The following is a 69,015-nucleotide window of genomic DNA, read 5'->3' as shown; positions in this document are numbered from 1 at the left end:
AAACTAATTTTTTATTAGTAGAATAATTGTTGAAATAATTCTCAAGCAGTAAACATCTGGCATCAATAAACAGTAATATCTGATAAACCATGAGGCTGATCCATATCCCTGCATTACAACCCAAGAACTGGACAAAAGGACAGATTTTGGGTGACTTCATTCTCTGTTTAAACCATCAAAACAAGAGGCATGAGGGGTTATTCCTAAAGATCTAAAAATGGATTTGTCTGCTTAGGTTTGATCCTGGTGTTGGAGGCACAGGCTGGGATTCTCAGGAACTGTGCTGCAGAATATTTGAAACTCATTTTTTAATTATTTGAATAATTGTTGAAATAATTCTCTAAGTAAACAGTAAACTAATATCTTGTAAACCATGAGGCTCTTCCATATCCCTGCAGTGCAACCCAAGAACTGGACAAGAGGACAGATTTTGGGTGACTTCATTCTCTGTTTAAACCATCAAAACAAGAGGCACGAGGGGTTATTCCTAAAGATCTAGAAATGGATTTGTCTGCTCAGTTTTGAGCCTGATGTTGGAGGCACAGGCTGGGATTCTCAGGAACTGTGCTGCAGAATATTTGAAACTAATTTTTTATTAGTAGAATAATTGTTGAAATAATTCTCAAGCACTAAACATCTGGCATCAGTAAACTAATATCTGATAAACCATGAGGCTGTTCCATATCCCTGCAGTACAATCCAAGAACTGGACAAGAGGACAGATTTTGGGTGACTTCATTCTCTGTTAAAACCATCAAAACAAGAGGCACGAGGGGTTATTCCTAAAGATCTAGAAATGGATTTGTCTGCTCAGTTTTGAGCCTGATGTTGGAGGCACAGGCTGGGATTCTCAGGAACTGTGCTGCAGAATATTAGAAACTCATTTTTTTATTAGTACAATAATTGTTGAAATAATTCTCAAGCAGTAAACATCTGGCATCAGTAAACTAATATCTGATAAACCATGAGGCTGATCCATATCCCTGCAGTACAACCCAAGAACTGGACAAGAGGACAGATTTTGGGTGACTTCATTCTCTGTTTAAACCATCAAACAAGAGGCATGAGGGGTTATTCCTAAAGATCTAAACATGGATTTGTCTGCTCAGTTTTGAGCCTGGTGTTGGAGGCACAGGCTGGGATTCTCAGGAACTGTGCTGCAGAATATTTGAAGCTCATTTTTTATTAGTAGAATAATTGTTGAAATAATTCTCAAGCAGTAAACATCTGGCATCAGTAAACTAATATCTGATAAACCATGAGGCTGATCCATATCCCTGCATTACAACCCAAGAACTGGACAAAAGGACAGATTTTGGGTGACTTCATTTTCTGTTTAAACCACCAAACAAGAGGCATGAGGGGTTATTCCTAAAGATCTAAAAATGGATTTGTCTGCTTAGGTTTGAGCCTGATGTTGGAGGCACAGGCTGGGATTCTCAGGAACTGTGCTGCAGAATATTTGAAGCTCATTTTTTAATTATTTGAATAATTGTTGAAATAATTCTCAAGCAGTAAACATCTGGCATCAGTAAACTAATATCTGATCAACCATGAGGCTGTTCCATATCCCTGCAGTGCAACCAAAGAACTGGACAAGAGGACAGATTTTGGGTGACTTCATTCTCTGTTTAAACCATCAAACAAGAGGCATGAGGGGTTATTCCTAAAAATCTAAAAATTGATTTTTCTGCTCAGTTTTGATCCTGGTGTTGGAGGCACAGGCTGGGATTCTCAGGAACTGTGCTGCAGAATATTTGAAACTAATTTTTTAATTATTTGAATAATTGTTGAAATAATTCTCAAACAGTAAACATCTGGCATCAGTAAACTAATATCTGATAAACCATGAGGCTGTTCCATATCCCTGCAGTACAACCCAAGAGCTGGACAAAAGGACAGATTTTGGGTGACTTCATTTTCTGTTTAAACCACCAAACAAGAGGCATGAGGGGTTATTCCTAAAGATCTAAAAATGGATTTTTCTGCTCAGTTTTGAACCTGATGTTGGAGGCACAGGCTGGGATTCTCAGGAACTGTGCTGCAGAATATTAGAAACTAATTTTTTATTAGTAGAATAATTGTTGAAATAATTCTCAAGCAGTAAACATCTGGCATCAATAAACAGTAATATCTGATAAACCATGAGGCTGTTCCATATCCCTGCATTACAACCCAAGAACTGGACAAGAGGACAGATTTTGGGTGACTTCATTCTCTGTTTAAACCATCAAACAAGAGGCACGAGGGGTTATTCCTAAAGATCTAAAAATGGATTTTTCTGCTCAGTTTTTATCCTGATGTTGGAGGCACAGGCTGGGATTCTCAGGAACTGTGCTGCAGAATATTTGAAGCTCATTTTTTAATTATTTGAATAGTTGTTGAAATAATTCTCAAACACTAAACAGTAAACTAATATCTGATAAACCATGAGGCTGATCCATATCCCTGCAGTACAACCCAAGAACTGGACAAGAGGACAGATTTTGGGTGACTTCATTTTCTGTTTAAACCATCAAAACAAGAGGCACGAGGGGTTATTCCTAAAGATCTAAACATGGATTTGTCTGCTCAGTTTTGAGCCTGGTGTTGGAGGCACAGGCTGGGATTCTCAGGAACTGTGCTGCAGAATATTAGAAACTCATTTTTTATTAGTAGAATAATTGTTGAAATAATTCTCAAACAGTAAACATCTGGCATCAGTAAACTAATATCTGATCAACCATGAGGCTCAATATCTGATCAACCATATCCCTGCATTACAACCCAAGAACTGGACAAAAGGACAGATTTTGGGTGACTTCATTCTCTGTTTAAACCATCAAAACAAGAGGCATGAGGGGTTATTCCTAAAGATTTAAAAATGGATTTGTCTGCTCAGTTTTGAGCCTGGGATTCTCAGGAACTGTGCTGCAGAATATTTGAAACTCATTTTTTTATTAGTTGAATAATTGTTGAAATAATTCTCAAAGGGTAAGACTTTTAATGCTCCTGCTTATCTAGTTCTCAGTTTCCTTGCAGCTTCTCTGTTGAATGGTATGAATTTTTTTTACTAATTTTCAATAAATCCCTGATGAAATGGGGAAGCAAATGGGGATTTCTGCAGAATAAATGGGATACCCTTCCCATCACCTGTATAAAATCTTCCATTAATAAACTGAATGCAGATTTCACCTTCCCCTAACTGATGACTTCCACCAAAATAGATTCTGAGGTAATTTTCATACAGGGTTTTTTATGAAGTGTCAAATTACTTTGAATACAAAGTCCACGTTTTCATAGAATCATAGAATCATAGAATTAGCCGGGTTGGAAGGGACCTCAGAGATCATCTAGTCCAACCCTTGATCCACCGGAGCAGTTGCTAGACCATGGCACTGAGTGCCACATCCAGTCTTTTTTTAAATGTCTCCAGGGACGGAGAATCTACCACCTCACCGGGCAGTCCATTCCATAGCCTAATCACCCTCTCCGTGAAGAAATTCTTTCTAATATCTAACCTAAACCTCCCCTGGCACAACTTAAGACTGTGTCCTCTTGTCTTGTTGAAGGTTGTCTGTGAAAAGAGTCCAGTTCCCACCTCGCTACAGCCTCCTTTCAGGGAGTTGTAGACAGCAATGAGGTCTCCCCTGAGCCTCCTCTTCTTCAGGCTGAACAGCCCCAGCTCTCTCAGCCTCTCCTCATAGGGCCTGTGCTCGAGTCCCTTCACCAGCCTGGTTGCCCTCCTTTGGACCTGTTCCAGGACCTCTACATCCTTCTTAAACTGAGGGGCCCAGAACTGGACACAGTACTCGAGGTGTGGCCTAACCAGCGCTGAGCACAGGGGCAGAATCCCTTCCCTGGACCTGCTGGTGATGCTGTTTCTGATACAGCCCAGGATGCCATTGGCCTTCTTGGCCACCTGGGCACACTGCTGGCTCATGTTCAGCTTCCTGTCAATCCAGACTCCCAGGTCCCTTTCTGCCTGGCTGCTCTCCAACCACTCTGTCCCCAGCCTGTAGCGCTGCATGGGGTTGTTGTGGCCAAAGTGCAGGACCCGGCACTTGGCCTTGTTGAACCTCATCCCGTTGGAATCGGCCCAGCTCTCCAGTCTGTCTCCATTACACTCTTTTGACTGTGTGTAATGAAACAGATTTATGGAAAACCTAAAATCACCAATGCTGGATAATTAATATTAATGTAGAGGTGGCTCTTAGACTACTGGAGGGTCTTTGGTTTGTCCATAAGGGCCTAGATTCAGATTTAGCTGTGATACTGCTTAGGCCTGAAATTAGAGAAAATGAAATGTTTTGGTTTCTTTTGGGTTTTCTCCCACGTGGAACTCCTTCCTGCCAGTACTGAAACTTCTCAGATTGTCTGTGCTTCACTTGCAGCCTCGAGCAGCTCAGAAAAGCTGACAAAATGCTTTTGTTTCCTCACTGCCTTCTCTTCCCAGCCCAAAAATCTGTCTCCTGCATCTAAATCCTGTGTCTGGGGTTAAAGATAATGGGACAAATTAATACAGAGGGAGCCTTGGGATGAATCTCAACCCTCAAATCCTCAATTTTTTGCTTGTTTACATTTCCCACCCCCTTCTGATGGAGGGTTTGGTTCCCATGCAGTGTCAGTTGGAGACATCTCAATATCACCAGTTCCAGAGCCAGCTCTGGTTTTCCTGATGCCTCATGAACATCCCACCATGACTTCCTTGCTTCCTTTCCATCCTCTCTTTCAGGTCAGAGGTGTGAATTCCAGTGTCACTTGTGCTCTGGAGACATTTCTGGAAGCCCTGGCCTGGGTCTGACCACCAGGCAGGGTTAGGAGGCACAGAGCCAATCCTCTGACTTCATTTCTGTTGAAGAATAAAAACCCTCACAGGTTCTGTCACCCTTAGTGCTGCTCCTCTTGGCTCAAGCCCTCAGGTTCTCCAGGGGTTTTGTCCACAGGATTTCAGAGCCTGTGTTTGCCCTGTTGAGGATATGGAAGAATCTTCATTTCTTCTGCTTGGGGAGAGGAAGATTTTTTTACTTCCTTGGCTCTGTTACTTGTTTCCTACTTGTTTCCTCAAGTCCAACCCTTGATCCACTCCCCCCGTGGTTCCCAGCCCATGGCACTCAGTGCCACATCCAGGCTCTTTGGAAATAGCTCCAGACATGGAGAATCCACCCCTTCCCTGGGCAGCCCATTCCAATGCCTGATCACCCTCTCCAGAAAGAAATTCTTTCCAATCTCCAACCTAAACCTCCCCTGGCACAACTTGAGACCATGGCCTCTTGTCTTGCTGAGAGTTGCCTGGGAAAAGAGACCAACCCCCCCCTGGCTCCAACCTCCTTTCAGGGAGTTGCAGAGAGTGATGAGCTCTCCCCTGAGCCTCCTCTTCTCCAGCCTCAACACCCCCAGCTCCCTCAGCCTCTCCTCACAGCATCTCTGCTGGATCCCTTCCCCAGCCCACTTGCCTCCTTTGGACCTGCTCCAGCACCTCAAGCTCCTTCCTGAGGGGCTGAGGGGCCCAGAACTGGACACAGGACTCAAGCTGTGGCCTCCCCAGAGCTGAGCACAGGGGCAGAATCCCTTCCCTGGACCTGCTGGCCACGCTCTTCCTCAGCCAGCCCAGGATGCCATTGGCCTTCTTGGCCACCTGGGCACACTGCTGCCTCCTCTTCAGCTTCCTGCCAATCCCAGCTCCCTTTCTGCCACTCTGTGCCCAGCCTGGAGCTCCCCATGGGGTTCTTGTCTTGAACCTCATCCCATTGGGATCAGCCCACTCTCCAGTCTGTCCAGGTCCCTCTGCAGAGCCCTCCTGCCTTCCAGCTGATCCACACCCCCCGCCAGCTTAGTATCGTCTGTGAATTTGCTGATGATGGGGGGTTTGGCAGGAAAACTTTCTCACAGCAGTAGCTAAAAAGACCAAAGCCCCTTGAGTAACCTTGTTCTCCCAGAGCTGGCTGCATCCAGCAGCTTGGCTCTTTCTCCTGTCTCCTGATTTTCCCTGTCAGACGGGTGAGAATTATTTTCTGCTCTCAGAGAAGGAGAATTAGGGAAAAAGATTTTTTGTTTGTTTGTTTGTTTGCTTTGCAGCTTTCTTGCCTGGCTTTTCCATCTGGACAGTGATCCCTCCTGTCCTTTTCCATGTTGCTGTGACACTGAAAGCTGTTCCATGCCTACACTTGTTTGTGACACTGATCTGGAAGGGGGTTGGGGGATAATTTATTTGCTGGAGTAGCAGGAAAAGGGACAGTTTGGCAAATGAGTTGAAACTAATGGTGAGAGTTGAAGGATTCTGATTTTATTTTTTTTTTCCAGTTCAATCAGGAAGGACATTGCAGGGTTGAATGCTCAAAGAGATGTTTTTGTGGCTCTTCCAGACAGCTGCATTTAACTCCTCCCTTGGAAAAACAAAGTAAATCCTGAATGTTCACCAATCCATGAGTTTTTTGCACACTGTGCACAAGTATTTAGACACAGGTGTGTCTGTACATGTCAGGGTTTAACACTGGCCCAGCAATTAAACCGAATAACAGCTGCTCTCTATTAATGTCTCTTCTCCTTGATAAAGAAAGGAGAGAGAATAAGGGAGAGAGACTGATGGGTTGGAAACTAAACCACACAACTTTAATGAAACAGTAATGGTAAACAGGAAAAATTACTAAATCTATACAAATATACAGGAAAATGGATCCCAGGTTCCTCCCTCCTTTCCCCCAATAACTCTCACGTCACCACCCAGGCTGCAGGGCAGCCCTGGGAAAGTCCAGGCTGGAATCCTGGAGTCAGCAGCAGTGGAGAACCGGAGGCAGGAACACACAGATACGGGCTGGCACGGATCAGGAGCACAGGCAGACAAACGGACGGGATCCTTCCAGGATGCCGGGTGAAGGAAGGGAAGCAGGAAATCAGGAAAAGATCTGGCTCGGCCCTCGTGATGCCTCAAATTTATACTGAGTGTGACATATATGGGATGGAATCCTCTGTTTGGTCAATTCTGGCATCTATCTTGTCTGTTCCTCCCCAAAGGAGGGCTCAGGTGGGACCTCTGTATCCTCCTGGATGGTAAAATGTTTTCCTCAGAGCTGAGCAGTGTCCTTGGCTCTGCACACCAGTCTCTAGCAGTAACTATAAACATCAAGTGTTATCAATCCTAGAAGCACACACTGTCTGAGAAACTTGCTGTTAATTTCAGCAAGTGCAACTACTTACAAGAGACTTAGCTAAAAGCAAAAGTACAAGACAGAAAATCACCTTTATCCTGCCCCAAACCAGGACAGTACACATATTATATATGCCATGGGGATGTGCCTGCAACATTTCTCAGTGAGATTAGACTCCTGGCTTGGGTCCTGAAGGCACTGGAAAGCAGTAAGGTCCCTGTGTAGAAGACTATAATGTAGTTTCCCTAATTGGATTTCTTTCACATATGCTGTGCCTGATAAGCAGAAGGTTAATAAGAAAGAAAGTTGATTTTCTTAGTTGCCAAATTCCTTTTTTTAGTCAAATAATTTAGGGGAGAATTAACTGCTAAAAGCATAATTTTATTCCTGGGTTTTAATGTAAAGAAAGGATTAGTGTATTTTAAACACTTTTTCTGTCAGCAGCTTGGTTTAAATGCAGTAATTCCAGTTGGTTCCTGTCAGCTGAGGGTTTTTTTAAGACTCCACACCCCCCTCCCTCTTTAAACCTCATCCATCACTTCCTATCTGTTGTACAAGGGGGGAAATAAATAGCAGAGCCACAGTTTAAAGCAATTCTGGGTTTTGTAGTTCTGTTTCCACCCAGGATCTCAAAGCTGGGGCCATCAGCAGAGAGCTGGATGAAATGATGGATTTTTCATTCTTTCTCTCAGACCAAGACCAGCAACTGAGTGTAAGTTGGGTTGTGCCAACCTCTGGTCTGGATCTATCCTTAAAACCAATGGCAGGGATTTGTTTCTCCCCTAAACCTTCCATGTGAAGAATGGGATTGAAATGACTCCTAATATTTATAGAATCATGGAATGGTTTGGGTTGGAGCTTCCAGGTCCTCCAGTTCCAACCCCTGGATGTGCAGGGACCCTTCCCACAGCCCAGGTTGCTCCAAGCCCCATCCAACCTGGGCTGAGACACTTAAAATTGCAATATATGAACAACAACACCATAAAAAAAATTCAGTGGAAGGGTAGGTGAGCTAATTCACTCTGTTTTCTACTTATAATCTGTGTACCAGCAGGAAAGTGTGTGCTGGAGAGGTGAGAGGTTTAACAGATGGATGTAGCTCTGAAGTGATGTGCCAGAGAGGAGCAGAGTTCACCATGACATCTCTGTATGCATTGACAACATTCCAGAGCACTTCTAAAAGCAAATTCTAGGTGGTATTTGGATATTTTGCAGTGTAGCCTGGTGAGTGTCCAGTAAACCTTTTAAATTATGGGTTTTTTTTCCCAGGAGTCCCAGAGCTCTCTCACTTCATAAAACTGAAGCTGAAATCTGGCACTCAACCTGTGTAAGCTTCCTGAATATTAAACATTTGGAGAGGAGAAGTAAATTTAAGGACAAAGCTCAGGAAAAAAGGAGAATCAGAACCTTCTGTACCCAAATGGGAGCAGGGCAGGGAGTTTATTGAAGTCTTGAGACTGCAGAGAGCTTGTGGGTTCAAAGATAGTACTGAAACTTCTAAGGCTTCCAGAGGAAGATGAGTCTGGAGCTCAGTTACTTCCTTCATCATCTCCAAGATGCCAAAAAACCCCAAAAAAAGCTTTTAATCAATAGTCTAGTGCAATAGTGAATAAATGAATGAATGAAAAGCATTTTGCAAATCAATAAAGCTGAGGAGGTTGGCAGGAGCTGCCCTCTTACCTGATTGGAATGGCAAGGAAAGAGAATGCTGATCAGGAGGATGCTCTGAAAGTCAGCAGCTGCTTTCTTCTCCCCCATTTCATTCTTAGAAGCCAAAGTGCTCCTGGCTTGAGAAGTTTTGAAATGCTTGGGGAGTGGGAGTCAGGGGAATGAGAGCCAAGCAGAATGAAGAGTGGTGGTGAGATGCAGTGAGCAGACAAAGTAGCAAAAAGTGCTGAGCTGAATGAAAAGGATATTTTTTGGTCCAAGGATTGCAATTAGGTCTATGTTGAGCTTCTCCCTGTGTCAAAATTATCTTCATTCCAACCAGGAAGCCTTTTGATACTTCTGGAGGTGATCTTGCTGTCTGTTCAGTGTTGGTGCAGATGAAATCTGGAATTTTGACACAGTCTTTGTTTCTTCATAGTTGGCAAACTTGTTGGTGAGGCTGGGAGGCTCAGGGCAGTGGCAGAGGTGAATAGAACATTAAATGGGGATGTGAAGGTTTGGGGGGGTTTTGCCTTTGAAATATTCCTCTAAAATCAATGAGCTCCATCAAGTGCTGGCTTTGCAGACCCCATCCCCTGCTCTCAGTCTGGCTTTCAGCACATAGAATCACGGAATCATGGAATTGTCTGGGCTGGAAGGGACCTCAGAGATCCTCAAGTCCAACCCTTGATCCACTCCCCCCGTGGTTCCCAGCCCATGGCACTCAGTGCCACATCCAGGCTCTTTGGAAATAGCTCCAGACACGGAGAATCCACCCCTTCCCTGGGCAGCCCATTCCAATGCCTGATCACCCTCTCCAGAAAGAAATTCTTTCCAATCTCCAACCTAAACCTCCCCTGGCACAACTTGAGACCATGGCCTCTTGTCTTGCTGAGAGTTGCCTGGGAAAAGAGACCAACCCCCCCCTGGCTCCAACCTCCTTTCAGGGAGTTGCAGAGAGTGAGGAGGTCTCCCCTGAGCCTCCTCTTCTCCAGCCTCAACACCCCCAGCTCCCTCAGCCTCTCCTCACAGCATCTCTGCTGGATCCCTTCCCCAGCCCACTTGCCTCCTTTGGACCTGCTCCAGCACCTCAAGCTCCTTCCTGAGGGGCTGAGGGGCCCAGAACTGGACACAGGACTCAAGCTGTGGCCTCCCCAGAGCTGAGCACAGGGGCAGAATCCCTTCCCTGGACCTGCTGGCCACGCTCTTCCTCAGCCAGCCCAGGATGCCATTGGCCTTCTTGGCCACCTGGGCACACTGCTGCCTCCTCTTCAGCTTCCTGCCAATCCCAGCTCCCTTTCTGCCACTCTGTGCCCAGCCTGGAGCTCCCCATGGGGTTCTTGTCTTGAACCTCATCCCCTTGGGATCAGCCCAACTCTCCAGTCTCTCCAGGTCCCTCTGCAGAGCCCTCCTGCCTTCCAGCTGATCTCCACCCCATGCCCCAAAAGTGGGGTTGCTGTTGGTGAAAGAAGGGTGAGGATGCTGGAGGAGGTTATGAGGTGATGGGAATGGCAAAGGAAAAGCAGCTTTGTCTTTTCCTACCTGTCAGTTTTGTCCTCTCTGTCTGCAGCAGCCTCTTCACTCAGTATCAAACAGTGACAGCAAAATTCAGGCACCAGCAACTATCATGTGTTAGTTGTCCTGCCCTGCAAAGGTCACAGCACACCTGAGAAACCTTGAGCCTTCTTCAGGATGAGCTTGGAGGCTCCTTGTCAAGCCAGCAGAGCTGTCTTCTTCTCTTCCCAGCCTCACGTGGACACTTGAAAGCAAATTTACAAAAAGCACTTGGGCCCTGATCTGCAGAGCTGTTCAGGGACTGACGTTTGGGATGTAAACAGCCCCAGAGTGGCTTGGCTCCATTTTCTGTGGAAAGTGGGTCACTGGGAATAAGGGGTTTAGCTTTAGTGTCATCTGAGGAGAGGACTGAAATAATGTGCAGCCATGTGTCACTTGAACACGTTAAGGCTGAGAGGAAAACTCAACGGGTGTTTTGGGACTCCTGAGCTGCTGCTGTGCATGCAGTGGGGTAATTTTTAAGACACTGATGGATGGAGATGGTGAGTGTTTAGAAACCTCTGGGGTCCTCTGGCTTGATCACGTGCAGGCAAGGAATATATAGCAGTGACAATTTCTGTAATGGTGTAAAAATGTTAGTACAGTTTGGATCTGGGATTGTGCTGAGCCCATCAGCATGGGAGCATTTAGAGCCTGAAATGCTCAGAGGGCTGGGAAGCCAGGCTGAGGGATTGGGGTTGTTCAGCCTGGAGAAGAGGAGGCTCCCAGGGGAGCTCAGAGCAACCTTCCAATATCTGAAGGGGCTCCAAGAAAGCTGGGGGAGGGCTTTGGACACAGGGGGGGTAGGGAGAGGAGAAGGGAAATGGGTTAAAAGTTGGAGAGAAAGGGGAGATTGAGGTTGGAGATGGGAAAGAAATTCTGGAATTTGAGGGTGGGGAGAGCCTGGAACAGGTTGAGAGAGTTGGGGGTGTTCAGTCTGGAGGAGAGGAGAGGAGCCCTTGGAGAAGGGAGAAGGAGAAGGTTCAGGGGAGCCCTTGGAGCATCTTCCAGTGCCTGAAGGGGCTCCAGGAAAGATGGGGAGGGACTTTGGACAAGGGCCTGGAGGGGTGGGATGAGGGGAAAGGGTTTCAAGAGGAAAGAGAGGAGATTTAGGTGAGATTTTAGGAAGAAATTCTTGAATTTAAGGGTGGGGAGCCCCTGTGCCAGGTTGCCCAAGGAAGCTGTGGCTGCCCCATCCCTGGCAGTGTCTCAGCCCAGGTTGGATGGGGCTTGGAGCACCCTGGGCTGTGGGAGGGGTCCCTGCCCATGCAGGGGTTGGAACTGGAGGAGCTTTTGGGTCCCTTCCAACCCAAACCATTCAATTCTAAAACTCTCCTAGGAGGGATGTTCTTCAGATGTAGAAACAATAAGGTTCTCACTTGATAACCCTGATGAGCAGGGAACACTATTTATCCACCCATCTGATTTGTCTTCTCCTCCCCTTCTGCACACACACTCACTGAGGAAGGTGAAAAAGAGAATGTTGCTGTTGAAACTTGTGTGGTTTCTACCAACAAGCTTCCCAAAGAAACTTCACTCAGCTGAAGGACAGTCCTTAATCGTACTGCTCCTGTGCAGAAGGTAGAGATCAGGAAATTCAGGTCAAGTCTCCTGGTTTCTTGTGGGTGAATCTGTAGGCTCCTTGCTCAGAGGGCTGGGGAAAAACTGTGTGGTGAGAATCCCAGGTCTGAGCTTCAGGATCTTCTCCCAAGGAACAAGTGAGAGGACAAGGGAATGGCCTCAAGTGTCACCAGGGGAGGTTTAGGTTGGATATTAGGAACAATTTCTCCCTGGAAAGGGTTGTCATTCCCTGTCCCAGGCTGTCCAGGGCAGTGGTGGAGTCCCCATCATTCCTGGAGGGATTTCCAAGCCCTGGAGCTGTGGTGCTGAGGCCATGGGGCAGTGGTGGCCTTGGCAGTGCTGGGTTCAGGGTTGGACTGGATGATCTGAAAGGTTTTTTCCAACCAGTAAAATTCTGTATTTCTATGACTTGGTCCTGTTCAATCTTACATCTCATCCTTCTTCAAGTGGATACAGCTCTGAAGGGAGTCTGGAGCTAAGAACCTTGCTGGAAACAGTGTCCAAGTGAGAAGTGGGACAACTGCTGTGGGTTTGGAAGTGTACTTGAGAGTGTTCCTGCTCTGTCTTTTACACCCTGAGTGCAGCCATAGGAGAACAAGGGAGTTAGTACCAAAAGTTGAGGACTCTTAGAAAAATATTGGGCAGATTCCTGGAAGAAAAGTCCTTTGTCTGGTTCACAGGGAACCTGAGCCACAGGTTGAAGCCTAGAAGAAGATTCTTAGGGGGTGTCACTACCTCCATCCCCTTTCCTGATGCTCCTCTCATTGGTGACAGAGTCCTGGGTCTTGTGTTTGGTGCCATCACTGTGTCCCTACCCCTCTCTAACTTAGTGGAGGTCTGAAGGTCAAGATCCCACCCGATGTGGGGAAGTTGCTGTGGGGTTTGTGGACCAAACCCACTGAGTATTTGTGGAGCCCATGCTGGAAGGTTTGCAGCTTGTGTAGCCAGGAACATTTGATCTTCAGTAATAACAAAAAAAAGGTGGTTTGCCATTTTCTGAGAATAAAGGTGATGTTTGGTGGCTGTCAGGCTTTTTGGTGGAAGCTGTGCAAGTAGCACTGGGGGCTCCTTGTTTGAGCTGTGTCAGCTTGGGGTGAAGTCTTTTAAGTGTGATTGTTCTGATCTGTTCCCTCTGTGGTTTTGTTTGATTTTTTGCAGCTTTTCCGACGTGTGGCAGCTGCCTTGCCTGGAATGGAAAGCACACAAGACAAAAGTAGAGAAGACAGTATCCTTTCTTTCTGCTGCCAAGAAAATGCAGGCCCTGAGTAACAAGGATGAAGAAGGAGAGAGAGAGAAACATCTCTCTTGCAGCCCTTGGTCAGCTTATGGACATCCCAAAAAGAGGCCTGAGGAGGGGGGATGGGGGCAAGGAACCTTGGGGGCTTTAACCTTGGGCTTTTGAGCTTCCTTGAAATTGAGGAAGAAGCCTTGGTGAGTTAGAAAGCTGGGATTAGGAGTTGTTAAAGAGAGGGGATGGTTAGAGCAGTGTAAAAGTGAGGACAACTGAAGGGAAGATAATAGGAAGGTCCTGAAGGGTGCAGTCAAAACAGGTCCAGAAGGATTCTTTGCTTGGTGTTTGAGCAGGTTGGATGTGGAGAGGGAGGAGGAGATCATGGAGCAGGAGAAAACAGCTGAAAAGGGTACTAAAAAAATCCCCTCTGTGGTTCTTGCAGAATCCTAGAGTGCCCTAGGGTGGAAGGAACCTCTGTAGGTCCCTTCTCCAACCCTCCTGCTCAAAGCAGGGCTACTTCCAAAAATCCAGAATTCTCAGAGAAACTTCTGAAATCTCCTGGGATGGAGATTCCATAACTCCCAGGACAACCTGGTACAGTGCTGGAGCTCAGCCAGCTCTGGGCAGACATCTGAGTGGTGTCAGGGACTCCACTGAAGGGATCCTCCTTGGAGAAGGGAAAGGAGGTGGTGTGAGGGATGGAAAAGGGATAAAGCTTCGTGCCCAGTGAGCAATATGGCAAAATCTGAATTGTTTTCCTGCCCATCTGGGGGTGCTGGGGGGAGGAGAAGGTCAAGCCCATGGATGTGCTTTTGTTGGGTGTGACAAAGCTGTAGAAGTGGTGGAAATTCTGTGATACCAGAGCCAGTTCTTTACTGCTCCACCTGAATTCCTGTTTCTGGTGGCTTGGATTGAGAGAGGAAAGGTAAAGGTGGAACAAGGGTGCTGGATGGGAAGGGGAGAAGGGGAAAAAGAGTGGGGGAAGAACCACGTTGGGTACTTCCAGCTGGAAGCAAAGAGGGGTTGCATTGAACCTGGATGGAAAGAGTTTGAAGATGTTGAAGTGGTTGAGATGTTGGGTTTTTTGGGGTTTTTTTTGAGAAGAGGAACTTTTTCAGGCTTGTCAGGATCAGGCAAGGGGGAAATGGAGGAGAAATGGTCCTTGAGAGGAAGGATGAGGCAGGGACTGAAACTCCATCTCCTGTAAAGCAGCCCCAGGGAAAGGAGGATTTGGGAAGCTGTGGATTGCAGCTGCTGAGGCACCAGCTTTGTGTGCTAGGGGCTTGATTGATCAAAAATATTTTGTTCTGCAGGTCACTCAAAGGTTAATTAATGAGCAACCAGCTTCATTAATGAGAGGGCAGTGGCAGAGAGTCTGCAGGCACTGCCTGATGGGTTTTTCCCTATCAGGGAGTTTGATCACAGGTCTCTAAATGGGGGTGGAATCAGGATGCTTTGAATTGGACTTCCTGCAGGCAGCAGATAGCAGAAATTGAATATGATTGTCTCCCAGATGGCTGTGGATTAATGGGGGGTGATTTTCCACAGGCTTTTTTTTTTTTTTTTCCCCCCCAGAACATGGAGGGTTGAAGGATCTTGAAGTGGTTGTGCTCAGTGATGAAGTTGTGGCTCGAGGTTTAGATCAGTGAAGCAAAAGGATCAAATACTTGGGTTGAGTTATTGGCCTTTTTGTTCTTCTTTTTCTGTGTTTTCTCCTCTGTTAAAAGCAGCTAAAGAAAGAAAGAAAGGAATGGGGAGCACCATCTGTCTGACCTGTTTGCTTCTGTGTTGGCTGATAAGAGAACTGCTTGAGACTCAGGTTTGGGGATTTAGTGTCCAAAGCTCCTACAAAGGCAGCAGCTGATCACAGGCAGGTTCTGAGCAGCTCTCCAGCCACCTCTTGTTCTCCTCAGCTGCCACTCTGAGGGGTGAGTTCAGGCACCCCTTACCCAGACCTAAAGAGCTGCTCCTGCCTGCCCCCCAAAAATAAAAAGATGAGGATGGAGTAAGAGGGAGGCACTTGGCACTGAAGTGTAGAAGCAAACACTTCTGCCATGGGTTCCTCCAGGTTCCTGCTGGCCTTAGAACTTACTACTTTGAGGTAAAACCCCTCCTGGGTGCCCACCAGCTGGAGGTCCTACTGGAAAACTGGAATCCTGGCTTGTATCAGCACTGGTGTGGCCACCAGCAGGAGCAGGGCAGGGATTGTCCCCCTGGGGTGAGCACTGGGGAGGCTGCACCTGAAATCCTGGGGTCAGTTTTGGGTCCCTCCTGACAAGAAGGACATTGAGAGGCTGGAGTGTGTCCAGAGAAGGGGAATGGAGCTGGGGAAGGGTCTGGAGCAGAAATCTGAGCAGGAGCAGCTGAAGGAGCTGGGGGTGTTCAGCCTGGAGAAAAGGAGGAGGAGGGGAGAACTTCTGGATCTCTGCAACTCCCTGAGAGGAGGTTGGAGTGAGGACAGGTCAGGCTCTGCTCCCAAGGAACAAGTGACAGAACAAGGGGAAATGGCCTCAAGTTGCCCAGGAGAGGTTTAGGTTGGATACTGGGAACAATTCCTTCCTGGAAAGGGTTGTCAGAGCCTGGCCCAGGCTGTGCAGTGGTGGAGTCCCCATCCCTGGTGATGTCCCACAAGGTGACACACAAGGTGAGTCGCATAACCTGGGACAATAAAGATTGCTCTGCATCTTCCCAGGGATATTGAAGGGATTATTATGGGATCAGAGGATGGCTGAGGTTGGAGGGATCTCTGGAGATCTTGAAGGGCCTGGGGGTGTTGATCCTGGAGCAAAGGAGGCTGAGGGGAGAACTTCTGGATCTCTGCAATTCCCTGAGAGGAGGTTGGAGTGAGGAGGGGTTGGGCTCTGCTCCCAAGTATACAAATGGTAGGATGAGGAGATGGCTTCAAGTTGCACCAGGAGAAGTTTTAATTGGATATTGGAAACAATTTCTCCCTGGAAAGTGTTGTCATTCCCTGTCCCAGGCTGCCCAGGGCAGTGGTGGAGTCCCCATCATTCCTGGAGGGATTTCCAGGCCCTGGAGCTGTGGTGCTGAGGCCATGGGGCAGTGGTGGCCTTGGCAGTGCTGGGTTCAGGGTTGGACTGGATGATCAGGAACAGTGTGGCCAGCAGGTCCAGGGAAGGGATTCTGCCCCTGTGCTCAGCTCTGGGGAGGCCACAGCTTGAGTCCTGTGTCCAGTTCTGGGCCCCTCAGCCCCTCAGGAAGGAGCTTGAGGTGCTGGAGCAGGTCCAAAGGAGGCAAGTGGGCTGGTGAAGGGATCCAGCAGAGATGCTGTGAGGAGAGGCTGAGGGAGCTGGGGGTGTTGAGGCTGGAGAAGAGGAGGCTCAGGGGAGAGCTCATCACTCTCTGCAACTCCCTGAAAGGAGGTTGGAGCCAGGGGGGGGTTGCTCTCTTTTCCCAGGCAACTCTCAGCAAGACAAGAGGCCATGGTCTCAAGTTGTGCCAGGGGAGGTTTAGGTTGGAGATTGGAAAGAATTTCTTTCTGGAGAGGGTGATCAGGCATTGGAATGGGCTGCCCAGGGAAGGGGTGGATTCTCCGTGTCTGGAGATATTTCCAAAGAGCCTGGATGTGGCACTGAGTGCCATGGGCTGGGAACCACGGGGGGAGTGGATCAAGGGTTGGACTTGAGGATCTCTGAGCTCCCTTCTAACCCGAATGGTTCTGTGATTCTCAAGAAGGGGCTGCTGAGAAATCTCTTAGTGCCTGGAGTGACAGGACAGGGGCTGGGGGAGTGGAACTAAAAGAGGGGATGAGATACAAGGAAGGAAATTTTTACAAGGAGGGTGCTGAAACACTGACCCAGGTTGTCCAGAGAGGTGGGAGATGTCCCATCCCTGGGAACATTCCAGGTTGGGATGGAGCTCTGAGCAGCTGAAGGTGTCCCTGAAGGGGATGAACTGTCAAGATCCCTTCCTGCCCAGACGCTTCTCTGGTTCTCTGAGCTGGTTTGAAGGTGGGGTTTTGGTTCTTTGGGGTTTTTTGCTTTTGTTTTTGTTTTTTACTTGTTTTTGGGGGGTTTTTTGGGGGGGTTTTAGTTTGGTTTTTTTGGGTTTTGTTTTTGCTTTGGTTTTGGGTTGGTTTTTTGGGATGTTTTTTTGGGTTGGTTTTTTGGTTTGTTTTTTTGGTTTGGTTTTTTTCTTGTAGTTTTTTGTTTTGGTTTTGGGGTTTTTTTTGGTTTTTGGTTTGGTTTTTGGTTTTGGTGTTTTGGTTTTTTGGTTTGGTTTTTTGGTTTGGTTTTTTGGTTTTGTTTGGTTTTTTGTTTTGGACTTTGTTTGGATTTTTTGTTTTGGTTTTTTGGTTTTTTGTTTTGGTTTTTGTTTGTTTTCTTGGTTTTTGGTTTGTATTATTTTGTTTGTATTATTTTGTTTTTTATTTTTTTCCTTGTTTTTTGTGTTTTGTTTTTTGTGTTTTGTTTCTTGTTTTTTGATGGGTTTTTGGTTTTTTGTTTTTTGTTTTGTTTTTCTTTTTTTTTTTTTATTTCAGTTTTGGTTTTTTTTTTCTTGTTTCTTGTTTTGTTTTTTGTTCTGTTTTGCTTTTTCTTTTATTGTCTCTCTGTCTCCTTGCTGAACAACACCCCTCAAGGACCTCAGTGGCAAACACAGACCTTCCAGCCCCCTTCCCACCTTCCCCCCCCTCTCCTTGCCCAGGGAGAGCCCCAGTTGGATTTCTCTGTTTCCCTTAACTCCTTCCTCCCAGTGATTGACATAAAACTGGAAAAGCCTCAGGAGCAGCCTGTCAGTGAAGGAGGCTGTTCCTGCTAATCCCACCTGGCTCCAACCTTCCTCCAGAACATCACTGCTTCCCCTCCCTTTCCTCTTCATTGACTGCAGTGTGAATATTTGGCTTGATCCTTCCCCTTTCAGTAATAACATATTGCAGCTCATCATTGCTGGCTGTCTCGTGGAGATGATCTCTTTAGCTTCACAAGCACACACACACACACACACAGAGAAAAAATGTCAGTGTCTTCATTATTTATAAGAAAAAAAAAAAAAAAACCCAAAATATTCCAGTGTATTCTAGTTATAACTTTAAAAAAAAAAAAAAAAAAAAAAAGGAAAAAAAATAGGTACAGTTTCTTAATATTCATTCCTTTTTTTTTTTCTTTATGATGCTGCACTTTGAAATGATGGAAACTGAGGAAGTTTGGGATGGGGTTTAGGGGAGAAGTGACACTTTGCAGATCTTGGGTTTCTCTGAGCAGCCTGGGAAGTGACTGGAGAGCAGGGAGAGGAGGTGGCAGAATGCTGAGGGTTAAATCCTTATAATAATTAATAATAATAATAATAATAATAAAGAAATTAAACCCAAGCTCTTGATGTTTGAAGCAGAGGGAGTCTTGGCCCCTAACTGGGGGGGTTTTGACACCACAAAAGCAAAGGCAACCTAGACAGTTTTTCCAAGAGGCCCCAAAGAACTAAGCCAGGGTTTTTGTGAGAGGGTTGAGTGGGTTCTGGAGGGTTTTTTTCTTTTTGGAGGGGAGGAAAGGAAAAGGCTGGGTGTGTTGTTGGCAAAAGGGAAGCAGGGAAATAACATTTAAAGTGCACGATGAGTTTTAAGAGCATCTTAATTATTTTTTTTTCTTCCTTTTTACATAGAACACCAAATGAAGTTAAATTATTACTGCCCAAGAGATGGGAACAGAACCTTTCAGCTGGTTGGAGGAGAAAGCATTTTGCTGCTTTGTTGGTTGTGGGGTTTATTATTATTTTTGTTTTGTTTTGATTTTTAGGGGAAATACCAAGTGAATTCAGGACTGGCATTAAGTCAAACCTGCTGAAGTGGATTGAAACCTTTAAAGTTTGGCAGAAAAGAGGCAAAGAGCAGCTGGATTTCCCAGGGGAGAACTCACAGGCCAGTTGGCAGCTGGGAGAGAGGGGGGGAGAGGTGGAAGGGGGAAAAATCACAGCCCCTTCCCCCAACATTGGTGGACTGGGGAAGGAGTGTTGGCTTTGATCACACAGAAATCTAGTTGAGAGATCTTAGAGAGCTGAATAGAATGGAAACTTAATGATTATGCAGAATTATGCCTTTATTTTTTAGCTTTTTGTTTTTTATTTTATGTTCAGTCTTCCAAGTTGGTTTAGTTCGGTTCACCAGACCTGTAGAGTTTGGTTAAACACCAAGTCATTTAGTTTTCTATTTAATTAGGCTGACAGTTAACCTTTTTTTTTTTCTTTGATATTTATTTCTTGGCTTCATTTTTTTTTTACTATTTTCAGTAATTTGAAGGGGGGAGGGGGATGGGATGATGTATATTTTTGCTGAGGTTTAGAGCTTTGCTGATGTTACGAGACGTAGCTAGCCAAGAAACACAGACTGGAAACACCACACACTAGAAGTGCACCCTTTTCATCTTTACTCTAGTCATTGTGAAGTTGCTGTGTAAGTTAAATAAACACAACTGTAAATACATTTGTTTGCTGGGAGAATATGGCTGAGTTACAGTGCAGGGAGGAATCCTGGAGTCTGCCTTGCCATTGTGACTTCAAATTGCAAGCAAAAAGACTCAGGCTCCTCCTTTTTTTTTGGGTCTCTTCTGCCCCCTCTCCTTCCATCTCAAAATAACCCAACTGAGGAAGAGAAAATCATCCTCACCACTACTTTTCACCAGGAAAAATGGGCCTAAAAGCTTTGGAATTCAGCATTCCTGACTCTGTGCCCTGCCCTGGGTTGATAGCAACTCTGAAAGGCAGAATGAGATGTAAAAGTGCTTTTATAATGCAATATTAAAGGCAAGATGGTTTTTTTTGTTTTGTTTTTTTTTTTCTTTGACGTGGCATGTCTTGAAAATAAACATCAATGATATGTGACAAAGGATCATTCTTTATTTAAAAGTAACTCTTGGGGGGAAGGAAACCTGGCTGCTTTTCCTGTATTGTACTGTTCTTAACTGTTTAAAAAAAGGTTCATCTTGCTGCTTCTTTTTGGGTTTGGTTTGTTGGCTTTATTTTTTTCCTCTCCTTTTGCTTCTTCACGCAGCTTAGGTTGGTCACCATTTGGCTGTTTTCCACAAGCATGGATATTTTCTTTTTACCTCTGGTAGTAACCAAATCCCAACCTTTTTCCATAGCACTTTGAGCACCGGGTTTGTAAGGAGCTGGCTTAGAAGGAGCCACTTCTGATGGACCAGCAGCTCCAGGCACTTCTAGTGGAAGCTGCTTTTTGGGGAGCAGCTGCAATCCTGGGAGCAGGTTTGTTCAGTGGGCCTATTGGAAATTTCTCTGGAAAAAAAATAATGGAAAAAGTGGCTGCAGGAAGGAGGAGAAGTTCTCAGCTCTTTGATACTTTTCCTCCAGGAGGGCCCTGAGGTCTGCTCAACCCAGTCAGCTCTGTTTAAACCCATGTCCTTGCTGATGGTCAGTGCTTAACAGGACTCAATCCTGCCCTAAACCCACTTTTCCAGAGAAGAGACACTTTCAATTTAAGCACAGGAACCACACAGTCTTAAATTTAATTTATTTATTTGGTTTTCTTTTGCACCATAACTCTTGGCACCCATCGGTCTTATCAGGGTTTAGCTTTTAGTTTTCCTCCATCAACCTGGCCAGTAGAACCATGGCAACATTTCATTTTTTTTTTCTGCTTAAAAAAAATGACTTATTTTAATTTTAAATGATGATTTTGTAAACAGTGAAAGCTTCTGCTCTGTTTCTTTTCTCCTCCCCACTCCAGCTTGGTCGTTGTACAGTAACATTTGCGCAGCTATTCCATGAACTCACTTTTTGTCTCGAGTACAAGTAGTTGAACAAATTGTATAAGGGGGAAAAAAAAAAAAAAAAAGGTTCCTTTTCTTCATGTTGGAATGTCACTGGTACCTCAGCTCTGTTTGAGAATATGAAACAACAACAACAAAAGAAATCCTTAGCGCTTGAACTAAATAAATAATGTCTCATTGGAAAGCTCTTGGCTCTCTTCTCTAAGTATTGTCCTTCAGGTGCTTGGGGGTGCAGGCTTCTTGTTGCTGCTTTGGGGGTTTGAAGTGCTGCAGGTGGCTTTATTTTTAAGGTTTTGGGGTTGTTGTGGGTTTGGGGTTTTTTTTGGATGGTGGAGTTTGGGGTTTGCTGCCCCTCTGGTTCTCTGCGGTGTCTCCGCGTTGCTCCCAACACTTGTTCTCAGCAATGGGTGAGATGGAGGATGGGCACAGAGGAGTGGGACCTCTGCCTGCTGCAATTCCACCTTTCTGCTCCTTTCTTCTCTCAAAATCCAGCTCTTTCCTCCCTTCCCTTTCTCAGAGGTGATTCGGGTGCATCCTGCACGGCTCCGGCGTCCCTGGGTGATCCAAACCCCCCTGCCCTGAGGAGGATCCTGCTGCAGCCTCCACCCTGCTGGAGATGGCAGACGAGGACTTTCCAGGATGGGGAGGTGAGTACCAGTGCCAGACACTCCTTGGCAGAGTTTTCCATGTTGGATCTTCCAGGGAAATTCAGTGGTTTGGGGCTGGTGGCACCAGCAGCCTCTTGGTGTGTGGTCAAGTTTTTCTTTTCATCATTAAGTTGGGTGTTAAACTTGACCAGGAAGAAAATAGGAACTTTTTGTGCTGGATTTAGTGATTTGGGAACAGCCAGGTGGGATCAGGTCACTGGAAGAGCCATTTGTCACTGGGAGGAGCTCCTGTTCTTGCCTTTGGTACCTCCCCATCCTATCCTGGGTTGGAGCCCACCCAGGGAGCAGCCCAAGGGCTTGAGGGAATTGGAAGGAAAATCACCTCTCAAAAGTGGGATTAGGATCAATCTTTGGGAAGGAGCTGAACTTATTATCAGTGAGTGGTGTTCCTCAGGTAGGACCCAAACATTTTGGGTCTCCATCCCTCCTCCTTGCTCTCCATGGCTGCTGAATTCCCTCAAGGATGCTGCTGGGGGCTGAAACCCCAAATGTTGATACCTCCCTTTCCCAGCTGGAAAAAGGGGATGGGTGAAACTGGGGAGAAGGGGATGGATGAAACTGGGGAGAAGGGGCTGGGTGAAACTGGGGAGAAGGGGAATGAAATTGAGGAGAAGGAGATGAAAATGTGGAGAAGGGGCTGGGTGAAACTGGGGAGAAGGAGCTGTGTGAAACTGGGGAGAAGGGGCTGGGTGAAACTGGGGAGAAGGAGCTGGGTGAAACTGGGGAGAAGGCTGGGTGAAACTGGGGAGAAGGAGCTGGGTGAAACTGGGGAGAAGGCTGGGTGAAACTGGGGAGAAGGGGAATGAAATTGGGGAGAAGGAGATGAAAATGTGGAGAAGGGGCTGGGTGAAACTGAGGAGAAGGGGCTGGGTGAAACTGGGGAGAAGGGGATGAAATTGGGGAGAAGGAGCTGGGTGAAACTGGAAAGAAGGGGGTGAAACTGGGGAGAAGGGGCTGGGTGAAACTGGAGAGAGGGGGCTGGAGGAAACTGGGGAGAAGGGGATGAAATTGGGGAGAAGGAGATGAAAATGTGAAGAAGGGGCTGGATGAAACTGGGGAGAAGGAGCTGGGTGAAACTGGGGAGAAGGGTCTGGGTGAAACTGGGGAGAAGGGGCTGTGGCTGGGCCAGGGATGGGCTGGGGGCACCCACCAGCTGGAGCCAGGGTGGTGGCCACAAGCCCAGGGGTGCAGAGGGTCAAGCTCTCTGCTCCCAACCTGCTGGGGATTTGGTAGCTAAAAAGTCAACCAGGGAGTGTCTGGCTGGGATCAGAGGGTGCCTCATGCTGATGTTTTGCTGATGGCTTTTGTCTGCTTTGCTGAAAAGGGTCAGGCTTGATTTTTTTATTTTTTTTTAATTTTTTTTCCAGGCTTGGAGGAGCTGCAGCAATCCCCTTGGAGCAGCCAACACCATCCCCTTGCTGCACACCCTCGGGTTTGCTCCCAGCACTTAAATCCTCAGCAACCCGTGAGGAGAGAGCTCTCCCTGATGCAGCAGCAGCAGCAGCAGCAGCATTTTTTTTCCATGCTGGGCATGCACCAACCTTGAAAGGAAGATAAACGAGGGGTGGGCAGGCTGCTTCTCCACTTCCCTGCCTGCAGACTTGGCTGCAGCAGAGGCTGCCGGCGCTCCTGTGGCCAGAAAAGGAGCTGCAGCCCCCCAGACCTGGCTGCTGAGCCTCCTCCTCTGCTGCTCCATAGGTGCCTGAGCTTGGGGTTTGGTTTTTCATCGATTTTTATTTTTCTTTTTTTTCCCCCCCATTCTTCTTCACCCCCCTTTTCCCATTCCCACCCCTCTCTGAGTTGAACGTGGCTTTTTCTGAGGAATTTGGGATCTTTTTGCAGTGGCTGAGCATCACCTGCAGCCCAGGGGGATGCTGCAAACCCCTGGCTCAGGTGTGTCAGGGGCCAAACACCATCTGAATTACCATGACATGAGCAGCTCTGTCCTGGAGGATGAGGAGAGGCAGCAAGGGGTTTGGGAGTGATGCTCCTGGGTTCAGAAGGAAGAGGCTTTCCCCACCCGTGTTGAATCTTCAAGGCTTGCCACCTTTTTCCCCAGTTTTGGGGGGGATAAATGAAAGGCATTTGCAGTGTTTGCTGCCAGCCACCCAGAGAGCATGTCTGGAAGGAGGCTTGTATGAAAAGCTTCATTAAAGTTACCCCTAATTAAAGGACTGCACTCACTCCCTATCCCCCACCTGCTGGCAGTGGATTTGGTGCTGACCTTTCTGAGCTGGGGAGAAGGGAATAGGTGGAAATTCCAGGCTTGATCCTGACATTTGCTGAGACTCAGCAGCTCATGATGCAGCTGCTTTATCTCCAGAGAGAAAAAAAAGGTTTTTGGATCACATCAAGGGTCAAGCAGCCTCCAGCCAAGTTCTTTGCTGTGACATTTGGGGGCTGTTTGTGGGCATGTTTGGAGGTTTCCTTCCTGAGCCTGGTCCCACTTGTGTTAATCCTCATTTTGGGGAGTTGTTTGGGGCTTGGGGAGCATTCAGAGAAGGATGACACAGATCTGTGTGTGTGTTGGGAGTGGTTCACCTCTCACTTCTGTTTCTCAGCACTTCTTGTCCCTCTGTTCCCCATAGCATCAGTCCCAGGCAGCACTAAAAACCCTTCTCCTGCAGATGAAAACCCCAAGTCAGGGGGTTCTGTGGTTGATAATTCTTTATGCTTCCAAATTCCTTTTTAACCTGTTCCCTGGCTCCTTTGTTTAGCTTCCTGCTGGGCTCTGCCTGCCACCAACAGCCTGAAGACCCCAGGACCTGCTGCTGGAGGCACAAGCTGGACCATCACTGCCCTTCCTTGTGGCCTTCCCTGGACCTCTTGGTGTCCCTGGGTCTTCAGGAGACCAGCAAATCCCTGCTTGGTTGGAGAGGAATCATCCCTGGGATGTTCAGGTACCAGAGGGCTGGGGAGCATGGGGCTCTGAGCTGGGGTAAAGGAGATTTTTGAAGGTTGTGGTGTGGAGAGGAGAGCTGATGGCCTGGTCATGGGGCTCTCAGTGACAGATTTCCAGATGTTTCTTTCTCCAGATGTGTCCCAGCCTCAAGTTATGAACCTGGTGTGGCAAATGCCTACACCAGCAGCTCCTGGAATGGGTTTGCTGAAGGAAAGCTGCAGCTTTTCCCAAAATCTCCCAGGACTGGAAGACCCTGAGGGGTTTTGAAGGATGTCCCCTTGCTTGGCCATGTCCCTGCCCAGCCCAAACCATCTTGCACCCACAAGTGCCACGTGGGTGCTTTATTCCCACCAGAGCTGGGCAGAACCCCCAGGGGCTCCATGTCCCAGGCTGCTTCATTTCCCAGGAGATGGGGTGGCACCAGGGGGTCCCCATCAGCATTAATTAATTAATTGGTGGCAGCAGCAGCAGCTGGGACCATGCCCATCCCTGGAGCTGATCCAGAGCTGCCCCTGGTCCCCTGGTACCAGGAGACTTTGGGGAGAGGAGATGTGGACTCCCTCACACTCATTCTGGGGTGTCCCTCTGTCCCAAAGCCCTCCCTTTGGGGTCAGGGTGGGGGACACCCCACAATGGGTCCTTTGGTCCTGCAGGGTCAGGAGGGGAGGGGGTAACAGAAGTGACAGCTTCTGTTTCCCACCTAAAATATCCCAAAATCTATCCTGGGTTTGTGGGTTTATTTCCAGTTCCTGAAAGAGCTCCAGGAAAGCTGGGGAGGGACTTTTCCTCAAGATCATGGAGTGATAGGAAAAATGGGAATGGTTTTAAGCTGGATTTAGGTTGGACAATCCCAGAACCCCCCCAGGTCCTGGGGGCATCAGCAGAAGCCCAGAGAGCATTGAGGGAGGGGATTCTCCCCCTCTGCTCTGCTCTGCTGAGACCCCACCTGGAGTCCTGTGTCCAGTTCTGGAGTCCCCAGCATCAGAAGGACACAGAGCTCCTGGAAGGTGTCCAGAGGAGCCACTGAAATGCTCAGAGGGCTGAGCAGCTCCCTGGGAAGCCAGGCTGAGGGATTGGGGTTGTTCAGCCTGGAGAAGAGGAGGCTCCCAGGGGAGCTCAGAGCAACCTTCCAATATCTGAAGGGGCTCCAAGAAAGCTGGGGGAGGGCTTTGGAGACGGGGGGGTAGGGAGAGGAGAAGGGAAATGGGTTAAAAGTTGGAGAGAAAGGGGAGATTGAGGTTGGAGATGGGGAAGAAATTCTGGAATTGGAGGGTGGGGAGAGCCTGGAAGAGGTTGAGAGAGTTGGGGGTGTTCAGTCTGGAGGAGAGGAGAGGAGGGAAGGAGAAGGAGAAGGAGAAGGAGAAGGAGAAGGAGAAGGAGAAGGAGAAGGAGAAGGAGAAGGAAGGAGAAGGAGAAGGAGAAGGAGAAGGAGAAGGAGAAGGAGAAGGAGAAGGAGAAGGAGAAGGAGAAGGAGAAGGTTCTAGGGAGCCCTTGGAGCATCTTCCAGTGCCTGAAGGGGCTCCAGGAAAGCTGGGGAGGGACTTGGGACAAGGGCCTGGAGGGATGGGATACGGGGGAGGGATTTCAAGAGGAAAGGGGAGATTTAGGTGAGATTTTAGGAAGAAATTGTTTGGTGTGAGGGTGCTGAGCCCCTGTCCCAGGTTGCCCAAGGAAGCTGTGGCTGCCCCATCCCTGGCAGTGTCTCAGCCCAGGTTGGATGGGGCTTGGAGCAACCTGGGCTGTGGGAGCCCATCCAGGCTCCAATCACATCCAGGGGTTGGAATTCAATGATCCTGAAGGTCCCTTCCAACCCAACCCATCTGGGATTCTCTGGTTTCCCTGTTCCCCTCTCCGTTGCAGAAGGAATACCCAGAGGGCTCTGGGGATGCAGAGGAGGAGGAGGGGAAGTTGTGGGGCTGAGTGTGGCACAGGGGGAGATGGCAGAAGGGAGGAGGGCGCTGAGGGGTGGAGAGGGCCAGATCCTCCTTGGAAGATGAACTTTTCCTCCTGGGATCTGTACAGCAATGGAAGGACCTGAAGGGGGTGGTTGTGGTAGAAAAGCCTGAAGTTTTTGGCTTCAAAAATGCTGATTTTTAAAATTTATTTATTTATTTTCCTAAAAGCAGGGGCTGGGCCAACCTCAGCTTCGACGATTCACAAATTAAAAGAACCCCTCTGAAGCTTTGAAGCCACCTCGAGGCTTCAGAGGGGGCTGGCAGAGCCTCTCCCTGCACCAATCCCTTCCCAAAGGGAAACTGCTCCTTCTGCAGGCTCTGGATTTGGGATGCTGTGGGAAGGAGCTGCTCTGCCACCTCCAGAGAGGTTTCTTGGGTGGTTTTAATTTTTTTTTTTTTCCTTCTGCATCTCTTCAGGGACAACCGAGACCCCGGGGAGGGGCTGGGTCTGGTTGGGTCCAAGCAGCAGAGGTGCTACAGGCTGGGGACAGAGTGGTTGGAGAGCAGCCAGGCAGAAAGGGAGCTGGGAGTCTGGATTGGCAGGAAGCTGAAGAGGAGGCAGCAGTGTGCCCAGGTGGCCAAGAAGGCCAATGGCATCCTGGGCTGGCTGAGGAAGAGCGTGGCCAGCAGGTCCAGGGAAGGGATTCTGCCCCTGTGCTCAGCTCTGGGGAGGCCACAGCTTGAGTCCTGTGTCCAGTTCTGGGCCCCTCAGCCCCTCAGGAAGGAGCTTGAGGTGCTGGAGCAGGTCCAAAGGAGGCAAGTGGGCTGGGGAAGGGATCCAGCAGAGATGCTGTGTGGAGAGGCTGAGGGAGCTGGGGGTGTTGAGGCTGGAGAAGAGGAGGCTCAGGGGAGAGCTCATCACTCTCTGCAACTCCCTGAAAGGAGGTTGGAGCCAGGGGGGGGTTGGTCTCTTTTCCCAGGCAACTCTCAGCAAGACAAGAGGCCATGGTCTGCAGTTGTGCCAGGGGAGGTTTAGGTTGGAGATTGGAAAGAATTTCTTTCTGGAGAGGGTGATCAGGCATTGGAATGGGCTGCCCAGGGAAGGGGTGGATTCTCCGTGTCTGGAGCTATTTCCAAAGAGCCTGGATGTGGCACTGAGTGCCATGGGCTGGGAACCACGGGGGAAGTGGATCAAGGGTTGGACTTGAGGATCTCTGAGCTCCCTTCCAACCCAGACAATTCTATGATTCTATGATTCTCATCCCTCCCTTCCCAGCTCCTGGTTCCAAAACGAAGAGGGGGAGGGACACGGGGAGAGGGTGGCACTTGAGGGAGACCCAAAGCTTCCCACTCCCAGGAGATCCCCGAGGAGGAGGAGGAGGGTCCCCCCTTTCAGCCTCACACACCCGCGGCCAGGGGCTGGGTTTTCACTGCCTTTATTTCAGGAAGTGCTTTTTGTCTTTTTTTTTTTGTGTCTTTTTTTCCAAAAACAGCTGAAAGGGGAGGAGCAGGTTTGGAGGGAAGGAAGGTGGGGAGGATGAGGAATGGTGTTTTTTTGGGGGATATTCCCCCATCCCCTCCTTCAGGCCCAGGGAGGAGCTGATCTGGGGGTTTTACCAGCTTGGTTTTTCTGTCACCTACCTGGGATTTTCAGATTTAATTTTTATGATTTTTTTTTTTTATCTCACTGGTGGCTCTGGGTGAAGTGGTGCCCCTAAAGGTAACACTTGGCAGCTGCCCCTCCCTGTCCCCTTTCTCTCCCAGCTCTGCTTGGTGCTGCCCAACACAAAAAATGTCACTCACCCCCTTGGCCCCTGTCCTCAGGGCCACCTCAAGGCATCATCACCCCCTCCTCAATCCCAAATCCCTGCTTCCAAAGATCTGGAAAGGGTTCCCAGGTCCCCAGGGTGAGCTGTCCTTGTCCCCAGGTGATTTCTCCCCCTTCCCAACACTCAGGGTGAAACTCCAGATGCCTCCTGTCCCTCCTGCTGGGCTGGGAAAGCTGAGATATTCCCAGGGTTCTTCCCATCCCCATTTCCAGGGGTCTGGCCCCAATTCTCAGGGGTTTAGCCCCAATTCTCCAGGGTTTACACCCCTTTCTCCAGCTTGGCAACACTCAGGGCACTGGTGCAAGGCAGTGGAAGGGCTTGGACATCCTCCCAAAGGTTTTCATCCCCCTTAATCTTCACCTTGTCTCCTGATTATCCCTGAGTTTACCTCTTGTGTCACTCCTACTCTGGTGCTGGAGCCTCCCCCCAGCCCCCTAAAACAAAAGAAAAACCCTTTACAAAGCAGCTTCAAAGCTTGGGCTGTGACAGAAATCATCCAGCTGCCCAAAAAAAAAACCTGTTTGGAGCAGTGATTCCCTCTCTCCCTCTTGTTCCAAAAATCCAGGTATTTCTGCAGCCAGCTCCCCACAGAGGTTTGTTTGGGGTTGGGATCCTGGACCCTCCCCTCTGCTGACAGCCCCAGGCCCTTGGTGGATGGGAATTGGGTTTTGGGGTTGTTTTAGGTTTGTTTTTTTTTTTGGGGGGGGAGGTGTTTCTGAAGCACTTATAGGTTATTTAATGCAAAATTCCAGGCTGGGAGGAGGCTCTGGGATGGGGTTGGGGTTGGATCTCCATCCCCAGGGTGGAGGATGTGCCGAGCAGGGAAGTTTTTTTGGGGGGAGGCTGAGTGGTGAGTACCAAGCCAGGGGTGAGTTAAACCAGGCTGGGGAGGAGCAAAGGGTTGGGGTGGTTTTTTCTGGGGGGAGAGGGGGCACAGGGGTGAGCAGGGGGGTGTTAAAACCAGCAGGGCATCCACATGAAGGAGCCCAGGGCAGCTCCCGTGGCCGCCCCTGCCAGCAGCCCCAGGGCCATCTGGTCCCCAGAGACCCTGTAGGGATCCTCACGCACGATGATGTGGGTCACCCCAGGAGCTGCAAGGCAAAAAAGGGGGAGCAGGGGGTGAGCTGGGCTTGGGGGTGACAAGGAAGACATTTTCTGGCACCCCCAAGCCCACCCCGGGTGCCACCCGAGGGACACCGCTTCCCTCCCACCCCCCCCACAGTGTGCTGGTGGTTTGGGATGGAGGGGACACCCAGGTTTTTGGCTGTCCCCCCGTGTTGCCATGGTTTCCCCCACCCTCCTCTCCCCACCCTGGATGTGTCACCCTGCACTGGGTCTGTCCCAGCTCAGCCCCTCAGCTCCTGGAGCTCAGGATCAGTCCCCAAACTCTGGGGGGCTGGATGTGGGGTGGGTGCTGTGACCACCCTGGTGAAACATCCACCAAAGGTGGGGGAAGGATGAGTGAGGGGGGTGAACTGGGAGGATGTGGCCACCACCCCAGTGCCACCAGATGGGGCCACCCACCTCCATACTGGTGGCCATAGTGGCCAGAGCTGATGTAGGCAGTCTGGTGGGAGTCGAGGGGCACGGTCTGGTAGTAGTCATCATCATAGGGGTCGTAGACGTGCACCTGTGAGGAGTGGGAGCATGGAGGAGGTTGGTGACCAGAGTGGGGACACCTGGTGGAGCCACAGGTGTGGCTGTGCCTCAGTTTCCCCCGTTTCTCAAGCACCTGTGCTCAGGTCACCTTAATTTGGGCTCCTTTCACCTTTACCGTGTCCCCATCCCCTTTAAAGTCTCCCCCTGTAACTGTGTCCCAACACCTGAACTCTGCTTCTGTCACCTTACCTGTGTCCCATGTCACCTTAACTCTGCCCCATTTCCCCCCCAGCTGTGTCCCCCCTCAGCTTTAACTTCTGTCACCCCCAACAAGGTTGTCCCCCAGGGCTCTCCCATCTTCTGTTGGTGACACCAGGAGGTCTCTGTCACTTCTCACCCTTCTTCCCTTCACTCCTTGTGTCCCAGGGGGTGCAGGGTCCCAGGGGGCCACCTCAGCATCAGCCCAAGGTGGGAGGGCTCAGGTTGGTGTCACCTCCACCCACCCACCCCCTCATTTTGGGGACAGAACCCCTCGTTTTGGGGACAGAGCCTCACCGGGGTGGCTTTGGCCTCCAGCACAGCCATCTTCCAAGCACTGCAAATAAAACAGAAGGGAGGTGGGTTTGGGGTGGGAATTGTCCCCCTGGAGCTGGGAATTGTCCCCCTGGAGCTGGGAATTGTCCCCCTGGGGCTGGGGGCAGCTCTGTGTCCCCATCCACCCCCCCAAATGACCTAGATGTGACCGTGGGGCTGGCACTGCTCTTTAATTCCCTGTTGGTGCTGGGCTACTGGGTGTGGGGGGGTGGTAGCCATGGGGATGGGCACAGGGCTAAATGCTCTTCCTTGGGAATGGCCCAAGGGCTGAAATGAGGGCAGGCAGGAAGAACAGCACCTGAATTTTGGAGGAAAAGTGGGAAATGGATGAATTTCCCTTTCAGCTGGGGTCAAGCTGAGCTCGGCCATGGCTGAACATCTCCCCCCATCTAAGCACAGCTGAGAGCTTCCCACTTTTTATCTTTTACAAAAATGTGGGGGTTTTAAATTTATTTTGTATAGATGTCTGAATTTTTATAGCAAATTTTAGTATTTTTTATATTTTTATAGCAAAAAATGTCTTGATTTTTAATAGGAATAAATAAAAGGGGAACAGTGCTAGGAGTGGGTATCTCCTCCTGCTGGCCACAGGCAATAAGGACTTCACTTTCCTACTATTTATCACTAAAACTCCAACAAAAAAAACCCCTTTTCCCAGTGATCCTGGTTCAGGCCCAAAGCTGATTTCTCATCGGGGAGGGAATCCCCCTCTGCAGGAGAGAGACTGCTTAAAAATTGATACTTTGGGCTCTGAATTATTCAGCAGGAAACCCAATTCTCTGTTCTATTGAGCAGAGAACACGGGGGCTCTGTGGGGTTTCAGCCATGGGTGGGTGTGGGGTGGGGGCCTCATGTGGCCAAGGATCTTTCCACCATCCAAAGCTCCATCTTCATCATGAGTAGCAACATCTCCCTCCCCAGCCATGACCCTACAGGATGTCCCCAAGGTGTGGGTCACCATCCCTTCCAGCACCAAGGGAATCATAGAATGGTTTAAAGCTTGAAGAGGGGAGATTTAGGTGAGATTTTAGGAAGAAATTCTTGAATTTGAGGGTGGGGAGAGCATGGAACAGGTTGAGAGAGTTGGGGGTGTTCAGTCTGGAGGAGAAAGAAGAGAAGGAGGAGAGGGAGGAGAGGAGAGAGAGGAGAGGAAGGAGAGGAGGAGAAGAGAGAGAAGAGAAGAGAAGAGAAGAGAGAGAAGAGAAGAGAAGGAAGAAGAAGAGAAGAGGAAGAGAAGAGAAAGAAGAGAAGAGAAGAGAAGAGAAGAGAAGAGAAGAGAAGAGAAGAGAAGAGAAAAGAGAGAGAAGAGAAGAGAAGAGAAGAGAAGAGAAGAGAAGAGAAGAGAAGAGAAAGAGAAGAGAAGAGAAGAGAAGAGAAGAGAAGAGAAAGAGAAGAGAAGAGAAGGGAGGAGAGGAGAGGAGAGGAGAGGAGAAGGAGAAGGAGAAGGAGAAGAAGGAGAAGGAGAAGGAGAAGGAGAAGGAGAAGAAGGAGAAGGAGAAGGAGAAGGAGAAGGAGAAGGAGAAGGAGAAGGAGAAGGGAGAAGGGAGAAGGGAGAAGGGGAAGGTTCTGGGGAGCCCTTGGAGCATCTTCCAGTGCCTGAAGGGGCTCCAGGAAAGCTGGGGAGGGACTTTGGACAAGGGCCTGGAGGGATGGGATGAGGGGGAAGGGTTTCCAGCTGCAAGAGGGAGATGGAGAGGAGATCTTGGGGAGGGAGAAATTGTTTGGGGTGAGGGTGCTGAGCCCCTGTCCCAGGTTGCCCAAGGAAGCTGTGGCTGCCCCATCCCTGGCAGTGTCTCAGCCCAGGCTGGATGGGGCTTGGAGCAACCTGGGCTGTGAGAGGGGTCCCTGCCCATGCAGGGGTTGGAACTGGAGGAGCTCTTGGGTCCCTTCCAACCCAACCCAGTCTGGGATTCTCTCCTACAAAGTTATTTTTGACATTTTGGGGTACAAAAGCAGCAGTTGTGCTTCAGGAAGATGAGTTTGCATTGGGGAATAGCACACTGCTGTTTTCTGAGCAGAACTGGATATTCATAGAATCATGGAATGGTTTGGGTTGGAAGGGACCTTAAAGATCTCCCATTTCCAAGGCCCTGCATGGGCAAATACCTCAGCACTGTGTGTGGCACAGCTCCTGGCACACCAGGGGACAGACAGAGCCCCTTTTGGGGACAACACCATCTGCTGTAGACCCTGTCCCGGGCTGCCCAAGGAAGCTGTGGCTGCCCCATCCCTGGCAGTGTCTCAGCCCAGGTTGGATGGGGCTTGGAGCAACCTGGGCTGTGGGAGGGGTCCCTGCCCATCCAGGGGTTGGAACCGGAGGATCTTTCAGGTCCCTTCCAACCCAAACCATTCCAGCATTCTATCATTCTATGATTCCAGGTTTGGATAAAAAGCCAGATTTGGGTGAAAAAGCCACCGAGGAGGATATGAGTGCTGTGATGGTGACTTTTTTTTTCTTGTTTTTTGTTTTTGTGGCTTACACAGCATCATCCTCGCTCTCTGCACACAGCGTTGTCTTGGAGCCGTCCCGCAGCACGATGGTCAGCAGGCAGTCACGGCTCCTGCCCTCGGGAGGCTGCACATCTGGAAAAGGAAAGGAGCAAGATCTGACCTCAGGGAAGGAGACCTCTCCCTCCTGTGTCCCCCCCACCCATTCCCCCCCACACAGACCCCATCAGGAGAGCCACGAGCAGCCCTGGGTGACCCCCGTGAAATAAGCACTCGCTGGGACGCCGTGTTCAGTATGTGGGTTTAACTTCATCTCTGCTTACAGGTCCCTATCAGGCTCTCAAAGGTTAAAAGCCACCAAAAGCCAAGAGCTGAGGAGCAGAAACTTCCACCCCCACAGCCAAAAGAAAGTTGGAAAGGCAAAAAATTGCCAAAAATCTGACCTGGAGGTCACAAGGCTTGAGCTGCGCTTGCTCGGAATTTGCCGGATCGCAGCGAGCGAGCACCCAAATCTTGTTGAAGCACAAGACCCTCCCTGCTGGAATTTGATTATGAGCTCCAGCAAGAAGTGTAAATCCACAAGGGTTGTCCCCTCAGAGCTGGGCAGGACCCTCTGGTGAGGAGAAACCTTGGGATTTGTTGTTCCCACCCTGGCATCCTGGCGTTGCAGCCCAAGAAAAGGCGCTTTGTGTGGCTGCTGCGGGGCCAAGCTGAGCTCCTGCTTTTGTTCCCCTTGTTTGTGTGAGACTGTGTGGGATGAGTCAGGCCCGTGGGATTGTGCTTGGAACAAGCACAAACCAGGAGGAGAGTTTCTCCTTCCTGCCTTCTTTTCCCCGGGGAAAAGCAGTGGGAGAGATGATTTGATCTGCATCTCGTGGGGAACAACCCGGTGCTGGCTGGAGGGTAAACAGGGCTGAATTTTCATGGAGTGGTTTGGGTTGGAAGGGACCTGAAAGATGATCCAGTTCCAAACCCCCTGTGTGGGCAGGGACCCCTCTCACAGCCCAGGGTGCTCCAAGCCCCATCCAACCTGGGCTGAGACACTGCCAGGGATGGGGCAGCCACAGCTTCCCTGGACAACAGTGGGAATGGTCTCACCACTCTCACAGGAAAGAATTTCTTCCTCAGATCTCATCTAAATTCCCCTCTCCATGTTTAAAGCCATTGCCCTTCATCCCATCCCTCCAGGCCCTTGTCCAAAGTCCCTCCTCAGCTTCCCTGGAGCCCTTTCAGGTGCTCTCAGGTCTCCTTGGAGCCTCCTCTTCTCCAGGCTGAGCATTCCCAGCTCTCAGCCTGGCTTCACAGGAGATGTGCCCAACCCTCTGAGCATCTCATGGCCCTGGGCAGCCTGGATTGGTTTTTGGGGTATCCTAGAGCATCATTTAAAAGACTTCCACAGAGGATGGAGTTGGGAACATGGGGGAGTTTCTCACCTCTGCACTCACGCCCAGTCCTGACATCCCTGCAGCTGAATTTGATGTGGATCCTCCCGTCCATGTCGCGCTGCGTCTCGTCGTGATAGTAAACCAAGCTGCCATCCAGGTAGAGGACAAACCAGTTCCTCTTCCAACGGCGCAGGATGGAGCCTGAGGGGGATGGGAAGGAGGTGAAGGATCCTGGGGGGGATTTGCCCAGCACCCACCCGAGACCCAAAGCCCATCCCCTGACTTTCCAGCCGGATCCCACCGCCCCCTCCAAGAATCCTGCAGGGCACCCGGGCCTGGCATCCAGCCTGGCCAGGTGGCTTGAAATGAAACAGAGCTGCCAAAAAAAGCCATCAGGGCATCATGGGGACACCCCACTGGGCACACGGGAGCAGATCCAGCCCCGGAGGTGGAGCTGTGTCTCTGTTTTCATGGCAGAAGGTCCCTGTCCCTTACGTAAAGCTCAGCTGCCACCTCCTCACCGCTGTGGATTAACCGCCCGGCTCAGGGCCCCTTCCTCCCCCCCCTATCCCCCCAAACACCTCCTCCTGGAATCCCCTAGCCAAAAAACCTCACCATGGTTTTGTTTTTTTGTTTAATTTTGGGCAAAGTGGGGGGAGAAGGCTCCCAAGGTGGAAAGCTGAGGGGTTGTACTTACTCTGTCGCCAAAGCCAACCGCTCTTCACCAGCGCCATGGTTGCAGGAAGGTTTTCCGGACCTGCTGGCGAGGGGTAAATAATGAGGTTAAAATCTCACCTCCTGCCTTGCCTGGGCAGCTCTCACCTCCCCGTGGCTCCAGGAGAAGAGTGGGATAGGGAATCACCCTCCTTGTCCCTTTTTATTGGGGAGGGAGGGGGGGGATGAGTCGATGGCTCGGGTTAATCGGGCTTAGACGTGGGATTTCGTCATCGGGGAAACGCGGTGGTTGGGCAGGGAGGAGGAACCTCAACCACCTTCCTTTCTGCCTTTAATCTCTTTGGGATTTAGGGATTATCATCCCGTAGAGGTAAGTGGAGAAATCCAGGCCCCGGGTGACAACAGGGACCAAGTCCCCACGGCCCTGGTAACTTTCCACACCTGCCACGCTCCTTTTGTTTTCCCTCTCGGGGTGGGAACGGGTCCTTCGTAAGGCCACAAAATGGCTCCTCAGGTCCCCAGGCAGAGCCAACCCACTCAGGACCAGGCAGGAGCTGTGCCACAGGCTCCCCCCCTCCCACCCATCAACCCCAGTGTCCCCACAATGGGGACTCAGCACCTCCTGGGTGGGTCCCCCCTGGTCCTGGTGGCACAACCCCTCAGCAGGCAGTGGGTGCTGTGGGTCCTCTGTCACCCACTGCCCAAATTCCTGGGTGTCCCCATCCCCCTGGTGCCCCAGCACCCACCCTGGTAACCCACGTTGCCCCAGCACCCACAATCTCCCTGGCACCCATGTTGCCCTGGGAGCTGCACCCCCCAGGAGACACAGCCCCTGGGCACCTCCTTTCCCTGGCACCCTCACCCCCTCTCTTCCCCCACATCCTCCGGGGTGATCTTGGAAATCCCAACTCAAAATGTTCCATGATCCTCCTCACATCTGGTACCACAACATCTTCCCCTCCCCCCAGAACTCCACACCCACGTACTGGGGTACCCCCTTGCTGCATCTCTCTGGTCCCCAATATCCCTCAGGACTGCAGCCCCCTGGGACCCCCATCCCCCAGTACCTCCCATCCCCTGGCAGCCCCATCCCTCATGTTCCCATCCCCCTGGTGCCCCTCAGCTCCTGGTACCCCCTATCTCCTGGTACCCCCTGTCTCCTGGTACCCCCTATTTCTTGGTACCCCCTGTCTCCTGGTACCTCATATCTCCTGGTGCCCCCCTGCTCCTGGTACCCCCAGCTCCTGGTGCCCCCTATCTCCTGCTACCCCCATCCCTGGTATCCCACATCCACTACTCCCCTCCTGGTACCCCACACCCCCTGGTATCTCCCCCTCTCTGCTGCCCAAATCCCTGGTGCCCCCATCCCCCAGCACCTCCCATCCCCTGGTGACCCGCATCCCTGTTACCCCCACCCCCTGTAACTCCCCAATCCCCTGGTGCCCCCCCCATCCCATTACCTCCATCCCTGGTCTCTACATCCCCACTACTCCCCATCCTGGTGCCCCCCACCCCCTGGTGACCCCCATCCCATTACCCCCACCCCCTGTTACCCCCCACCCTGTTTCCCCTATCCCCTGGTGCCCCCCATCTCCTGGTGACCCCCATCCCGTTACCCCCACCCTATTACCCCCCTCCCTGTTCCCTACATCCCCCATACTCCCCATCCCGTTACCCCCACCCCCTGGAGCCCTCCATCCCATTACCCCCATCCCATTACCCCTATCCCTGTTCCCTACATCCCCACTACTCCCCATCCCGGTGCCCCCCACCCCATTACCCCCATCCCTGCTCCCTGCACCCCCCTACTCCCCATCCCGGTGCCCCCCATCCCATTACCCCAATCCCTGCTCCCTGCACCCCCCTACTCCCCATCCCGATGACCCCCATCCCGGGGCAGTCTCACCGCCCGGTTCCGTTCGGCGGAGCTCTCCGGGCGGATCCGGTTCTGTTGGTCCCTTCTGCGGGCAGCGCTGCGCTCCTCTGCCCGGCCCTGCCCGCTGCCCGCCCGCACGGCCCGCCGGGAGCTGTAGTCCGGTACCGCCAGGCTAGGAGTCCGGTACCGCCAGGACTGGGCTGGGCTGGTTCCGAGCATCCTCAGGTGCTGGGGAGAGGGAAAACGTCAGTTTGTTTTTTTGTTGTTGTTGTTTTGTTTTCTTTTTTAGCAATTTATCCCAAATCTCCTAAAGAAATAAAATAAAAATAAAAATAGAAATAAAAATAAAAATAAAATAAATATTAAAATAAATGAAACAGTGCCCGGTGCTGGTGGCACCAGTGAGAAAATCAGCAAAGAATTTGGGTTGGAAAAGCCCATTTAGATGAAATCCAGACATCACTAATGATCCACCACGGGCACTGTTATCACTTGGACTCCATCTTAAAGGGTTGGATGATGCCCCTGGGACCCACTGGGGGTCTGGATCCAGGGCCCCCCTTTTTCCTTGGAGCTGGGGGTGCAGAGGGGGGCTGGAAATCCCCTCTTGGGGGGCTCTGGGTCCCAATGGACCTTGGATCTTCAGGAAGGTTTGGAAATCGTGGGCTGGGGAATTCGGGGAAAAAGTGGAGAAAAAAAAAGGAGTGAGTTATTGGGGGGAGGAATCAAGGGCTGGAAATCCAGGGCCCCCCTTTTCCTTGGATCTGGGGGTGCAGCTGTAGAGCTGGGGGTGCAGAGGGGGGCTGGAAATCCCCTCTGGGGGGGCTCTTGGATCTTCAGGGAAGTTTGGAAATTGTGGGCTGGGGAATTTGGGGAAAAAGTGGGGAAAAAAATAAAAATAAAGTGAGTGGGGGGAGGGATCAAGGGCTGAAAATCCAGGCTCCCCCTTTTCCTTGGAGCTGGGGGTGCAGAGTGGGGTTGGAAATCCCCTCTGGGGGGGGGCTCTGGGTCCTAATGGATCTTGGATCTCCAGGTAGGTTTGGAAATCTTGGGCTGGGGAATTTGGGGAAAAAGTGGAAAAAAAAAGGAGTGAGTTATTGGGGAGAGGGATCAAGGGCTGGAAATCCAGGTCCCCCCTTTTCCTTGGATCTGGGGGTGCAGCTGTAGAGCTGGGGGTGCAGAGTGGGGCTGGAAATCCCCTCTGGGGGGGCCCTTGGATCTCCAGGCAGGTTTGGAAATTGTGGGCTGGGGAATTTGGGGAAAAAGTGGGGAAAAAAATAAAAATAAAGTGAGTGGGGGGAGGGATCAACCGCTAAAAATCCAGGGCCCCCCTTTTCCTTGGAGCTGGGGGTGCAGAGTGGGGCTGGAAATCCCCTCTTGGGGGGCTCTGGGTCCCAATGGACCTTGGATCTTCAGGAAGGTTTGGAAATCGTGGGCTGGGGAATTCGGGGAAAAAGTGGAAAAAAAAAAGGAGTGAGTTATTGGGGGGAGGGATCAAGGGCTGGAAATCCAGGGCCCCCCTTTTCCTTGGATCTGGGGGTGCAGCTGTAGAGCTGGGGGTGCAGAGGGGGGCTGGAAATCCCCTCTGGGGGGGCTCTTGGATCTTCAGGGAAGTTTGGAAATTGTGGGCTGGGGAATTTGGGGAAAAAGTGGAAAAAAAAGGAGTGAGTTATTGGGGGAGGGATCAAGGGCTGAAAATCCAGGGCCCCCCTTTTCCTTGGATCTGGGGGTGCAGAGGGGGGCTGGAAATCCCCTCTGGGGGGGCCCTGGGTCCCAATGGGAGCCCCAAAACCACTTCCAGAGCCGGCAGGGGTTGCCCAGGGCTCTGCCCCAGACTGGGGGGGGGGCTGAGATGCTGGGGGGGTGCAGGATCCTCCTGCAGAGCTGGGAATGGCTCTGAGGAGAAGTTTTAATACCACACTGGGACCTTTCTGGAGTGAGCATTGGGATCAGAGCTCCAGTGGGGTTCAGAATGAGGAATAAGCTGAATTTTCAGAATTTCTGAGCAAGGTGCCCCCTCCCCTGAGTTAAAAATCAACATCTGACCTGGGTCCTGCTGGAGAAAAAAGGAAAATTCTTGTCAGGTCCAGAACCAGATGAGCTGAAGCCAGAGGTGCAGGGTTGGAAAAGCTCCTGGAGTTCTGCTGGGGACCTTCCACCTGCTCGAGGCATCCCAGGCTTGGCAAAACTGTTGGGTGGAAAAAAAAAAAAACCCAAAATCATGGAGGTTTGGAGAGGAGGAGAGGGTGGGATGAATCCCTGTGCCCTGCTGGCAGCCAGGGGAGGTGCAGACCTTGGGTCTCCAGCACCTGCCAGGAAGGTTTGGAAATCGTGGGCTGGGGAATTTGGGGAAAAAGTGGAAAAAATAAATAAAAGTGAATTATTGGGGGGAGGGATCAAGGGCTGAAAATCCAGGCCCCCCTTTTCCTTGGAGCTGGGGGTGGAGAGGGGGTCTGGAAATCCCCTCTGGGGGGGCTCTTGGATCTCCAGGCAGGTTTGGAAATCGTGGGCTGGGGAATTTGGGGAAAAAGTGGAAAAAAAAAGTGAGTGAATGAGAGGAGGGATCAAGGGCAGAAAATCCAGGTCCCCCCTTTTCCTTGGATCTGGGGGTGCAGCTGTAGAGCTGGGGGTGCAGAGGGGGGCTGGAAATCCCCTCTGGGGGGGCCCTTGGATCTTCAGGAAAATTTGGAAATCGTGGGCTGGGGAGTTTGGGGAAAACGTGGAAAAAAATAAATAAAAGTGAGTGGGGGGAGGGATCAAGGGCTGAAAATCCAGGGCCCCCCTTTTCCTTGGATCTGGGGGTGGAGAGGGGGGCTGGAAATCCCCTCTTGGGGGGCTCTGGGTCCCAATGGATCTTGGATCTTCAGGAAGGTTTGGAAATCGTGGGCTGGGGAATTTGGGGAAAAAGTGGGGAGAAAAAAAAAAGTGAATTATTGGGGGGAGGGATCAAGGGCTAAAAATCCAGGCTCCCCCTTTTCCTTGGAGCTGGGGGGGCAGCTGTAGAGCTGGGGGTGCAGAGGGGGGCTGGAAATCCCCTCTGGGGGGGCCCTTGGATCTCCAGGCAGGTTTGGAAATTGTGGGCTGAGGAATTTGGGGAAAAAATGGAAAAAAAAAGGAGTGAGTTATTGGGGGGAGGGATCAAGGGCTGAAAATCCAGGGCCCCCCTTTTCCTTGGAACTGGGGGTGCAGAGTGGGGCTGGAAATCCCCTCTGGGGGGGCCCTGGGTCCCACTGGACCTTGGATCTCCAGGCAGGTTTGGAAATCGTGGGCTGGGGAATTTGGGGAAAAAGTGGGAAAAAATAAATAAAAGTGAGTGGGGGGAGGGATCAAGGGCTGAAAATCCAGGGCCCCCCTTTTCCTTGGAGCTGGGGGTGCAGAGGGGGGCTGGAAATCACCTCTGGGTCCCAATGGACCTTGGATCTCCAGGTACGTTTGGAAATCGTGGGCTGGGGAATTTGGGGAAAAAAGTGGAAAAAAAAAAGTGAATTATTGGGGGAGGGATCAAGGGCTAAAAATCCAGGGCCCCCCTTTTCCTTAGAGCTGGAGAAGCTGTAGAGCTGGGGGTGCAGAGGGGGGCTGGAAATCCCCTCTGGAGGGGCTCTTGGATCTCCAGGAAGGTTTGGAAATCGTGGGCTGGGGAATTTGGGGAAAAAGTGGAAAAAAAAAGGAGTGAGTTATTGGGGGAGGGATCAAGGGCTGAAAATCCAGGGACCCCCCTTTTCCTTGGAGCTGGGGGTGGAGAGGGGGGCTGGAAATCCCCTCTGGGGGGGCTCTTGGTCCCAATGGGAGCCCCAAAGCCACTTCCAGAGCAGGGAGGGGGTGCCCAGGGCTCTGCCCCAGACTGGGGGGGGAGCTGAGATGCTCGGGGGGTGCAGGATCCTCCTGCAGAGCTGGGAATGGCTCTGAGGAGAAGTTTTAATACCACACTGGGACCTTTCTGGAGTGAGCATTGGGATCAGAGCTCCAGTGGGGTTCAGAATGAGGAATAAGCTGAATTTTCAGAATTTCTGAGCAAGGTGCCCCCTCCCCTGAGTTACAAATCAACATCTGACCTGGGTCCTGCTGCAGAAAAAAGGAAAATTCTTGTCAGGTTCAGAACCAGATGAGCTGAAGCCAGAGGTGCAGGGTTGGAAAAGCTTCTGGAGTTCTGCTGGGGACCTTCCACCTGCTCGAGGCATCCCAGGCTTGGCAAAACTGTTGGGAGGAATAAAAAAAACCCCAAAATCATGGAGATTTGGAGAGGAGGAGAGGGTGGGATGAATCCCTGTGCCCTGCTGGCAGCCAGGGGAGGTGCAGACCTTGGGTCTCCAGCACCTGCCAGGAAGGTTTGGAAATCGTGGGCTGGGGAATTTGGGGAAAACGTGGAAAAAAATAAATAAAAATGAGTGGGGGGAGGGATCAAGGGCTAAAAATCCAGGGCCTCCCCTTTTCCTTGGAGCTGGGGGTGCAGAGGGGGGCTGGAAATCTCCTCTGGGTCCCAATGGACCTTGGATCTCCAGGCAGGTTTGGAAATCGTGGGCTGGGGAGTTTGGGGAAAAAGTGGAAAAAAAAGGAGTGAGTTATTGGGGGGAGGGATCAAGGGCTGAAAATCCAGGCTCCCCCTTTTCCTTGGAGCTGGAGCAGCTGCAGAGCTGGGGGTGCAGAGTGGGGCTGGAAATCCCCTCTGGGGGGGCTCTTGGATCTTCAGGAAAGTTTGGAAATTGTGGGCTGGGGAATTTGGGGAAAAAGTGGAAAAAAAAGGAGTGAGTTATTGGGGGGAGGGATCAAGGGCTGAAAATCCAGGGCCCCCCTTTTCCTTGGATCTGGGGGTAGAGAGGGGGGCTGGGAATCCCCTCTGGGGGAGGCTCTGGGTCCCAATGGACCTTGGATCTTCAGGCAGGTTTGGAAATCGTGGGCTGGGGAATTTGGGGAAAAAGTGGGGAAAAAAAAAAGTGAATTACTGGGGGGAGGGATCAAGGGCTAAAAGTCACCCAGCTCCTCATCCCTGCCTCCAGAAAATAAGGACCAGCCAGGAATCTCTGTCTCCCCATGGACACAGGGAGGGCACACCTGGGGTGACTCCAGGAGGCAGGGATGTGATGCCATCGGGATAATCCTGCTGGGAGCCTCTCCCAAACCCTTTGATTTCCCAGAGGAAATTCCCTCCGGATCATTTGGGTCCCAGAAGGCTCAAGGAGCACGATGCCCAGCAGGGGGTTTTGAGGCTTAAAATGCAGTTTGGGTGATTTCCAGCCAATAATAAATCTCCAGGTTGGTAATAAAGAGACTTTTGAAGCACCTGGCAGCCCTAAATCCATAAATCCCTCCTCTATTCCAGCAGATTTGCAATGGTTTTTCCTCCCCCTTTTTCTTTTAACTTTTCCAATGCTTTTTTTTTCCTTTCCCCTCCTTCCAGGGACAGCTTTGCCAGGAGGAAGAGCAGGAGGAATGAAATGAATCCAGCAGCAAAAAGGGGGATTATAAAAGAGTTAAAGTGCAGCATGCAGGAATTAGGGTGAAATTTGGGTTTGGGATGAAATTTGGACTGGAATTTAAATTTGGGATGAAATTTGGGTTTGAGTTGAAATTTGGGTTTTGGGTGAAATTTGGATTTGGGTTTAAATTTGGTTTTAGGCTGAAATTTGGATTGAAATTTAGATCTGGGATGAAATTTGGATTGTGGCTGAAATTTGGATTTTTAGGATGAAATGTGGATTTGGGCTGAAATTTGGGTTTGGGATTAAATTTGGATTTAGGATGAGATTTGGACTTGGGTTGAAATTTGGGTTTGGGATGAAATGTGGATTTGGGCTGAAATTTGGATTAAGGTTGAAATTTGGGTGTGGGATGAAATTTGGATTTAGGATGAAATTTGGGTTTGGGTTGAAATTTGAATTTGGGATGAAATTTAGGTTTGGGCTGAAATTTGGATCTAGGCTGAAATTTGGATTTAGGAAGAAATTTGGGTGTGGGATGAAATTTGGATTTAGGCTGAAATTTGGATTTTTAGGATGAAATGTGGATTTGGGCTGAAATTTGGATTTGGGCTGAAATTTGGGTTTGGGATTAAATGTGGATTTGGGCTAAAATTTGGATTTAGGTTGAAATTTGGATTTGGGTTGAAATTTGGATTTTTAGGATGAAATGTGGATTTGGGCTGAAATTTAGATTTGGGCTGAAATGTGGATTTGGGTTGAAATTTGGATTTAGGTTGAAATTTGGGTTTGGGATTAAATGTGGATTTGGGCTAAAATTTGGATTTAGGTTGAAATTTGGGTTTGGGTTGAAATTTGAATTTTTAGGATGAAATTTGGGTTTGGGTTGAAATTGGAATTTGGGATGAAATTTGGGTTTGGGCTGAAATTTGGATTTAGGCTGAAATTTGGATTTTTAGGGTGAAATGTGGATTTGGGCTGAAATTTGGGTTTGGGATTAAATGTGGATTTAGGTTAAAATTTGGGTTTGGGCTGAAATTTGGATTTTTAGGATGAAATTTGGGTTTGGGTTGAAATTTGAATTTGGGATGAAATTTGGGTTTGGGCTGAAATTTGGATTTAGGCTGAAATTTGGATTTTTAGGATGAAATGTGGATTTGGGCTGAAATTTGGGTTTGGGATGAAATTTTAATTTGGGCTGAAATTTGGGTTTGGGATTAAATGTGGATTTGGGCTAAAATTTGGATTTAGGATGAAATTTGGGTCTGGGTTGAAATTTGGGGTTTTGGCTGAAATTTGGGTTGAGGCTAAAATTTGGATTTGGGCTGAAATTTGGATTTGGGGTGAAATTTGGATTTTGTACAGGTTTTTGGGGTTGGTTTTTTCCCAGCTGTCAGAGTCCCCATGAAATTTCCCCCTGCCCAACTCTCCAGTCTCCCCAGGTCCCTCTGAATGGAATTCTTGCCTTGCAAAGGATGGGAGGTAGGAAGCTGGAAGATGTTTCCAAGGAGCTCTGGTTCTTCCCTGGCAAACCAGTGGGATGGGGACATGGCAGGGATGGTCCCATGGCAGGGATGGTGTTTGGGATGCTGAAATTAGGGAAGATTGCAGCATTTTTTTTTTCAGTTCAGATGGATCCATTAGGGACCACGTGGAGATGTTGTAGAGGATGCAGATATTTGACTCCTAAAAAACAGAAGGGAAAGAAGGGTGGTGAGAAAAGGGCTGAAGGCATCTTTGGGGCTTTCTTTCCACCTTCAGTAGTTTGGGTGGAGGAAATGATAGAATCATAGAATCCTAGAATTGGCTGGGTTGGAAGGGAGCTCAGAGATCATCAAGTCCAACCCTTGATCCACTCCCCCCGTGGTTCCCAGCCCATGGCACTCAGTGCCACATCCAGGCTCTTTGGAAATAGCTCCAGACACGGAGAATCCACCCCTTCCCTGGGCAGCCCATTCCAATGCCTGATCACCCTCTCCACAAAGAAATTCTTTCCAATCTCCAACCTAAACCTCCCCTGGCACAACTTGAGACCATGGCCTCTTGTCTTGCTGAGAGTTGCCTGGGAAAAGAGAGCAACCCCCCCCTGGCTCCAACCTCCTTTCAGGGAGTTGCAGAGAGTGATGAGCTCTCCCCTGAGCCTCCTCTTCTCCAGCCTCAACACCCCCAGCTCCCTCAGCCTCTCCTCACAGCATCTCTGCTGGATCCCTTCCCCAGCCCACTTGCCTCCTTTGGACCTGCTCCAGCACCTCAAGCTCCTTCCTGAGGGGCTGAGGGGCCCAGAACTGGACACAGGACTCAAGCTGTGGCCTCCCAGAGCTGAGCACAGGGGCAGAATCCCTTCCCTGGACCTGCTGGCCACGCTCTTCCTCAGCCAGCCCAGGATGCCATTGGCCTTCTTGGCCACCTGGCCACACTGCTGCCTCCTCTTCAGCTTCCTGCCAATCCCAGCTCCCTTTCTGCCACTCTCTGCCCAGCCTGCAGCTCCCCATGGGGTTCTTGTCTTGAACCTCATCCCATTGGGATCAGCCCAACTCTCCAGTCTCTCCAGGTCCCTCTGCAGAGCCCTCCTGCCTTCCAGCTGATCCACACTCCCCCCAGCTTGGGGTCATCTGTGAATTTGCTGATGATGGACTCAATCCCCTCATCTAAATCCTCACTCAAGATATTAAACAGCACTGGGCCCAACACTGATCCCTGGGGGACACCACTAGTGACCGGCCGCCATTTTGATGCAGCCCCGTTCAGCACCACTCTCTGGGCCCGGCCCTCCAGCCAGTTCCTAACCCAGCACAGAGTGCTCCTGTCCAAGCTGAGGGCTGGGGTTCCCTCCCAGGTTCATCCCAGAGCTCTGAGGCTCAGGTTTGGAACTCAGAGCATCCTCCTCTCAGAAGGTGGCCACAGAAATAATTTTCATGGTTTAGGGGGACATTGGTGGCTCCTGGGCATCCTTCCCCCCACCAGCACCCCGAGCACGCTTTCCCCTTCCCTGCTCTCCAAGAACTCATTGTCCTTCATTTGAATGTTGAAAACCTAAAAGTAAAAAAAACAGATTTACCCCAGAGCATCCTCTCCCTGCTCTCCTCCCCATCACAGCACCAGTGATGAGGCCACTTCAGGTTTCCCTATTTTATTTTTTTTACCCCAGAGCAGCCAAGAGAAATCCTTCCTAAATCAGAATCCTTCCTAAATAAAACTCCTTCCTAAATAAGAATCCTTCCTAAATAAAAATCCCTCCTAAATCAGAATCCTTCCTAAATAAGAATTCTTCCTAAGAATCCTTCCTAAATAAAAATCCTTCTTAAATAAAACTCCTTCCTAAATAACAAGCAGTTGACAAGCAGCCTTGCACAGATTTTTTGGGAGCAAACCCCTGGATGCCACTTGCTTTCCTGCTGTTCCCCTTGTTCCTTTCCCATTTTTAATCCCAGCAGATGAGGGGGATTCCTCATCCCTCCACTGCTGCCCCCAACCTCTCCAGGTTCTTGGGGTTGTTCCTCCCCAGACTCCACTTTTGATGTAATTCATTAATTTTTTTCCCTCTGGTGCCACCCAACCCCCCCCAGGTGGCTTTGTTTTCCTCTGGGAAAGAAAACAGTCTGGGATTTGGGGAGGATTGGGGTTTTTCCATTTTTTTCCCCCAAGCTTTGGGCTGGTTGTGATTTGGGAGGGTTTTTTGGGGGGATAAATGGGTGGCAGCAGCCACCTGAGGAGCCAGATTATTTCCAGCTGGCAAAAGGGGAGGATACAACATGGGAATGGGCTTGGCCCCTCTCCCAGAGGAGGCAAAACCATGGATTTTCCCCACTTTCCTGTTTTCCATGGTGCTGCTCAGAGAAAGAGATGGAATCTGAAACTTCCAGGGGGGTTGTTACAGCAGGAAGCTGTCACAGAGTGCTGGCTCAGTGCCTGGGGATCTCTGCTACAGCCCAACCCTTGGGTTTTGGGTTGGGAATGGAGGATTTTGGAAACACTTCCCACCTCTCAGGATTTCCCCTGGGGGGGTTTCCCCTGGTTCTGCTATTGCAGAGGCACAAAAGTTCTGGGGGTTTGGAACCTGGGGAGAGCTGTGGGTAAGGACACCCCAACATCTGCTCTTTCTCTTGCTGACACAAATCTCCTGTTGGGAAAGGGCAAAGCCTTGGCTTGCAGGGGGGAGGAGACCCCAAAGTGGGCTCTTAAAAAGCCCCCCAGATTTCTCTGGAGGCTCCTTTAACCACACAACATGGAATTAGAGAATTTTCAGGGCTGGAAGGGACCCAAAAGCTCCTCCAGTTCCAACCCCTGGATGGGCAGGGACCCCTCCCACAGCCCAGGGTGCTCCAAGCCCCATCCAACCTGGGCTGAGACACTGCCAGGGATGGGGCAGCCACAGCTTCCTTGGGCAACCTGGGACAGGGGCTCAGCACCCTCACCCCAAACAATTTCTCCCTCCCCAAGATCTCCTCCATCTCCCCTCTTGCAGCTGGAAACCCTTCCCCCTCATCCCATCCCTCCAGGCCCTTGTCCAAAGTGCCTCCCCAGCTTTCCTGGAGCCCCTTCAGGCACTGGAAGCTGCTCCAAGGGCTCCCCAGAACCTTCTCCTTCTCCTTCTCCTTCTCCTTCTCCTTCTCCTTCTCCTTCTCCTTCTCCTTCTCCTTCTCCTTCTCCTTCTCCTTCTCCTTCTCCTTCTCCTTCTCCTTCTCCTTCTCCTTCTCCTTCTCCTTCTCCTTCTCCTTCTCCTTCTCCTTCTCCTTCTCCTTCTCCTTCTCCTTCTCCTTCTCCTTCTCCTTCTCCTTCCCCTCCTTCTCCTCCTTCTCCTTCTCCTTCTCCTCCTTCTCCTTTTCTCCTTCTCCTTCTCCTTCTCCTTCCCCTTCCCCTTCCTCTTCCTCTTCCCCTTTTCCTTTCTTCCTCTTCCTCTCCTCACTTCTCTTCTCCAGACTGAACACCCCCAACTCTCTCAACCTGTTCCAGGCTCTCCCCACCCTCAAATTCCAGAATTTCTTCCCCATCTCCAACCTCAATCTCCCCTTTCTCTCCAACTTTTAACCCAGTTCCCTTCTCCTCTCCCTACCCCTCCGTGTCCAAAGCCCTCCCCCAGCTTACTTCATAGAATCAGGGGGGATAAGACCCCTAAAGTGGGCTCTTAAAAAGCTCCCCAAGTTACTCTGCACCTCTGCACCCCAAGTTTCTTCTTCTGTCCTTTTACCACAAAACAGAGAATCATGGAATTGTCAGGGCTGGAAGGGACCCAAAAGCTCCTCCAGTTCCAACCCCTGCCTGGGCAGGGACCCCTCCCACAGCCCAGGTTGCTCCAAGCCCCATCCAACCTGGGCTGAGACACTGCCAGGGATGGGGAATCTTCCACCACCTCTCTGGACAACCTGTGCCAGGCTCTCAGCACCTCCTGGAGAAGAACTTCTTCCTAACTTCCAATCTCCATCTCCCCTCCTCCAGTTTGAATCCATTCCCCATGTCCTATCCCTCCCTGACATCCTCACAAGTCCCTCCCCGGCTTTCTTGGAGCCCCTTCAGATCTCTGAAGGTTGCTCTGAGCTCTCCTTGGAGCCTTGTCCTCTCCAGACTGAACAACCCCAACTCTCTCAGTGTCCTCACTCCAGAGCCGCTCCAACCCTCTCAGCACCCTCTGATCATCAGCATTGGGCATCTCAGGGGATGAGCACATCCCAGCTGTGCCCCCAACATCCTCCACCCCTGCAGGAGACAAGAAATGTTAAATTTAGAGCTGGTTTTGATGCTGTGCTCAGAGAGGGAGGAGAAACCCAAGGGAGCTTCAAGGTGTGACCCTTGGCACCCCCATCCTCAGCTCTCAGGGGGTTATTTGACATCAGTCACTTGGGAAATGAAATCACCAGGACTCAGCTTCACAAAAAAACCCAAAAAACCCAAATACAAAGCCAACAATCCCCCTCCCCAAATATCTCACCCAGCAATGAGCGTGCTGAGGCACCAAGGAGGGGATGTGGGGGTCCCCCTCTTGGTGTCAGTCCCTGAGGAATTTTTGCCCCCTCCCCTTCCTCCCAGCCACCCCCACTCTCCCCCTGTCCCCAAATCCTCCTTTCCTAAAAAACTTAAAACCTTAAAACCAAGGCACTGAGCTGTCAGCACCTCCTAAAAGCTGCGAGGGAGCAGTGTGCCCAGGTGGGCAAGAAGGCCAATGGCATCCTGGGCTGGCTGAGGAAGAGCGTGGCCAGCAGGTCCAGGGAAGGGATTCTGCCCCTGTGCTCAGCTCTGGGGAGGCCACAGCTTGAGTCCTGTGTCCAGTTCTGGGCCCCTCAGCCCCTCAGGAAGGAGCTTGAGGTGCTGGAGCAGGTCCAAAGGAGGCAAGTGGGCTGGTGAAGGGATCCAGCAGAGATGCTGTGAGGAGAGGCTGAGGGAGCTGGGGGTGTTGAGGCTGGAGAAGAGGAGGCTCAGGGGAGAGCTCATCACTCTCTGCAACTCCCTGAAAGGAGGTTGGAGCCAGGGGGGGGTTGGTCTCTTTTCCCAGGCAACTCTCAGCAAGACAAGAGGCCATGGTCTCAAGTTGTGCCAGGGGAGGTTTAGGTTGGAGATTGGAAAGAATTTCTTTCTGGAGAGGGTGATCAGGCATTGGAATGGGCTGCCCAGGGAAGGGGTGGATTCTCCGTGTCTGGAGCTATTTCCAAAGAGCCTGGATGTGGCACTGAGTGCCATGGGCTGGGAACCACGGGGGGAGAGGATCAAGGGTTGGACTTGATGATCTCTGAGGTCCCTTCCAACCCAGACAATTCTATGAGTTCTATCAGGGACCCTGAGGAGCCCCCAGGCCATGGTGCGAGGACGAGGCTGAGGTGATGGTGGGCCAAGGCCCAGCCCCCCCGCTCTCCCCTCCTCTCCTAGGCGGATCTGCCGACTACGGGAGCTCGGGGATCATCTCCCGGAGCCAGGACGAGGCCCCGGGTGCCTCTGGAGCTCCGCTTTGTGGGGTCGGGATGGGGACAGCCCCTCCGCGGCCTGCGGCCTCTCCTCAGCCTAGTCGGACTACAACTCCCAGCATGCCCCGCGGCACTACAGCTCCCGTCACTCCGAACTACAACTCCCGGCATGCCATGCGGCGCCGCGCCCCCACCGTACTACAGCTCCCAGCGGGCAGCGCGCCGGCACCACGCTTCCCAGCATGCCCCGCGCCCCCCCAAGGCCCTGTCTCCCTCCCAGCCCGCCCTTGAGGACTACATTTCCCATCGTGCCCCGCGGCGAGCGGCCAGTGTTGAACCGTGGCCACGACGCGCGGGGCATGCTGGGAGCGGTAGTCCTGGTGGTGCCTGTAACGGTCCCGCTGGTGGTACTCCCCCCCTTTCCCACACAGACACTCACACACAGTCACACTCACACACTCACTCACACACACGCACACAACCCCAACCCCTCCCGCCCTCCGCCCCCCCGCCGCCCGCCGCCGCCGCCCCCTCCCCCACCGGCTGCGGGCAGAGCAGGAGCCGCGGAGCAGGCAGCGGGAGGAGGGGGAGCAGCGCGACCGCACCGGCACTGGGGACTCCACCACCCGAGCGGCCGCAGGTGAGGGGGGGACACCCCCAGAGGGCGACGCTGAGGGGAGCTGGGGGGGGGGAGAGAGGAGGATGTGAGGCAGCGGGTGACAGTGGAGGAGGAGGGGAATGGGGGGGGTGCGTGGGCTGCGAGCCCCCCACATCCCGGAGGGGACAGGGCCGGGGGAGCATCCTCTGGGGACGGAGCTTTGCCTGACCTCCCCCCCCCCCCCAACACACACCCGCCCTTCCGAGGGTCACCCGTGAGAGAAGAAGAGCCCGGGGCGATGGAAGGGGGGAGACCACCGCCCTCGGGAGGGAGAGACCGGCCCCGGAGCCCCTCTCCTCCCCACAGCCCCCCTCGGAGCCGCTTTGCCCCCTCAGTGCCTGTTGCAGCCCCACACCCCGGACTTTGTTGTGTCCCCCCCACGTCCCCCTCCCCGAGCTTGTTACCCCCTTTCTGCAGCCGATTTGCCCCCCCTCGGAACCTGTTGCCCCCCTCAGAGCCTCTTTCCCCCTTCAGCTCCCGTTTTCCCCCCTCAGCTCCTCTGTTCCCACCCCTCATCTCCTCTTTCCCCCCCTCATGTCTTTTCCCCCCTCATCTCCTCTTTTCCCCCCTTGTCTCTTTCCCCCCCTCAGCTCCCGTTTTCCCCCCCATCTCCTCTTTTCCCCCCTCATCTTTTTCCCCCCTCATCTTTTTCCCCCCTCATCCCCTCTTTTCCCCCCTCATCTCCTGTATTCCCCTTTCATCTTCTCTTTTTCCCCCTCATCATCTTTTCCCCCCCATCTTTTCCCCCCCATCTTTTCCCTCCCCATTTTCCCCCCCATCTTTTTCCCTCCCCATTTTCCCCCCCATCTCCCCTTTTCCCCCCATCTCATCTCCCCTTTTCCCCCCATCTCATCTCCTCTTTTCCCCCCCTCATCTCCTCTTTTCCCCCCCTCATCTCCTCTTTTCCCCCCCTCATCTCCCCTTTCCCTCCATCTCCCCTTTTCCCTCCATCTCCCCTTTCCCCCCCTCATCTCCTCTTTTCACCCCATCTCCCCTTTTCCCCCCACATCTCCCCTTTTCCCCCCACATCTCCCCTTTTCCCCCCACATCTCCCCTTTCCCCCCCCTCATCTCCCCTTTCCCCCCTCATCTCCCATTTTCCCCCCCTTGACCTCGGTGGCTTCAGCCCCCCAGGGAACATTTATGCTGGATACCCCCAGCTCTCATCCTGGGGGGGCCCCAGCCATGCTCAGGGGGTCCTGGGGGACCCTCATTTCCCTCACCCACCTCCTTTCCAAGGCTTTTGGGTTGGGGGGAGAACCCACAGAGGAGCCACCACCACCAGGTCCAAGCCAAGTTTCACCTTCTCCTGGTGCAGAAGAAGGGAAATGGAGCTCCCAGGTGATTTTTTTTTTTTAAATATTTTATTTTTAAAATTCTTCTACACTTGTCCCAACCCTCAGGAGGTGGCTGGTGTTGGGAGGGGAGGGTGTTTACCCCCCCCCCCAAAAAAAAAAAAATTATCCAGAGGGGCACATGGGGGGTGAGGACAGCGATGATGTTGGGAATATTAAGGAGCTCGCCAGCAACTTGATGGGATGGGAAGGGATGAGTTGTGGCCATGTCCCCCCCCCCACCCCTCCATGTCCCACTCCCCTTTCCTGGCGGAGGGGATTGGTTTAAAATGAGAGATTTTGAGGAGAAAGGGGGGGATGTCAGCATTGTGCAACATCTGTGGGCTGCAGGCAGAGCGCGGGAGGCTGTGAAATGTAAGGCAGCTTTATTTTTCTCTCAAATCCTGTAGTTGATTGGGTTTTTTTTTTTAATGGAAGGGCTGCTTATTTTCCTTTTTTTTTTTAAATAATTGCTTGGTTATTTTTCCTCTCAGCGTTGTGGTTTTCAGGGCAGTGAAGTCCATTGCTGTCTGGTGGGTTAATAACACCAGAAAGCTGCTGAGCTTCAGTCCTCTCCAGAAAGCAGAGGAGCCCTGAAGTATGGAAATGAAATAAATATTCAAAAAAAAAAAAAAAGGTTTTGGACTGTATGGGATTTTGGGGGGGATTTTTTTACCTCTTCCCTCCCCCCTGTATATCATGATAAGCTTTCAGGTTACAGCTTGTATTTCCAGAGACTGAATTTCAGTCAAAAGGCATTCATTTAGTGCTGAATCCTGTCAAATGTAGAAAAATGAGCAGGTTGAGTGGTTGATTTTTTTTTTTTTCCCCTTCTCCTGGACAAAGAAATGTTGTACTAACCAGAAAGGAGAACCCCAAGTGATTCTATTTCTGTTTTAACCAAAATATGATTTAAAATGCAGTGGTATGTTTATTCTTGCTGTTACATAGTGACAGAGGAAGCAAGAGGGCTTTTTTTTTATTATTATTATTATTTTTTAAGGAATGTGAATGATGGAAGCATCTTTAGGGAAACGTTTTGCTGGACTTGATTGCATCAAGTACATTATTTCATGAAATGTTAACTGTGAAGTGGTTGTTGATTAGAACTCAAATTGAGGAGGGATGTTGAGCAACGTAAAGAAAAAGGAAATTAGTACTGAGGGGCCAGATGCTTTTCTTTTTCTTTTTCTTTTTCTTTTTTTTTTTTTAAGTTCTTTCTGATTCTGAATTTTAACTGTTTCATGGATTCTCTTGACCTTTATGATTATTATTTCCCCCCCCCTCCAGACAACAATTATGATGTGAATATTTATTGCTGCTAGATGTATGTTGTCATTAGAAAGACTGACAGCAGTTAGCAATGGATCTATCAAATAGATATTAAATCTGATTAACTTTTGTTCTGGCAGTTACAAATATCAACTTATTGTGTTATGCATCTTAACTTTTTTTTTTTTTTTTTTTTTTTTTTTTAAAAACCAAAGCAAATATTTACATTTTCTTGGAGGAATTTCCCTCTCCCAAATGATGTGCTTAGAGTGGTCTTTCATTTTAGTGGATGTGTGCTCAGTATTTCAGATATTATTGCTCAAATGCATGGGTTTTTTTTTTGTTTTTTGTATACTATTTGATTGATTTAGATTCCTGGCTTTTAGTAAAGACCCTTTTTTTAATTTTTTTTTTTTTGGAGTGGTACATGTAGAACCTTTCTCCTCTGGAACAAAGGGCTTGGAAGCAAAATGACTGCGTGGCAAGAAGGTGTTTTGAACTTGTTTAGGAATGAGAGAGATTGCTTGGAGTCAGAAACCTAAATGGCACCTTGAAAAGAACCCTAAATGCACCCAGACTGCCTGAGAATTAACACGAAATCATTATGGGATGCATCCTTTCAGAGAGCACCTATTTTAAAGGTGGTTTTTTTTTTTGATCTTAGGTGGTAATCATCAGTCAAATTCAGTGCTAAGTCTGCATTGCGGCAGGTGAACTATTTAGGGATTTTTAAGCCCCTCTTTGCAGTGAAGTTTTTCTGCTCCCCTCCTCCAGCAACCACAGGGACAAGAGGAAAATCCTGGAGAGAAAGGTGCTGGGGCTCTTGGTGCTCCTGAAAACATTTCTCAGGCAAGTGGAAATCCTTTGGAGAAGCATTCCTGAGAAAGGCCTTCAGTCTGCTCTCAATTGAGAGCCTAATTAAAATGATAATTAAATAGGGTCTAAATTTAATTATCTGTCTAGAAGAGCATGTGAACCTTGGTTTGGATGTGTAGGTGGAAATGCAGCTGCTTGAAGCAAGGGAAATGTGTATTTAATCCAGGTTAGGGTCTGGTTTTGGGAAGTTTTCTGAGGTGATATCTATGAGGTTGTGTCTCTGGTCAGACAAGACAGATTGGCATCAGTCTCCTTTTCTGAGAAATGGGTCATTGGCAGCTGGGATGGGGCTCCTGGGTTACCATGGCATAAACATAATTTAATCATATTTTCAATCCAGGCATTTTCCTGCTGCTGCCTGGGGCAGAGGAGCATTTTCAGACCTTTCAAACCTCCACGTTTCCACCTGGGAACTCTCCACAGATTTCCAGCTCTCAAGTAGAGAGATTGGTGGCAGCTGGGATGGGGCTCCTGGGTTACCAAGTCCTACCTTCCATGAAAGGCAGCAACCATGGCATAGACATAATTTAATCTTATTTTCAACCCAGGCATTTTCCTGCTGCTGCCTGGGGAAGAGGAGCATTTTCAGACCTTACAAACCTCCACGTTTCCACCTGGAAACTCTCCACAGGTTTCCAGCTCTTGGTGGCTGTTGAGGAGGCCATCAAAAGGGAGCCATAGCTTTTACATTTTCTTTTCTGAAATCTGTGTTTAATCCAGTTTAGGGTCTGGTTTTTGTAAATTTTCTGAGGTGATATCCCTGAGGTTGTGTCTTGGGTCAGACAAGACAGATTGGCATCAATCTCCTTTTCTGAGAAATGGGTCATTGGCAGCTGGGATGGGGCTCCTGGGCTACCAAGTGCTACCTTCTATGAAAGCCAGCAACCATGGCATAAACATAATTTAATCTTATTTTCAACCCAGGCATTTTCCTGCTGCTCCCTGGGGCAGAGGAGCATTTTCAGACCTTTCAAACCTCCATGTTTCCACCTGGGAACTCTCCACAGATTTCCAGCTCTCAAGTAGGTTGGTGGCTGTTGAGGAGGCCATCAAAAGGGAGCCACAACTTTTACATTTTCTTTTCTGAAATGTGTATTTAATCCAGGTTAGGGTCTGGTTTTGGGAAGTTTTCTGAGGTGATATCCCTGAGGTTGTGTCTTGGGTCAGACAGGACAGATTGGCATCAATCTCCTTTTCTGAGAAACAGGACGTTGGCAGCTGGGATGGAGCTCCTGGGTTACCAAGTGCTACCTTCTATGAAAGCCAGCAACCATGGCATAAACATAATTTAATCTTATTTTCAACCCAGGCATTTTCCTGCTGCTCCCTGGGGCAGAGGAGCATTTTCAGACCTTTCAAACCTCCATGTTTCCACCTGGGAACTCTCCACAGATTTCCAGCTCTCAAGTAGGTTGGTGGCTGTTGAGGAGGCCATCAAAAGGGAGCTACAACTTTTACATTTTCTTTTCTGAGCTCACTTTTGCCTTCAGTCTGGATTAGGATCTTCATTTCTCTTCCAGCCATGGCTTTGGGGTTAATTGTCTCTGCAGAGGCCCCCAATTTCCCTTTCCCTTCCCTGTACTTTCTGTTTCCTCTGCAATTCATGAAAAAAAAAAGAAAAAAATCTCTTCTTGAAACTGCCACGCTTTTCTCAGTGCCTTTTGGTCCCAAATTGCCTCCCCTGGTGTTGGCTGACAACACAGCTGGATGGTGCTGCTCTTGGGTTTTTTTTTCCCTGTAGACAGTTGAGTGTTGTCTATTGAGGTGCTGGAGCAGGTCCAAAGGAGGCAAGTGGGCTGGTGAAGGGATCCAGCAGAGATGCTGTGAGGAGAGGCTGAGGGAGCTGGGGGTGTTGAGGCTGGAGAAGAGGAGGCTCAGGGGAGAGCTCATCACTCTCTGCAACTCCCTGAAAGGAGGTTGGAGCCAGGGGGGGGTTGGTCTCTTTTCCCAGGCAACTCTCAGCAAGACAAGAGGCCATGGTCTCAAGTTGTGCCAGGGGAGGTTTAGGTTGGAGATTGGAAAGCATTTCTTTGTGGAGAGGGTGATCAGGCATTGGAATGGGCTGCCCAGGGAAGGGGTGGATTCTCCGTGTCTGGAGCTCTTTCCAAAGAGCCTGGATGTGGCACTGAGTGCCATGGGCTGGGAACCACGGGGGGAGTGGATCAAGGGTTGGACTTGATGATCTCTGAGGTCCCTTCCAACCCAGACAATTCTAGGATTCCCTGTGGGTTGGAGGTGCTTGGGTTGACCCTTGTCACGTGCAGTGTCCAGGTGCCAACCTCCTCCTCCCAATCTGGGATGACAAAGAAGTGTTTGAGACATCCCTCTGGAGAACTGTTGTTATTAGGCAGCCTGCTCGGGGAGGAGTGACCCTCAGTGTGCAAATGAGGTAATTTTAGCCCAGCACCTTCTTTGATTTATTTGCAGGTGATCTTGTGTGGCTGAGAAGAAGCTGTCTGCAAAGGAGAGGTTCAGGGTTATTCATAGAATCCCAGACTGGTTTGGGTTGGAAGGGACCTTCCAGCTCCTCCAGTCCCAACCCCTGGATGTGCAGGGACCCCTCCCACAGCCCAGGTTGCTCCAAGCCCCATCCAACCTGGGCTGAGACACTGACAGGGATGGGGCAGCCACAGCTTCCTTGGGCAACCTGGGACAGGGGCTCAGCACCCTCACCTCAAACAATTTCTCCCTTTCCAAGATCTCCTCTCCATCTCCTCTCTTGCAGCTGGAAACCCTTCCCCTTTCACACTCTTTTCTAAAGTCCCTCCCCAGCTCCCAGAACCTTTTCTCCTCCAGGCTGAACACCCCCAACTCTCTCAACCTGTTCCAGGCTCTCCTCACCCTCAAATTCCAGAATTTCTTCCCCATCTCCAACCTCAATCTCCCCTTTCTCTCCAACTTTTAACCCATTTCCCTTCTCCTCTCCCTACCCCCCCGTCTCCAAAGTCCTCCCCCAGCTTTCTTGGAGCCCCTTCAGATATTGGAAGGTTGCTCTGAGCTCCCCTGGGAGCCTCCTCTTCTCCAGGCTGAACAACCCCAATCCCTCAGCCTGGCTTCCCAGGGAGCTGCTCAGCCCTCTGAGCATTTCAGTGGCTCCTCTGGACACCTTCCAGGAGCTCTGTGTCCTTCTGATGCTGGGGACTCCAGAACTGGACACAGGACTCCAGGTGGGGTCTCAGCAGAGCAGAGCAGAGGGGGAGAATCCCCTCCCTCAATGCTCTCTGGGCTTCTGCTGATGCCCCCAGGACCTTGGGGGGTTCTGGGCTCCAAGCTCACATTGGTGGCTCCTGAAAAGCTCCTGAAGGACCCCCAAATCCTTCTCCTCAGGGTTGCCCTCCATCCTTTCTCCTCCCAACCTCTGTTTGTGCACAGGATTGCCTCCACCCAGGTGCAGAACCTTGCACTTGGACTTGAACCTTCACCACCATGGTCTCATTTCTGAATGTACCATGATCTTTCTCATCAATCAGCCTCAAATCCACTGCTTAGAATCCATAAATCATCTTCTCCAGTCCATAGAAATATTGGATCAAAAACGAGTGAATGAAAAAAGGTTTCTCCTTGTATTCTGTGGTATTTTTCCACATGACATAATCAGCATTTTTTTTTTCCTTGTTGATTTTAAACACAACTCGATCGATCCCCTCGGATGTTTCTGAGCCCCTCTGTGCTCTTGTGCAATTCTTCAGTAAATAGATGAAGTTTTTTGACTTGGTGACAATAAATACATTCCACCCAGCCCTTTTTTTTTAACCTCTTGATGATCTTTTAACTCTTTGAATGAAAAAATTACTGCCTTTTAGTCTGTCACCTTTTTGAACTGGGAATAAATTTTCAAGGATTACTTCTGTGGGACTTGACTACCTGCCAGTCAAACAGATGCTGTTCTCCAGAGGTGTCTAAATTGTATTACCTTCTTCTTCCTTCCACTCCACTGAATCTTTCTGTTCCTGCTTTTGAGTTTAAAACATTGGTATCACTAAAAACAAGAGGAAAATGTCAGTGTCAGTGCTGTGCTTATTTATGCAAATCCATGTAAACTTGGTTTCTTGAGGAGATAAGGATGATGGGATCATTCTATCCACCTGTCCACCAGTAATTCTGCTTTTTGGCCCAGCTTTTAAAGGGCCATAGGTGTAGAAGATAATCCAGCATTAAATTAAAAAGAAATTTGTGAAATTAGACTGCTGGGCAGTCAGGTTTTGGAATAAGATGTGTAGGATCCCATATTTCCTATTGTTGTGCTCTGCTCTATTGATGCTTTGCTGTGTCTGGTGGAAAGTTAAGCTGTGGGATTTTCTGTTGATTTTCTTGTTGGTTTAAATTGGTAGCAGGAAAGAGAGTTGTGACTTTTCAGGGTTTTCTTTTGTTGGTGTGCTTTGGGATGGGCATCTGAATCTCAATCTGAATTAATTCCAGGTCCATCATTAAAATCCCAGCCAAGGAAGATCCAGCATTTACTCCTCTGAGATTTTTGGAAGCTTCTGAGTATGAAGCCACTTTTTAAAACCCAGCTATTTTCTTCTCTTGGGTTCCAAACAAGAGCACAAATACACAAATCTGAGTAATTCCCAGAAAAATGTAAAATTTTTAACTTCACTTGCATAGGAGCATTCTCTTATTGATCTCTTTTCTCTTTCTCACTCAGTCTGAAAGCAGATGACACAGTTCCTCATCCTTGTCTTGAAGTAAACCTTCTATTTCTTCTTTTTCTCCTGTTGGAAAGGAAATGATGATGATATTTGTGGCATAATGCTTTATTTTGCCAAGAACCATACAGGGAATGAGGTTCTATTGAAGGTGGCAAACACATTGGTGTCCTCACAGCATGAGAGGGACTTGAATAAGTTTTTACCAAGTTCTCCTGAGTTTTGTTGGCTGTGGATGTGCTGCAAACCCTGAGCTCTGCAGAGGGATTCCAAGTGACTGTGTATTTTCTAGGAGGAAAAACAAAGTGTGGAGCTGGTGACTCCTTCCAGCACCAAACCAGTCAGGAGGTTATTGCCATTGGAGTTGGAAAGATCAGCTGGAAAAAACATCTTCCTGTCCTCTGTTGGAGATGGTGTTTGGTGTTTGACTGTTGTTTGGTATTTGACTGAACTTTTTCCTCTCTTTCCTTCTTCTCCTTGAGTTCTCAGGCCAGGTTGAGGACCTTGAGCACCTGGGAAGGTTTCCCTGCCCATGCAGAGGGGTTGGAACTAGATGATTTTTAAGGTCCCCTCCATCCCCAGCCATTCTCTGATTCTAAATGTTCACCTGGAAGGTGAGAAAATTAAAAGTCAGAGAGGAAAAATGGGATTTATCATCCTTTTCATACAATAACCTTCTCACCAGGAAGATTGGACAGAGTGGCTGGAGAGCAGCCAGGCAGAAAGGGACCTGGGAGTCTGCATTGACAAGAAACTGAACATGAGCCAGCAGTGTGCCCAGGTGGCCAAGAAGGCCAATGGCATCCTGGGCTGTATCAGAAACAGCGTCACCAGCAGGTCCAGGGAGGTGATTCTTCCCCTGTACTCAGCGCTGGTTAGGCCACACCTCGAGTACTGTGTCCAGTTCTGGGCCCCTCAGTTTAAGAAGGATGTAGAGGTCCTGGAACAGGTCCAAAGGAGGGCAACCAGGCTGGTGAAGGGACTCGAGCACAGGCCCTATGAGGAGAGGCTGAGAGAGCTGGGGCTGTTCAGCCTGAAGAAGAGGAGGCTCAGGGGAGACCTCATTGCTGTCTACAACTACCTGAAAGGAGGCTGTAGCGAGGTGGGAACTGGACTCTTTTCACAGACGACCTTCAACAAGACAAGAGGACACAGTCTTAAGTTGTGCCAGGGGAGGTTTAGGTTAGATATTAGAAAGAATTTCTTCACGGAGAGGGTGATTAGGCTATGGAATGGACTGCCCGGAGAGGTGGTAGATTCTCCGTCCCTGGAGACATTTAAAAAAAGACTGGATGTGGCACTCAGTGCCATGGTCTAGCAACTGCTCCGGTGGGTCAAGGGTTGGACTAGATGATCTCTGAGGTCCCTTCCAACCCGGCTAATTCTATGATTCTATGATTCTATGATTAATGCTGAAGTGTGTTTGTAGGCTGAACATTTTTGCCTGCCTTGTCTTGGCAAGGGTTAGAGATTTGGGGGGATTACTGAAGACAAGCTTAAGAGTAATTCCTGAGAGAAAAAGTACTAAAACTGGCAAGAAAAGAATAGATGCCATCGTGCCCCTTAGGCATGCCTAATTCTTTGATGAAATGGATAAAGATTGGAGATGGCAGCAAAAGTTAAAGCAGAGCAGAACATCCCAGGTTCTGCAGCTCTTGGGTTGGTTTGGTTTTCTTGCTTTCAGTTTGCTGTGGAGCTCAATCACAAAGATCTGGCTCCTTTATGACATCCAACTCTTTAGTTTTATCTGCCAGGAATGAAAGCTCAGTGTTTGGTTTTGGCTTTCTTTGCCAGTAGCTACCCAACTCCATTTGATAACGTATGGATTTTATCACTTTGATGGTGGAAAAACATCCTGAAGACTAGGGAGAAGTTTATAGAGCACTCTGGGGTTTTTTTCCCCAATTTATTTCCAGTTCTTGATCTTGTAGGCAATGACAACTTGCTGTTTTCATGGGTTTATGGGGTTATTCCTAAACTCCTAAGACTCTGCAGTCCCAACAGATAAAACTGTTCCTGTTCTGTGGGGCATTAAGGTACTGGACTTAATGGTTTCTCTGTCTGCACATATATATATATATATTTTGGCTTTTTTTTTAATATATATATCTGGGACACCTTGTTTTGTATCATTGACAAGTGACAAGGCAGAGTTGGAGATGATCTCTGGAAAATGACTTAAAAATATCCATAGGTGGGTGATACTTGGCTTAACCTCTTCCTCCAGCTACTTGACCCTAAAAAGGGTCCTTCAAACTGAAGGAAGTCTCCAAGCATGGTTCATCTTTTCCTGCTCTTCAGGAATTAATTAATTAATTAATTAAGACCTTTTCTTGATGATTTTTCAACCAAGATCAATGTTGTGGCTGCCCAGACAGACAAGCTCTAAGGATTTATCCCCACTGAAAAATATTTTGCATTAAACTTGTGAGCATTTAAATGCAATGACTTTGGGACAGTTCCCCATTTATTCTGCAAATAATTTTCTTCAGTTTCTTCTGGACTTTATGAAACATTTAATGGCTTTTGAAAAAACCAGGGCATTCCAGATGTATTTCAGGCTCAGTGTTGTGTGGGCAGGTAGAATAAGAGTTCCAGTTGGCCTTGTGGATGTTTGGAGGAGGAAATGCAACTTGTCTGTCTGATGTGTGCCCTCCTCTTGTCCTGGAGCAGGGTAGTTTGGTCTGAGAGTGGTCACTTGGCCACAAGAACAGGGTCACACAAGTGCTCTTGTGATGTTGGTCGTCCTTTCCTCTTCTCATAGAGCAAGAGAGGTGAAACCAAGGCCAGGGAAATTATTTAAAGCTCAGTTTTGCTCTTGATTTGACTTGCAGTCCCAACAGACTTTTTGAAGTCTTAAAATGCAGTGCCATAAATTTTAGAAATGAATTTTTTTTTTTTTTCTGTAGCATCTGAATCCCAGCTGCTGAGCTTCCCTGTGTAGCTGAGTCCTCTGAATATGCACTGATCTCATTTGGAAGCTCAATAAAATATTTCTTTTCAGAAGAAAGGGCATATATCAATAACATACAGGCACAGAAATCAAAGTTGTAGGGAAGAGGCTTGAGTTGGGTTGGCTGCTTCTGCCATGCACTTGGTAGATAAAACTGGTATGGATCTGTTCCCATCTGGATTGCAGTTAATTCTTTATTCTTAATTCCTGGAGTTTGTTTTTCCAAACGTGATTGTTAGTGTTATCTTCAAGAAATAATGCCTTAAATTGCTTTAAGCTTTGGGAGAGGCTGTTGGGGGTGTCTTACAGGGACTGGTTAACTCAGGTTTTGACTGGCTTGGCACTCAAACCCCTCGTTTTGTCTTCCAGCCAACTGCTGAAGGAAAGACACAAACCCCTCAGAGTTCTTGCTTCTAGACTGCCAGTTAGCAAAGTGTCCAGGACCAACCACAGCACCACTGCAGAGGTGGTCCAAGGGGTGACCCTTTTCCTTTCTGCTGCTGACTCTACCTGAATCTAAAAGCTAAATCATAGAATCATAGAATAGAATCATAGAATTGTCTGGGTTGGAAGGGACCTCAGAGATCCTCAAGTCCAACCCTTGATCCACTCCCCCCGTGGTTCCCAGCCCATGGCACTCAGTGCCACATCCAGGCTCTTTGGAAATAGCTCCAGACACGGAGAATCCACCCCTTCCCTGGGCAGCCCATTCCAATGCCTGATCACCCTCTCCAGAAAGAAATTCTTTCCAGTCTCCAACCTAAACCTCCCCTGGCACAACTTGAGACCATGGCCTCTTGTCTTGCTGAGAGTTGCCTGGGAAAAGAGAGCAACCCCCCCCTGGCTCCAACCTCCTTTCAGGGAGTTGCAGAGAGTGATGAGGTCTCCCCTGAGCCTCCTCTTCTCCAGCCTCAACACCCCCAGCTCCCTCAGCCTCTCCTCACAGCATCTCTGCTGGACCCCTTCACCAGCCCAGTTGGCTCCTTTGGACCTGCTCCAGCACCTCAAGCTCCTTCCTGAGGGGCTGAGGGGCCCAGAACTGGACACAGGACTCAAGCTGGGGCCTCCCCAGAGCTGAGCACAGGGGCAGAATCCCTTCCCTGGACCTGCTGGCCACGCTCTTCCTGAGCCAGCCCAGGATGCCATTGGCCTTCTTGGCCACCTGGGCACACTGCTGCCTCCTCTTCAGCTTCCTGCCAATCCCAGCTCCCTTTCTGCCACTCTCTGCCCAGCCTGGAGCTCCCCATGGGGTTCTTGTCTTGAACCTCATCCCATTGGGATCAGCCCAACTCTCCAGTCTCTCCAGGTCCCTCTGCAGAGCCCTCCTGCCTTCCAGCTGATCCACACTCCCCCCCAGCTTGGGGTCATCTGTGAATTTGCTGATGATGGACTCAATCCCCTCATCTAAATCCTCCCTCAAGATATTAAACAGCACTGGGCCCAACACTGATCCCTGGGGGACACCACTAGTGACCGGCCGCCATTTTGATGCAGCCCCGTTCAGCACCACTCTCTGGGCCCGGCCCTCCAGCCAGTTCCTAACCCAGCACAGAGTGCTCCTGGCTGATCCATGGGCTGACAGCTTTTTCAGGAGAATCCTGTGGGAGACGGTGTCAAAGGCCTTGCTGAAGTCCAGGCAGACCACATCCACAGCCTTCCTCTCATCCACCAGGCAGTCACCTGATGATAAAAGATCAGATTCATCTGTCATCCAGCCACAAATCATGTGTTTATATTCATTTTCAGGTCTATAGTGGACCTCTTCACAGGATCACAGAACTGTCACAGCTGGACAAGACCTCTAAGATCACTGTGGCCGAGTGTCAACATCCTCCCCCAAATTATATATATTTATCTATCAATATCTATATTACCATGACCACCAGAAGTGCTTCATCTCCATGTTTTTTCAATACTTCCAGGGATGGTGACTCCACCACCTCCCTGGGCAGCCCATCCCAACACCTGACTGCTTTCTCAGTAAAGAAATTTTTCCTCAGATCTACTCTAAACCTCCCTTGGTGCAACTTCAGACCATTTCCTCTGCTCCTTTCATTTTTCACGTGATTAATAGGCACCCACCTCCCTACAACCTCCTTGCAGGGACTTGTAGAGAAAAATGAGGTCTCCTCTCAGCCTTCTCTTCTCCAGACTGAACATTCCCAGTTCCCTCAGCCTCTCCTCACAGGAGAATCTTGAATCCAGCCCAGCAGAACCCTCCCTCAGGTAACTTGGCTGATTTTCCACAGCTTTAAGTCATCTCTCACTTGGCCAACTCCAGATCCATTTAGGGGGCTCTGTTGATGTTGTAGAGGGGTAATTTTTCAATCAAGCTGTCATGCTTGACAAAAGTTTGCCTGTTGCATTTCAGCAATCACCTTTCTCAACCTGGTTTTGAATCTCCCCCAAGAACAAAGTCAATCTTGTTTGGCAGGGCCTATTTTCCACAACGTTGCCTTGACTGTCCTTAATTTTGCTTCCTGTCCTTTTTAAGTCCAGATCAAATCTGATTTTATTTTCCCTTCTTTTTGTCCACAGCTGATGTCTGCCTGATGGATAATTACTTGAGTCATCTCTTTACCCTCCCCTCATGTTGCCATGTTAGGAATATCTGCCTTCCAAAGTCTTTCCTGTCTTCCAAAAAAATACTGAAAATGAAGCCTCAGGGCTATGGAAATGTTGGGATTCTTTGGAGGACTCTTTGAGGACACTCAGGTTCAACAACCTGGTCCTCTGAGGCACTTTCTCTTCTTGAGATGCAGAGCTGGGAGAGAGCTCAGGGTGTTCTTTAGTCCATTTCCCTCCTTGAGCCAAGATAAGGTGTTCCTGGAGCATCCCTGGCAAATATGTTTATTTTTTCCTTAAAAATCTCCCAGTTTAGGAGGTTCTCAGCCTCCTTAGGTATCTGCCAGTGGGTGATGAACCATTTTACTTAAAAGCTTTTCCCAGATCTTATTTCTCTGGCAGATGAAGACTCTTTCCTTCACTCCAGAGGAGGTGCTGAATGACCCATCCTCTTCTTTCTGTTGTCAGTGCTGGGAGGGTGTTCTTTTCTCCTTTGGTTTTCCCTCTGAACAAGATCCTTTAATCTGTTCTCCTGGATCCTATTGTTTCTGAATATCTTTATTATTTTTGCTGCTTCCCTCTGGACTCTCATTTTTTCCCTCTGTACAGAGCCTCAGTACTCTGTGGCCCTCATCAGCATTGGATAAAATGGAATAATTTTATTTTCCACGTGGCACATTTCAAACAATCTCTTTCTTTTTTTTATTTGTTTTCTTTTTTCTTTCTTTTTAATTTCTTTCTGTCTTTCTTATTTATTTCTTTTATTTCTTCTTTCTTATGTATTTCTTTTTATTTCTTTCTTTATTTCTTTTATTTCTTCTTCTTTGGCTGGTTGACTCCTATTAATTTACTGATTTCTGATCCAATATATCCTCTAGGTTCTGTTTTTCTGCCCTCATCAGCATTGGATAAAATGGAATAATTGTATTTAAGCCTCAGTACTCTGTGGCCCTCATCACCATTGGATAAAATGGAATATTTTTATTTTCCACGTGGCACTCTTCAAACAGTCTCTTTTTTTATGTTTTATTTCTTTTTTATTTCTTTTGCAAACCCACAAGATGGTTGACTCCTATTAGTTTATTAATTTGTGATCCAATATATCCTCTAGGTTCTGCTTTTCTTCCCTCATCAACATTGGATAAAATGGAATAATTTTATTTTCCACGTGGCACACTTCAAACAATCTCTTTTTTTTTTTGTTTTCTTTCTTTTTTCTTTCTTTTTCATTTCTTTCTTTCTTTCTTATTTATTTCTTTTATTTCTTCTTCTTTGGCTGGTTGACTCCTATTAATTTACTGATTTCTGATCCAATATATCCTCTAGGTTCTGTTTTTCTGCCCTCATCACCATTGGATAAAATGGAATAATTTTATTTAAGCCTCAGTACTCTGTGGCCCTCATCACCATTGGATAAAATGGAATAATTTTATTTTCCACGTGGCACATTTCAAGCAATCTTTCTTTTTTTCCTTTTTTTTTTTATTTCTTTTGCAAACCCACAAGATGGTTGACTCCTATTAATTTGTGATCCAATATATCCTCTAGGTTCTGCTTTTCTTCCCTCATCAACATTGGATAAAATGGAATAATTTTATTTTCCACGTGGCACACTTCAAACAATCTCTTTTTTTTTGTTTTCTTTCTTTTTTCTTTCTTTTTCATTTATTTCTTTCTTATTTATTTCTTTTATTTCTTCTTCTTTGGCTGGTTGACTCCTATTAATTTACTAATTTCTGATCCAATATATCCTCTAGGTTCTGTTTTTCTGCCCTCATCACCATTGGATAAAATGGAATAATTTTATTTTCTACGTGGCACTCTTCAAACAGTCTCTTTTTTTATGTTTTATTTCTTTTTTATTTCTTTTGCAAACCCACAGGATGGTTGACTCCTATTAATTTGTGATCCAATATATCCTCTAGGTTCTGCTTTTCTTCCCTCATCAACATTGGATAAAATGGAATAATTTTATTTTCCACGTGGCACACTTCAAACAATCTCTTTCTTTTTTTTTTTTTTTTTTTTTTTTTCTTTTTTCTTTCTTTTTCATTTCTTTCTTTCTTTCTTATTTATTTCTTTTATTTCTTCTTCTTTGGCTGGTTGACTCCTATTAATTTACTGATTTCTGATCCAATATATCCTCTAGGTTCTGTTTTTCTGCTCTCACCAACACTGGATAAAATGGAATAATTTTATTTTCCATGTGGCACACTTCAAAAAATCTTTCTTTTTTTCCTTTTCTTTTTTATTTCTTTTGCAAACCCACTGGCTGGTTGACTCCTATTAATTTGGGATCCAATATATCCTCTAGGTTCTGTTTTTCTGCTGCTGCAGCACACGTTGCCCTTGCACTTGTCTTTTATTGAGTTTCACCAAGCTGCTCTGGTTTAACATGATTTGATCTTGACCCATCTGTGTCATCTGACACCGTCTCTCACAGCATCCTTGTAGATAAGTTGATCAAGTATGGGTTTGGTGATCAGGTAGTGAGGTGGATCAGGAACTGGTTGAAAGGAAGGAGTCAGAGAGTTGTAGTTAATGGGGCAGAATCTGGTTGGAGGTGTGTGACTAGTGGAGTCCCTCAGGGGTCGGTACTGGGACCGGTGTTGTTCAATATCTTCATCAACGACTTGGATGAGGGTATAGAATGTACCCTCAGCAAGTTTGCTGATGACACTAAGCTGGGAGGAGTGGCTGACACACCAGAAGGCTGTGCTGCCATTCAGAGAGACTTAGACAGGCTGGAGAGTTGGGCAGGGAGAAACATGATGAAGTTCAACAAGGGGAAGTGTAGAGTTTTGCATTTGGGGAAGAACAACACGATGTCCAAGTATAGGTTGGGGGCTGACCTGCTGGGGAGCAGTGTAGGTGAAAGAGACCTGGGGGTCCTGGTTGACAAGAGGATGACCATGAGCCAGCAATGTGCCCTTGTGGCCAAGAAGGCCAATGGCATCCTGGGGTGCATTAGAAAGGGTGTGGTTAGTAGGTCAAGAGAGGTTCTCCTCCCCCTCTATTCTGCATTGGTGAGGCCGCACCTGGAGTATTGTGTCCAGTTCTGGGCCCCTCAGTTCAAGAAGGACAGGGAAGTGCTTGAAAGAGTCCAGCGCAGAGCTACTAAGATGATTAAGGGAGTGGAACATCTCCCTTATGAGGAAAGGCTGAGGGAGCTGGGTCTCTTTAGTCTGGAGAAAAGGAGACTGAGGGGTGACCTCATCAATGTTTTCAAATATGTAAGGGGTGAGTGTCAGGGAGATGGAGTTAGGCTCTTCTCAGTGATGACCAGTGATAGGACAAGGGGTAATGGGTGTAAATTGGAGCACAGGAGGTTCAAGTTGAATATTTGAAAAAATGTTTTTCCTGTAAGGGTGACAGAGCCCTGGAACAGGCTGCCCAGGGGGGTCGTGGAGTCTCCTTCACTGGAGACATTCAAAACCCGCCTGGACACGTTCCTATGCGAAGTGCTCTAGGTGGCCCTGTTCTGGCAGGGGGGGTTGGACTAGATGATCTTTCGAGGTCCCTTCTAACCCCAAGGATTCTGTGATTCTATGATTCTATGATTTCTTTTTCTTTTTATTTTGCTTTATCCTTAGCTGCTTTTATACAGGTTGCTCAATAATTTTCCCAGCTTTTTCCCATGGATTGCTAAGGGAATTAAATCTCAAATTTGCTTTATAGGTTTGTCCAGACTGCTCTGTAGCTGTTTCCTTTTTGATCCCAGAAGCACTTTGAAACTTTCTGAGTGAATAGAAGTGGATCATCTGGATGCCAATTCCTTGCTTTTACCTCTGCTAAGTCACACTTGTGAAAAACAACATCTTAAGTGATTCCTGTTTTCATTGTGTTGATATTTCAGTAAGATGATAACTAGAAAGTACCAACGTCATCCAAGTTAAAATCAATTATTTAAATCAAGATGTTTTACAATCTTGATTGAATTGCTGGGCTTGGATATATTTAGATGAAGGTCTGTTCTTTTTCTCTGCTGTGAAGGCTTCCAGTTCAGTGATTACAGCTTGTGCTGAGCTCCAAAATAGTTATTTTGTGTCAGAAATTATCACTTGGGGGAAACTAATCCCCTGGAATTACTGGATGAGAGTTTCTGTACCCCCTTGGAACCCCATGTTTCTCTCCTCTCCCTTTCTGTGCTGATGGAATCAGGGACTTTGGTGCTTTCCAGAACTTTCTTCTGGGCTTCACCCATCATGACACCCCTGGAAATTCAGTTTTTTGGTGGTGCTGAGAGCTGCCAAAGAGGTGAGCCTGGTTTTCCCTCTCTTTGGGGTATGTCTCAGCCATCACCTCTGTATCTGCCCACCATCAAACTAACCCTTTTCAAGTCCAGTCACACACTTTTGTACCAGATTTGATTTTTTTTTTCCTCATTGCTGGTCAGGATTTTCTTTGTTCCTGCTTGTTATTCAGGCTCCTTGCACCCATATATAGTAACAGAAAATTCATTTTCTTTATGGATGCTCTTGTCTGACTTTGAACCTCCTTTGCCCTTCTCAGTGGCCTTCTCCTGTGTTCAGCTTATTCCTTTCCTGGATGCATCAGCAGTTTCATCTGGGAAGGTGTCTTATTAGTTGGAAAGATGCTGGCTCTGCAATTCATGATCTCTGTTCCCTGCAATATTGCTCCATCACTCAGATGCAAATATTCTCATCACTCTTGCAGCCTTCTGCAGTTCACTGACTTTTTTTTTTTTTTGTCCTTCTTTTGCATCTGGTACTGGGTGATCATTTACCTCAGGGCTCAGCAACCTGTGGGTTCCAGACAGGAACCTGGGTGTGGGGCTCATGGCAGTGCCACTGCAAGAGGCAGCACTTGGCCATTTCTGACTCTCCCTGAGCTCAGCCAAAGCAGAGGCAGCTTCTGCCAGGTCCTCATGGCTTTCTCTTGGCACATGGAGCTGTAGCAAGGAGAATCATGGAATAGTTTGGGTTGGAAGGGACCTTCCAGCTCCTCCAGTTCCAATCCCTGGATGGGCAGGGACCCCTCCCACAGCCCAGGTTGCTCCAAGCCCCATCCAACCTGGGCTGAGACACTGCCAGGGATGGGGCAGCCACAGCTTCCTTGGGCAACCTGGCACAGGGGCTCAGCACCCTCAAATTCAAGGATTTCCTCCTGAGGTCTCATCTCAATCTCCTCTCTTCCAGTTTGCAGCCCTTATCCCTTTCTCTTTCTCTCTTTCTCTCTCTTTCTCTCTCTTTCTCTCTCTTTCTCTCTCTTTCTCTCTCTTTCTCTCTCTTTCTCTCTCTTTCTCTCTCCTTCTCTCTCTTTCTCTCTCTCTCTCTCTCTTTCTCTCTCTCTTTCTCTCTCTCTTTCTCTCTCTCTTTCTCTCTCTCTTTCTCTCTCTCTTTCTCTCTCTCTTTCTTTCTCTCTTTCTTTCTCTCTTTCTTTCTCTCTTTCCTTCTCTCTTTCCTTCTCTCTTTCCTTCTCTCTTTCCTTCTCTCTTTCCTTCTCTCTTTCCTTCTCTCTTTCCTTCTCTCTTTCCTTCTCTCTTTCCTTCTCTCTTTCCTTCTCTCTTTCCTTCTCTCTTTCCTTCTCTCTTTCCTTCTCTCTTTCCTTCTCTCTTTCCTTCTCTCTTTCTTTCTCTCTTTCTTTCTCTTTCTCTCTTTCTTTCTTTCTCTCTTTCTTTCTCAAGGGAGCTTG

At 49.2% G+C, this 69,015-nt stretch overlaps 2 protein-coding genes and 1 long non-coding RNA gene across 5 annotated transcripts in view; 1 reads left to right on the top strand and 2 right to left on the bottom strand.

Moving 5' to 3' along the window:
- Positions 1-21,060, top strand: part of RAB6A (RAB6A, member RAS oncogene family) — an 80,859-nt gene extending 59,799 nt beyond the window's left edge. For both annotated transcript variants that reach the window (XM_030447626.1, XM_030447618.1), the window contains exons 7-8: positions 13,068-13,134; positions 17,855-21,060. In XM_030447626.1, coding sequence (XP_030303486.1) covers positions 13,068-13,134; positions 17,855-17,919 — 132 coding nt within the window. In that variant the 3' untranslated portion in view covers positions 17,920-21,060. The remainder of the gene's footprint in view (positions 1-13,067; positions 13,135-17,854) is intronic.
- Positions 21,061-28,010: 6,950 nt separating this feature from the next.
- PLEKHB1 (pleckstrin homology domain containing B1) lies at positions 28,011-36,860 on the bottom strand. Of its 2 annotated transcripts, none has more exons than XM_030469224.1 (7): positions 36,778-36,860; positions 34,894-34,956; positions 34,245-34,397; positions 32,844-32,946; positions 30,325-30,364; positions 29,695-29,800; positions 28,011-29,261 (listed from the first exon to the last, which is right to left on the bottom strand). In XM_030469224.1, exons 2-7 carry the CDS (start codon positions 34,928-34,930, stop codon positions 29,125-29,127), a joined length of 576 nt encoding a protein of 191 aa, XP_030325084.1. In that variant the 5' UTR covers positions 34,931-34,956; positions 36,778-36,860; the 3' UTR covers positions 28,011-29,124. The 2 variants fall into 2 exon arrangements, with proteins under 2 accessions (XP_030325084.1, XP_030325083.1); XM_030469223.1 differs by having other exon boundaries at positions 34,894-34,953; positions 36,778-36,858.
- Positions 36,861-36,884: 24 nt separating this feature from the next.
- On the bottom strand, positions 36,885-40,997 carry LOC115600444. Its single transcript, XR_003988966.1, has 3 exons — positions 40,800-40,997; positions 38,794-38,935; positions 36,885-36,975 (listed from the first exon to the last, which is right to left on the bottom strand). It is a non-coding gene; the product is annotated as an uncharacterized LOC115600444 (long non-coding RNA).
- Positions 40,998-69,015: the final 28,018 nt, after the last annotated feature.

Source organism: Calypte anna, chromosome 1 (assembly GCF_003957555.1).
Source record: "Calypte anna isolate BGI_N300 chromosome 1, bCalAnn1_v1.p, whole genome shotgun sequence".
NCBI lineage: Eukaryota > Metazoa > Chordata > Aves > Apodiformes > Trochilidae > Calypte > Calypte anna.
Note: the sequence above shows the minus strand (reverse complement) of the source record. Positions and strands in the feature narration are given on the sequence as shown.

Excerpts from the sequence above, each read along its gene's own strand:
- PLEKHB1 (XM_030469224.1), bottom strand. The coding sequence starts at position 34,930 with ATGGCGCTGGTGAAGAGCGGTTGGCTTTGGCGACAGA. Across the intron at positions 32,947-34,244 it reads GACTGGGCGTGAGTGCAGAG|ATGTGCAGCCTCCCGAGGGC; the intron begins GTGAGAAACTCC and ends TTCCTTTTCCAG. Across the intron at positions 29,801-30,324 it reads TGGAGGCCAAAGCCACCCCG|GTGCACGTCTACGACCCCTA; the intron begins GTGAGGCTCTGT and ends CACTCCTCACAG.